We start from the raw sequence: 70,757 nt of genomic DNA, 5'->3' as shown, positions 1-70,757 counted from the left end.
GAGGTGTTCCTCAAATGTTTTACTGAAAACAATGACATCGTCAAGGTAAATCAAGCACGTATCCCATTGCAAGCCCGACAAAACCAACTCCATAAGGCGCTGAAACGTCGCTGGAGAGGAGTGAAGTCCCATGGGTAACCGGTTAAACTGGAACAGGCCCCCTGGAGTCCGAAATGCTGTCTTAGGTTTAGACTCTTCGTCGAGTGGCAACTGCCAGAATCCCGATAATAAATCAAGAGTCGAAAAATATCGCGCACCAGACAATGCATCGAGGGACTCGTCCATCCTGGGGAGCGGATACGCGTCAGCCACAGAGATTTTATTCAGGCGACGGAAATCTACGCAAAATCGCAAGGACCCGTCCTGCTTCTTAACCAGCACAATAGGTGCTCCCCAAGGACTGGAGGAAGGCGAAATAATGTCGGCTTCAAGCATATCGTTAACGGCCGACTGAACATGTTCCTTCTCAGCAGGACTCAGTCGGAAGGGATTTAGCCTGACCGGTGCCGCATCGCCCGTGTCAATGTGGTGGCGTAACAAATCCATACACCCAATGTCATATTTATGTTTACTGAACACATCAGAAAATTCCATTAGTAACTCACGCAGTGCACCCAACTGCACCGCTGACAAATCGTCCGAGCCCGCGCACAGCGAATGGACCCATTCAAGGTCCTCCCTCGGTTCAATGTTCTGCGTGGGGCTCGGATCAACGTGCGCAACCAGCCGCTCATCCGCAGGGACCCGCGCCACGTGAGCCAGCACGGTGCCCTGCTGAATGACGGCTGGCCGCGACCCAGCGTTTAAAACCATCACAAACGGATCCTTGTCAGCCCGAAACAAAGTGTGAGCCACCGACAAATCGACCCCCCCGACAGCCCTGTTAGAAGGACCCAAAAGCATGCCTTGTTCCGAAGTCCCCCCCACCCATGGTTTCCGCAACCGGAGGGGAATTAACATCTGTGAACCCGGGGGCACGTGCACGGTCTGTGTCGCCAACGCTTGTATCGTAGCGCACGCCGTCCGAATCTCAGTAGGGTTCGTCAAAAATGAAATACGGCGACCCGATGGTAGTTCAATGCAACGCTGATCGATGAGAATTTTAATGGGCATCTTAGCCAAAAAATCAGTGCCCAATAGACAAGGAACCGCCAAAGAAGACGAAACGAAAACGGGTCCCGACAATTTGATATCTCCAATGCAAATGGACGCCCTAATCTGACCGATAATGCCCAACGATCCCCCATTAGCGGCGTAAAATGGCATATCCACTGGGAGCAGCGGACGGCATTGGACGGGGAGAATGTTGTAAATGAGGTCCGATATAATAGTCGCTGACGCCCCCGTGTCCACCAATACCCTGACCTCGACCCCATCAATAGATCCCGTAACGACGGATGAACCCGCTGAAGCAGCCACAATTCTGTGCCCCAACTCCGACCATTCAATGTCTCCCCGGTCCCGGCCGAACCCCCCTCGCCGAACCGAATCCCCGAACCCTAACCGGCCCTCCTCCGTCGCCCCGCGACGGCCCATGCGTGTCGAGTGTGTGGGCCGAGCATGTGAGGTGCCGCGACTTGCCGGGGTTTGTAGGGATGACTTGGGGCCTTGGTCGTCGTCCAGCCGAGATCCAATGGCGCGCTGACGTGGAGCGCGGCAACCGGACGCCACGTGGCCCCGGAGGCCGCAGTTATAACACGTGATGAGGGTCGTCGGTGATCTCGGTTGCTCCAGCTTGCGGGCCGATCGTAGAGGCGACCGACCCCCCGACCTCCAGTCCCCTGGTCGTCCCGCGGTGAACGCCTCCTCTCGTGGACTGACGACTTGGGGTTCGGTGATCACCGGACCCGGAGCTGAGGCCACGGCAGCGTTGCAGACGACCCCCTGTTTGCGTTGAAGGACCTCGTGCGCTTGTATACTCGTAGCGACCCGCAAGGAAGAAATATCGATCTCGTCGGCCGTGTTGATGGGGACCCCCAGGTCCTGCGCCAACTTAAGCAGCTGCTCCAAAACCATCGCATCCTGGCCCTCCTCGTCCATACGAGGGAATGCAGCATCGGCGAGAGCCAGCAACGCCGTGCGATAGGCGAGCGCGGTCTCCGTGTCCGCCTTCCGCCTTGCATAAAAATGATGGCGACACGCCGAGGGAGGTCCGTAGACATTGGCCATGAGACCCAGCGCTGCCTTAAGCGTGGAGCGGTCCGACCTCCGTGCTGACATGAAGGCCGCGAGCGCGTTGTCGTCCAACATGGCAGGCAGTGCCCGCAGCGCCGTAGCATCGGACCAGGCAGACATCTCCTGATGCGCCAAAAACCTGCGCTGAAATTGGCCCCAGTCCCCGCCTTCCGCCTTGAAGGCTGACAATGCGGGAAGGCGCTGTTGAAAAATGAAGTCGTCCTCTGCCTCGTGGTTCCTTCCCGCCGCCCCGTCGGTGTGTAAGATGGCGGCCCCAGTGGCGGATGTCTGATGGCGGTCCGCAGCGCGCGTTGATGACGTAAGAGGGCGCGCTTGGAGAACCGCCGCCACGTGGCGGTCGCCGTTCCCGCCAAAAGTGGACGCAGATGAAATGGCGGGAATCGCCAAGTAATTTTGGCGGGAATCTGCGGGGCGACCCTGTAGAATGTCCGCCGCCGTCCCCGCTCCAGCCGACGAGCTGATTTCCGCCAGGATGGACGCGGCGGCGAGCAGCAGCTCCGCCAGACGGGAGTGCGCCTCGCGGAGCACGGCCTCGGTCCCCAGTCGCTCATCCGGCGCCGTCGGCGGATCTTGCAGCGTGGGCCATTCTTCATCCTCGCCCCCCGATGGCAGCTGGCCCGGGTCGTCAAGGTTGTCCTCGCGGTCAATCCCGTGGGTCCGACTGGTCTTCCTTGTATCCATGCTTGGAAGACAGTTTCACTTCTGACGCCAGTTGAAGTATTGGAAATGACGGCAGGAAACTCCTTAACGGGTAACACACTTTTTATTAAATCTTGACTTGTCACAATACAACGTGTGGTCTCTATTCTTCCGACTGCACACTTCACTTAGCTCGTGTAGACTCTCTGCCTCTGGCTACACTCTTCACTTAGCTCGTGTAGACTCTCTGCCTCTGGCTACACTCTTCACTTAGCTCGTGTAGACTCTCTGCCTCTGGCTACACTCTTCACTCGTCTCGTGTAGACCCTATGCCTCTGGCTACACACACATCACTCGTCTCGTGTAGACCCTAAGCCTCTGGCTACACACTCTGCATGCTGACACTGCATGCTCACCCTACACTCCGCCTCTGGGTTACACAGAGTCCCGGTCCCCACAGGACAGCGGGACTGGGTACCGCAGGGCCCTATCTCTTCCTCTCCGTCTTCAGTCTTCGCTGGTTACACTCTCTCTTTACGCCTGTGTGCATCACCTTATATAGTCCCTCCTCCCGGGAGACGGAGCGGATGCGGACCTCGACGTGAGCATCGCTCCTTAGTGAACCAATCACGACGCGCTATCTCTACGATCCGTTTTCCCCCAGCGCGTGTTTCCACTCCCCAACCAATCACGCCGCGCTGCCACCCGATCACTCCCTCTCCAGCGCGTCACCGGCACACAGCCAATCAGCACCACACAACCCACGATCCCGCGCTGACCCCTGATCCCTCACCGTCAGCGCGCGTCCCCGCACACACATCCAATCACGACGCGCTGGCACCCGATCGCTACCCCAGCGCGTATCACCACTACACCTGTATAAAAGACACCTGGGAGCCAGAAATCTTTCTGATTGAGAGGGGGTCAAATACTAATTTCCCTCATTAAAATGCAAATAATTTTATAACATATTTGACATGCGTTTTTCTGGATTTTTTTTTATTCTGTCTCTCACTCTTCAAATAAACCTACCATTAAAATTATAGACTGATCATTTCTTTGTCAGTGGGCAAACGTACAGAATCATCAGGGGATCAAATACTTTTTTCCCTCACTGTAAATAATAAAGAAAAGGGGTGAATTAACGTCATCTATGTCTGCTGTGCATCTGTATTCTAAATCTCATTACATATATAATGAGTGGCTCTGACACGATAAGCACTTGAATCGTTTATTAATAAATCTTCGGTACAGCTTGGTTGTCTCTCGTCTCTTCTCACTCGCACTACGGATGCACGCCGCCCAACCGGCTTCGCTGCCCCGCGCCACGTGGCGCTCACCCACTCTCCAGCACGCCGCTGGCTGACGGCGCGCTAGGTAGTGTTTGAATGGCTGAAGGTCAAGCCGCCATGTGGCCGATGGAAATGGCGGGGCAGCGGCGACGGGGAGCTCCTCTTGATTCTTCACACACCGACCCCGCACCTTGTTCCGGCCCCCGCTTATATTCGCTCCCCGGCGACTAAGCCCCGCCTCTGGTCACGCCCCTCATGGAACCTTCGGGAGCGTTCCAGAGGCTTACCCGGTGGCTCCGCCCCATTACCTTTGGCCGAGATGTAATCCTTCCCCTCGATAACCCGTAACTGCATATCACACAACACCCCTCATAATACATGAGATGGCGCTCTCATTACACGTGAATATGTTTGTCTACATTTGTATTACCTTGCAATGTCTCTATCTAACATCTCAATAGAATCATGTAAATGTATAGGGGAAAAAGGGGGCTAGGGCAGCAACACAATGTTGTGCTTAGGGCCCCCTATGGGATATCACCACGAATGCCAAATTGAATTCTGCTCCTGGCTGTTGATGCACTTTTTAATGGGATCAATCCAAACCACGATATCCCCCAATTGACTCGTATCATTTATCGACTAAAAAAAAAGCTCACCTGCTGTGTAAGGTCGCATGATCAAATGATTTTATTAATGAATGGACCAATTTTCTATTCGCCTACTCGACTGAGATAACACGAAAACAATTGGGGGAAAACATCTCACCTCTAAAACTATTTTTTATTTTACCAGGTAAGCCCCCACTGAGCTTTGTTGCTGTTTTTCAGAAGTGACCTGGCAGCCACAAATGATAGCTCAACGAAGTGGCTTATCACGTGGACATGTATCGCAGTCAAACGCTCTAAACGCACGTTTCTAAATGTGAAGGGAAACACCGGAGGACCCGGAGAAAAATCCACGCGACCACGGGGAGAGCGAGAGAGAGAGACACACGCAAACTCCAAATATACAGCAGACGTGAGGGTTGGGATCGAACCAACGGCCTCCTGTATACCAGGCGATGGTAGTTAACATCTGTTCCCACGTGTGACATTGGAAGGGAGGTGATGGGAGGGCCTTGGTGACATCAGCCATGTCATGCTGGGCGTAGCTAGTATGGGGTTTCCTGCCTTCGGTAAGTAGAATGCTAGCGCACCCACTAATTTTTTTTTAAGAGGCCCGAGTAACCAACCATAGAAAATAATGGATAATACCGTTGAGTCAATTAATGGACTGCGTCGGCTAATTGTTCCAGCTCTAGACCTGTGTCCAACCGTTCCGATTGGCATCACTGGGAAATCAGAACACTCTCCTGTATCGATCCATCGATCCATCGAAAGTCGCGTGACCCCATTCCGTGTTCAATTAATTTTCATGTCAACATCGCAAAGGGCTCTGAGATGAATCTCCACTCTCAGGACCATAGTGGGGCAGTTGTGGCACTGCCACCTTTGCCCAAGCGCAGATCATTGTTTAGGAAATTCCCTCAATTCCAATTTCGTTTCCTAACTCCCAAGTGACATGCCACTAGAGAAGCTATAGACACGAAATCAGAGACGTAGTATGAAGGGAGAAATGTAGGCGAATGACGGCTCTAGTGACACGACAGAAGAGACACAGATGAGATAGATTTACTTCAAGGATGTAGTTGACGAGATAAGAGTGATGCAGGCAGGATCGGGTTCTGAATTCGAGATATTTTAAGCACCCCGAGTTGTTGTGAATTCTGGGCCCCCTTGATTTGATTTGGCACTTGGCATTAGTTTGCTTATGCCAAGCGCCACCATTACAATTGGAGCCTTGATCACTTTTGTGATGCCACTGTGGCTATGGGATGTTAACTACCTCGCCTGGTGTACAGGAGGTCGTGGGTTCGATCCCGATCCTGACGCCTGCTGTTCTATATTTGGAGTTTGCGTGTTTCTCTCTCTCTCATCATCATGACGGTGGCGAGGAGATGTTGACTACCTCGCCTGGTATATGGGAAGTTGTGGGCTCGATCCAGACCCTGACGCCTGCTGCTGTATATTTGGAGTTTGCGTGTCTCTCTCTCATCGTCATCACGGTGGCGAGGAGATGATGACTACCTCGTGAGGTATACAGGAAGTCGTGGGCTCGATCCCGACCGTGACGTCTGCTGCTGTATAGTTGGAGTTTGGGGCGTCTCTCTCCGCGTGGTCGCGTGGGTTTATCTCCGCGCCCTCCGGTTTTCCCCTCCACATTTAGAATGAACATCACGGCGTTTAGAGTATTCATTTGGCTGCTGTACATTTCCACGTGGCGATAAGCCACTTCGTTGAGCTATCGTTCGTGACGGACAGGTCACGTCTGAAGAAAACAGCTGCACAGCTAAGCGGGGCTTTAACATGGCAAAATAAAACAGTTTGGTCGCTGTTGCTGTTGTTGCTGTGGGTGTTGCAGCAAGCGGGGAAATTCCGTGAGCACGACGACGCTGATTATATTGCTTGCTGGGCGCCCTCTGTTGGACAATTGAGTCGCGTCCAAACGCGAAACGCACGAAGCCGTCAAAAACGAAAGCACGAACGTCATGACTCCTTCGCCGTCACTTCTGCGAAAGCCGAAAGCACTCGGATGGGTTCCCCACCAGCACCTCCCTGAGGCCAGCTACCCCACCCCACACACACATTATATATACACGAAGCACCGAGGGTTGGCTAAGTCATTGGCAATCATTTCCTCGTATGTTAGACGTCTTTCGTTGCAAGCAACTTCAGCAGTACCTTTGGATGCAATATACTCAAACAAGGTAGGATGCTTCAATGAATGGAACTCGATGTGTGTTTGTGTATTTGTTCAGGATGTCAAATTGAATGGTGGTTTTGAGTAGCGTGTTATGATTCGCACACGGAGTGTCTTGTTTGAAAACGCGATTGATCGTTAGCGTGTTTAATAATGAATTCCCGAGTAAATATACCGTCGAGCTTCGCTGGCAAGTGCACATATTGTATCTGTCATTGTTCTTGCTAAAGTCAGGGTCCACTTTTTTTTGATGAGCAATGCGTCCATGTCCGCGATCGGTCTGAAGGTGTGCATTCCACGTTACCACGGCAAGGCCCAGTCGCTCCAAAGAGCATTCACCACCCCCCCCCTGTTGGCTTCTGACAAGGCGGTGCTTGTTTTATAAACACCGGCGGTGAAAAGACTTAAGATGGACTGTTCAAACTGCGTAGCACCAGTTGAGAAATGTCTTCGTAGAATAAAGAAAATAAAAACGAAATGTATTTTTTCATTTTTTTCATTTTTCATTTTTTTACCTACGTGACTTTACCGAATAAAACCAAAGAGTATGGATTCTTGCAGTCACGAAAACTTCAAATAGAGAAAGAATAATAATACTGATTAAACAGGGCAGGTCGATATACAGCACCAACCGAGTTGGCGAGCGGTGATGAGAGCCGTGTGGGCTCGTGGTTAAAATCCGTGGATTTATTCCAGCAATTCTTTTCGTCGAAGTCAACTAAAGATGTCAAGAAAAAAATGTAGTCGGCTCCTCGGTTATTAAATGTTGGCGTGAAGTGATCGTAACTTCCCAGCCCGACAATCCGTGATGTGGAAATGCACGCATATCCAATTTGCCACTATTGCTCTTCAGTAAATTGCTGTTTCATATAAGGAAATCTTACTCTGGGTCTTCATGCACACGAGTTCATTTGCTCTCGGCAGAGGCATGGCTTATGGGTGGGTGGTGTGGGGTGGAGGGTCCCAGTCGACTCAGCCTCACATGAGTATCTGGTGCGGTCTGTAAACATCGTCGCTAGGGAGACAAAGGCGGCCGGGCGTGGTGTTTGCCACCCACCCTCTCGCGTGCCGTGCTGGCCTGCATAGGTGCTACTCGCTAACAGCACTTGCCCCTACAGTCTGTTAAGGCTATGCGGGGAATCTTTGTCTTGGTCATTGTCACGTTCAACAATTTTCGTCCACTCAATCACCGTCGAGTAGAATGGGAAAACCCCAAAACTGCTTTGTTGACAAAAGTTAAAGAACACTAACAACATTGGTGGCACTGTCAGCTGTGAGCATGTAAAATAAACAACTGTCGTGATGCATTGCAATCATCGCAAAAGCTCAAGTGTGTCAAGACCACATTATTGGCTGGCTGCGTCTAAGAGTTGGTTGTTTTTTGGTGCCCGGTTCTTGAACTTACAACACGGAATGCATTTGAAATTAATCGATTACTGAACAATTACAAATGTTATGGGGTCCCCCTCCAATGTTCTAACTTGCGCGCTCGTTTTTGTTTTGCACACTCAGAGGGCTGCTGGCAAATGTGAAGACGGAGGAAAGGAGCCAAAGACTATTTTATATTATATACACAACAACAATGGCCAATCGGTAAGTGCATGCTACCCGCATCAAATGGTTCGCTCCCGTGCGTTAAGCTGCGTATACGTTCTTATCGTCGACATTGTTAGTGACGTTGTTAGCGTCGTTTTCTCTTCCGATGCATCATCTGCACGACGAGGAAGAATTCTCAACCCGGAGTTAGGAGCAATCATCTCGTACGAGATGTTATTTTTACGTCCGCAAAAGCAATCCGGCGTTACATTGTAATGCAATATTTCAACAATTGCCAAATACGAAAATAAATCAATAGTTTTTGAATGTCATTTTTGTTGTTGTTTAATGTGGTGTTTATATTTCATACATTCTGCAGGGAGACGAAGAAAACAAGAGCTTTCATTTATATAAAAGATTTTAAGGAGTATTTCCGCCGGACCTACACTGGCCTGTTTGTCGAGATGGCGCTCTATGGAAAAGAATCAATTCAACAGGGAAAACTCGAGGGCAGTGATGTTCACAAGTACCTTGACGAGGTAAGCATCAACATATTTCACTTTTTTCCTAATTGAGAAGCATTTAACACACTTTACTAAAGCAATGTTGGCGAACTTATGTCAAGTCCTCTGTGTGGTAAATCCACAGCAAGCGGCTCAGCGTGAATTTTATTTAGAGAGGCGTAGTAGCGCCGTCGTTTTTAAAGACGTCACCGCAGAGAACTGTAGCGACACGACCGCACTCTACGATAGCCGGGCACCAAACTGTGACACACGCCCTCCCGCACGACCAACAGATGAATGCAAAATGTAAAACCGCATGTATGTTTTGCAGGTTCGGCACTCAATTCTATTCCTTGGACAAATCAACAAACCCCGCATCAACCCTGAAGAGATGCCTATTCTTGAGAAATTCAGAAGCTCGTCAGCAAACCCAGATGCATTCAAAACCCACGTGCCAAGAACAACACCATACTCGATTATGCTGGAGATGGTGAGTGTGTTTTTGTATAGAATTCTCCTGTGAAGATAAAGGTTCTGTAGAGCTGTTGGCAGCACGAGGTTAATGGGATTCAGAAGATAACACGAAACAGTTTGGCTATCGCAGCATTCACACATATTCCACCTCTGAGCTAACACTAACTGGTTATTTGTTGTACATTGTTCTGAAACTAAACTTGTGGTAACATCAACTCTGAAAATGTTTTGGACACAGGTCGTGCGTGCTGAAGGTCCTGGAAACAGCGATGCCATCAAGACGACTCTGGAGGGCCTTGCTGAAAGAATTCTGAAGCCTTATTCCCCGACGATGCCAAAACTGCCTTTTTTTGCCACTGTAGTATCACAAAGTTGTTTCTGTGATGAAGAGCAAGCCTACGACATTCTAAATGCCACACCAATGCCTTTCTGGGGCGCCTCCTTGAGCTGTTCAGGAAAAGAAGCGTCAGAAATAATGTTGGCCCTCAACTGCCTGTTCAACTGGCATCCACTCGTAGCCCAAGCTGTCACATTCGCCCAAAACAACCCAGATGCAAGTGGTATTTTAAAATTCCCTCCGACGGTGATCTCCACGGCCTACAAGCACAACGACTTGAATCTGAAACTCGACGAGTGCCCACCGTGTTCTAGATGCGTGACAGTCTTCACGAGTTGCACATTCATACCTCGCCCGGAGAAAATGCCCAAAGCAAAATGGAAGTTTGGCAATTGTGCAGAGAATGAAGCAATCAGCAATCTTTTGAAAGGCCTTCGACGTATTACTTCCAGAGTGAAAGCACATTGCTCTCAGGCCACCAATTGCTGGGGCAAAATGCGGACGGACAGAATTTACGAAGTCAAGGAATATTTGAGTAAGAGAAACTGGTCAGGTGAACTGCTGGCATACATTCCGTCTGGCCCACACAGATCTAAAGTTTCATCAACGTTCAGCTAGTTCAAACAACTATGAATCAGACAGTTATCACTCGCATGCCTAACCCTGGGTCCAAGTGCACTTTATTAGACCATTCTGAATTCCCCCAAATTTGGATGGAAAAACTAAAAAGAAAAATTCACAAAGAAGTTTGAGAATGTGTATTGCCGCTACTGCCTGGTGATAGCACTGCAGTCTGTAATCCTCTCTTCCTGGAATAAACATCAAGGCCTCTTCTGGAGTGATGGCCAAGAGAGCGGGCCTGCTGGATGACATCACACCATCTGAAACTGAACTCTAAGACTGAAATCATCACACTCGGGAACCTACCATCAGCTCTCCAGGGTCAACCAAGAGTCCTTTCACCTGAACGACTGCGGCATCCCAGTGTCGTATAAAGTAACGCGTCCCGGCATCCTTGCCAACCTTCGCCACTCACGTCAGGCGCTCAAACCGACGGCGCTTCTCTCAGCATCGACAATTGTGCAGTCCGTGACGCACGGGCCGCTGAGACAGTCAGTGTGGTCGTCCACGAGTTCGCCGCCTGGAGTAATGCAACGGCATTTTCGACTGCGCCCACCTCTGTGCATCTGTGTCCGCTCCAGTGTCGAATGCCGTGGCCGGCCTGATAGTTCAGCTGCAAAATTTGTAATGCGATCGTGAGTGACCTTGATACGAGAAGAGTTACAAGCACTGTCAAACATGCGATTGTTGACAAACTATGCCGATGTATCTACAAGAGTTCTGCACCGTTCCACTCCATCCTATCCGGCTAAGCAACGTGTACTGTCCTCAAGCAACCCCAACTGATGCCGTGTCACCTGCGTGCAAACTTTGCTCGTTGCGGCCAGTGCAGCTTCTGGGTCTCCGACCTAAAGATCCAGAACCAGTTACCGGCTGATGTTCGCGATCTATCCTTGAGCCTGAGACAGTTTTGCAAGGAACTTAACAGTGTTTTTACGAAGAGATTACTAGGTGTGGTTCGTGCACTTTCGTGATGGGATGGACTCGTATGCGCGATAACAAACGTTCAGACTTACGAGCCGTGCCATGGCATGGGAACTCTTTGACTGTTGCGGGTGCATTGGAGGCAGCTACTTCTCATGCTCCTGCTGCCAAAACCAACCACGTGCAACTTTCTGGAACATCAATAGAGCCGTAACGAATATGCATTTTGAAAAGGCCTCGACAGCTGGATTCGAAGTTTGATGCTGTGCAACTCCACGGGCTCCAAATGCAAAGTGTCCAGAGGCGATGTACAGGAACTAACTGGGTGGTGGGTGCGGTGGTTGCCTGTGCGCAGTGCATTAGTGGCCAACGTCCCCAACGGGGCAGCCGCTCTCAATCCCGCCCGAGGGATCCGCGTCAATTGACTTTGTAAACCGAGACGATTTCAAAATAAGCCCACATCGCCTCAAGTCAAAATTGCTGCAGAGTATTGCCCAAGTTAAACGTGCCGTTACTGAACAGCCATGGCGCTGGCAACCCTGTGACCTCAAAGACACTGGCCACGGGGTGGAAGTTTGCATCAAAGTTCCACCGCCACAGGCCACGGGGTAGTCTCACACGCTGGTGGCCCCAGATGTTTGCTTTACGTCGCGCTTGGGGGCCGTCCATAAATGACGTCACGCACTTGGGGGGGGGGGTGGGGGTCAGACATTTGTGACGATAAGTGACGAGGGGGGGGGGGTTTGAGAAATGTGACGTCACATAAAAATGCGCAACTTTAAATATAGACAACACCTTCTATTTAATTAAATATACTTTTTAATGTTTTCTCCTACAACATCAGAGTGCAGCGCCACATTAAATACGCACTACAATGACAATAGTTTAAAGTGATTTGAAGCATGTTTTATTGGGGGGGGGGGGCAGAGCTTTGTGACGTCATATTTGAGGGGGGGGGTGTCTGACTTTTTGTGACGCCGTGTGACGAGGTGGGGGGGGGGGTAAAAAATCGTCCAAAATCGCGTGACGTCATTTATGGACAGACCCTTGGTATTCAGGATGACGACCGCTTGTATTGCGATCGAAACGTCGTCGTTTTTTTTTATTATTTCCCTTGAACCTATCTACGTGACTTTACCGAAAGACCCAAAGAACACGCAACATTCCCGCGGTCACGAAAGCTTAAAGTCAAGGCTTGCGCTTGGTGTTCGGCGATGTCGTTTGCGGTCGTTTGACTTTGAGTTCACTCGGTGGCGCGCCGGCCTTTTGTATAGCAGGCGGGAAGTTTTGGATCGAGCGGAAAGATCATAATCGTCGTCACTGGGACATTCAACAACCGTGGCGAACGGTGCGGGAATCTCTTGCTGTGGTCAAGGCGTCCAATTGATTTCAATGGAAGGCCTACATTGTCCCAACGCGTTCTATGCATTTGCATTTCTAGCCAACCTGTGTTTCAATCATGCCTCTTATGAATGGAATTTGCTAAAATATCCCAATGCAAGTCAGTATTCATTATTTATCCAAAAAGTGTATTTTATTGCAGTAGAATCATAACATAAAACTTACCATTGTTGTGTTCATAGCATTAACTCTGACACTGGTGCCTTAAACAATCTACATTCGTATTCTTGGTTCTTTCGGTAAAGTCACGTAGAAGGGAAATATTATTTTATTATTTCCCTTCTACGTGACTTTACCTAAATAACCAAGAATATGAATCCCTGCAGTCACGAAAGCTTTAAATCAAAAAATCTACATTCGTGTTAATTCTAGCAGGTATTTGGTTAACGGTTTATGGCAGGGCTCCCCAACCCCCGGGCCGCGGACCGGTACAGGTCCGCGGCCTGTTAGGAACCGGGCCGCACTCAGGAGGTGAGCGGTGGGCGAACGAGCGAAGCTTCATCTGTATTGACAGCAGAGGTCGCAACCGGGTACCCGATACCCGTACCCTACCCGGCTACCCGTACTCGGCCGGGTACGGGTACCCGTTTGCGACCCTGGTGCGGCCGGGTACAGGTACGGGTAGAGCGTGAGTCACTGGTGAGTCACCGTTTGTCACTCATTTCCCAACGTCTTGTCTCTTCTCACAATTCAAGTTCCTAGAATCAACCCACCCGCGCCTGCAACATGGCTTCATCCCAGAGGTCGCAATCAGGTACCCAATACCCATACCCTACCCGTACCCAGCCGGGTACGGGTAGGGTACGGGTACCCGTTTGCGACCCTGATGCGGCCGGGTACGGGTAAGGAATCAAAACCCGTTTGCAACTTCTGATTGACAGCCGCTCCCCATCGCTCGCATTGCCGTCTGAGCTCCAATCTCCTGTCAGATCAACGGCGGCATTAGATTATCACAGGAGCGCGAATCCTCCTGTAAACTGCGCATGCGAGGGATTTGGTTGCGCGCTCCTTATGAGAACTCAGAATCCGACACGTATTTTAGTCCGCGCGTGGCCTGCCCATGAGTTTATTTACCACTTCCGTCAGCGCCTCTTTCCCGCACTTGTCTCAGTCCAAGTGTTGGTAAGCCCACAAGCTCTAACCCCTAGCCACAATGAGTAAAAAACAAACGTCGCTGGAGAGCTTCTTTGAAAAGGGGGAAAGACTCAATGATGGACCCCCCCCCATACCCCGGTCCGTGAAAAAATTGTCTTCCATGAAACCAGTCCCTGGTGCCAAAAAGGTTGGGGGCCGCTGGTTTAGGATGCTCAACATTGCGATGGCATTGAGTAAAGAGATTGTTTTAATCGTGTTTAAAACATGTTTTAAAGACAAAACCATAAGGAAAAAAGTATGCTAGAAAATAATTGTAGCATTGACAATGTTTTACAAAGGCGGTTCACAATGTTTCAACCGTTGTATATTTTGTATATTTGATATTTATGAAAGTGGAGTGTGATGTGCTATTTTAATAAAATGTCATTGCTTTACACGTGTCTTTTTTTACTTTACACGTGACATTTTATCAGGGCAAGTACTCCTCCAAGTCAGGTGGCTTAATTCAAATTTAAATTTTAAGTCGACGTCGCTCATAACCATCTTGGATAGATACAAAAAAAATAGCTACCCCTCCTCTTTGTGGCAAGTCGACAGTGATTGCGCTTTGGGTGCAATACTGGCACCCACCAGCTGAACGTGGAGTCGCTACTACCGCCTCGGAGCCACCAATGGAGATGAGCAACACCCAACGCTTGTTTGAGCAACGACGCTTTCACTCGAATGCCAAGATTAACGATGACGTAGATTCCCCGCAAAGCTATGTCGGACCACCGACAACACTGAGCTCGGTGAAGATCATCAGGGTTAAGGGGGAACACCAAATCACTTTGGATAATCCCTCACATCGTTTACTTTCCCACACGCTCATATAACCTTGCCCAGTTCGAGGAACGTATTGACGCTTTACCATTGCACACTTTAATAGTGCTGTTTGTTGCTAGCCAATGGTGTTTTGCGCCATTAATCAGTAACGGAGATAATAGCAATACATCTCCGTATCAATCAGGCTTTCAGAAAATTAAGTTTTCCAACCCCACCAGTCTCACGGCCCAACGATCCGGAAACCACCTCCACATGAACCGATTTCACTGCTCCATCTCTGCGGTGGATGTGTTCTCAGGTCCGATTTTCTCCTTGGACTTCCAGTTTGTTAGGTTCGGCCTCCGTCCGAGATGTACTTCCCAAGGCCACTTGCATCGAATGCCGTAGTGTGGTGTTATATGACTAATATGTATAAATTGTTTACATTGCATGTTTGACAAGTAGTTATAACACCTTGCAGATTATGATGGCGCCACTAATTTTATGTTAAGAGTGACAGAGGCTTACTGAAGTGACTCTAGACCAGTAGGTCTAAATTATTTATTCAAGGACCATTCCCCAATACGTATGTATGCAGAACTTCTTTCGCACCGTACGTAGCCAACCACACTAATCAGAGGTGTGCAAATTTCCGACAAAATAACTTCCGGATAAATTATTTATTTGCCCTCATTACATGACTGCAACGATGCTGTGTCGCGGTGTAACGGTTAGCATGCGAGACTTGTAATCCACATTTGTTTTTCCAGTTCGTTCTCCCAGCGCAGCAGATCAAACAATGGGCAAGTTGATTAAATTCCACCACCTTTGTCCACCTAGCAGTATGGATGCGTACATAACAGTCGATCGTCAAGGTCGAACGTGGCCAGGCATAGTGTAGAGACTTCCACCTTTTCCAAGACGTCTGGCCTGCGTGGAAGAGTAGGCCTAACATACCCGAAAGAGGGCCTCTCTTGAGCTGCCTCCAGTCGAGGCCCTTCATCCAGGGTGGCGAGGTGTTAACTACCTTGCCCGGTATACAGGTCGTCAGTTCGATCCCGACCCTGACGCCTGTATATTTGGACTTTGCATGTTCTACCCGTGGTCGCGTGGATTTTTCTCCGGGTCCTCCAGTTTTTCCCACCACATTTAGAAACATGCATTTAGAGTATTTGGCTGCTATAAATGTGCACAGAACAGGCCACTTCATTGAGCGATCATTTGTGGCTTCTGAAAAAAATAAACTAGCTCAGTGGGCCTTATGTGCTAAAATAAAACTAGTTTAGTTTGTAAGTTTTAAATTCAGCAGTGGCGTAAGCAATCAATTGCAGCGGCTGCAACCTTTAACAGTTTTACCCTTTACACGACTCCCAAAATTGGAAATGCTGGGTTGTACATAACCGGGTGGAAAGGAATTGACGATGGGCAAGGCCTCATTGTTTCGTGCCCTCTTGTCCAGGCGTCCAACTTTCCGGCTGGAAGCCACCGCCGTCCCGTCCTGCCGTCGCCGCGTTACCCCCTCCGCCGGTATCCGCCCCCTCACCCGGGAGCCACGATCCCGGATGGAACTTGCCGGCGGTGCCGCCGGGCTCGGGCGACGGGCCTAGCGGCATGCCGTGGGTCAGCGCGGCGTGGCCCGGAGCTCGCGTGACCGCACGTGCCACCAGTCCCTCCTCGTAGGCGCGCTGCTGGGCCTCCTCGTCCTTGATCTCGCTCAGGCGGCCCCGCTCGGCCACCAGGTGGCTCGTTGCCTCCCGGCGAGACACCTCCTGCAGGTGCAGCGGCGACAACGCACGGGCCGTGTCAAGAGATGGCGAGCCGCTGAGTCTACGAGTGCCTCGGCTCTGGGTTTCAGCCGCTTTTAATCGATCCGGGTTTTTGAAACGTAGTGTGTTGATGGTGGTGTCAGCCTGCTCACTCACAATAATTTAAGTTATCTCGCCTCTAAAGGCAATCGATTGTGATTAACAAAAGCAAAACTACATGAGGGTAGAAGGGGGTGGCGGCGGCGGTGGTGGTCAGGGCAGAGGTGAGAACGAAACTGGAGAAAATAAAGAGAGTAACACTGCGGCACGGTCAAGAACGAAGCAACTAGGGGGCTCAGCACAACGAGCCCCAGGGAGAGCTGGGGAAACAACCAGGACAGCACCAATGTGTCCCAGCGCATCCTATGGAGGTGGGGGGGGGCAAAGCTCTTCATCGAGTCCCAGGTCATTCACAGGGGGCTGGGGCCCATTCATTCACAAGTCCCGGCTGCTATCAGTGGCTATAACCATACACCTCTAGTCCACAGTGCTGAGGGGTGAAATGCAGGTAAAGGTAATCCCCTATTATCATCGTTTTGACTATGTAATCAGATTACGACATGTAACCATTAACTACCTTCAGGTTCATTGCAGAGGGAATAACTACAGTGTTCTGTCGCAGATTTCATATCAAGTGAAACCTCAATGTAACGTTCTTCAGGGGACTGGGAAAATTGAACGTTGACATCCACGAAATCATTGAGGCACGAAAGCACATTTCCTGGAGGCTCATGATGCTCAACATCAGTGTACTGAGCAGGCAATGCATTGGAACAAACCGAGAGACAATGCAAAATGTACAGCAAGAAGTGGTAACCAAAATGTGGGATACAGTGGAGAAATGTTAGAGATACATGGTGACGGCAATCGTCATGCTGGATTGGAACATCTCACTCGTTAAACGGGAAGGCTCGTGTGCCCCAATGACATCATTGACCTGTGAATGTTCTCCAATCCATGTGTTCCCTTTTCTATTTCTCAGTAATATTCCAAGCATGCATCATTCCGAGTACTTTTTTTAAGATGTCAGAAATAATTGCACTTTGCAAGTTACTCATCTCCAACCATTCCAATGTGGAATGTCCACCCACAGGCCTAAGTACCATCAATGAAAACCATCACTGCCAATGCAATGCTCGATTTGAAGCTTTTGTGACTGCAAGGATTCATATTCTTAGGTTTTTTCGGTAAAGTCACGTAGGTAAAAAACTTAAAATTAATAAAAGTAAAATAAAAACAAAATAAAAATCCCGACGTTTCGGAGGCAACACAAGCTTCCGTCTTCAGGTGGAACCGTCACAGCACGATAGCTGTATCAATTGAGAGAAATTCCAAGAACACAGTATTTGTATATATACTACTTTTTAACCTACGTGACTTTACCGAAAAAACCTAAGAATATGAATGCAATGCTCGTTTGAGCAAGACAACAACGCTTTTGCAAATGCTGGACTGTGAAGAAATGTCAGCAATTTGGGATCTAGAAATCATCGGGGGCCAATGTTGTCTTTGCTTTTGCCGGGATCTTTCTACCGGATGAGAGTGTGAAAACGCCCATCACCCCGTGCGGTGCTGCTCCGTGACTGGGCTGTGCCTCGTCACTCACCTCCATGGTCGGGACACCGTCCCTCTTTCCCTGCATCCACGCTGCACGAACAAACACAACCATCGACGTCAACTGGGCAAGCGTCAACGGGACTGTTCTGTACACCGCAAGGAACGAAGCAGCTCCTCTGATAGTCTACGCGTTACTCAAGTTATCAGATCACGCTTCACCCATGCTGGTCAGTGCTGGATGGTGAAGGCAGCGAGCATAGAGAGTTGGAAGCACAGAGCACAGCGGCGCAATGGATTTTGCTGCAATGCTCCCTTGCTGCCAACCACGTAGCCTTTGACCAAGTCACCCAGAATGCACCCGATCTAGGAAGTTAACCATTTTCCGTTCCGAGACGTCTGCAAGTTGCAGGCTGGGTTGTCCCGTTCAACGCTGAAGCTCGGATTGACAAAAGGGCTGTAGAGGTACACGATTGGATTTTCTAGATGCAGGTTCAATGGATGCATTCAGAGCGACTGAACGAACAACCGATGAGAGTTATGTGGGGGGATTATGCCCGGCTATGTTGCGTACCCTCACGATAAATGTTCATAAGGGAATGCCCTCGATGCAGTGATAATAATATTAGTAATAATCTATTATAATTGGTATTCATGCCATTCATATAGCGCAGGGCTATCACGAAGGCCGTGTTTCACAGACGCATCTAGTCTGCCAGTAGAGGCTATGATTGATATCCATAATGCCAACTGCGGTTTCGAACCGTGAACCCCTGGAACAAGCGGCGAGCACGCTACCGCTGGGCCATGTCGCCGCCCGGATGACCACTGTTGCTTTTACGTTACGCACGTTGGTGTGCTTTGTGGATAGGTCCTACACCCACCCTGCCACTCCATGGGGATGTTGTCGCCGTCGTAGTCGGCCGTGCTGGACTGTGACGCCTCCACCAAACGGCGCGGACGCACAGTGCGACCTGCCCGGGGGCAACACGGGATCGGCAAGAGTGGCGGACAAGACGACAAAACAAATGGGTGGATTAAGAGGGCTCATACTTTGTGGCTGTGTAAGAGACAATGAGCTCATAATAAAGTTTTTGGGTTAGATAGCGTTATTTATAAATGTGTCGTAACCCTCCACCACCCGACATGGCCAATCAGCAAAAAAGTGTCACGTTGACAAAAGACAAATAGTTCACTACTTTAGCCCACCGGTGTGTTGAAGAGTGAATCCACAACATTGAAAAAATTTTAGTACGATGTTTCGCTGGTAATTACATCCAAAATCATCGGGCAATTCGCCATGCTGGCCATTCTGGCGAATTGCCCGATGATGCTGGATGCAATTACCAGCGAAACGTCGTACTCAAAATTTTTATTATGAATAAAATTCGTCGCGAAAGCCTACGTGTTAAACAAACAATGAGCTGCCACCACCGAGATCCCAGGTTGACAATCTGGGTTTTAGTCGCCCATGGTTAAGCTCGGTCTTCAAGAGTAGCGAGTTGTCATTTCAGCCAGATCAACAACGGCTGCACAATAAAAGACAAATTATCAGGTCAGAGGTCGTTTTTTTTCTATTAAAGTTTGATCTCATTCACAGAAATAAAAAATGACAAGATTTCAAATGACCAGTTTGTAAAATTTTGGTGAAATGGAGTTCTCTGGACACAGATGCAGTAAATCAGAATCTTTATGTATCCTGGAGGAATCCCGACGAACCATGAAGCCCTTTTTCACAGATGTCCAGTAGGGGTGGCTCAGCGAGTTACCACAACAGACAGTACAAAAACAAAACGATACGAGTGCAAAACAGAGAAAAGGTAAGCAAGTCCCAAAAAATGTACGAATGTAAATAAAGTAAATACGCACAAACTACACAAGTACAAACATTCCTGCCGATTTGTCAACACCAAATGCAAAGCTTGGGCAAGGATGCAAAGCTTGGGCAAGGAGGCAAAACAACCATACCAAGGCAACAACACCACCCCAGCAAGACATATGTCGCATTTATCTGGACCAATGCGAACCATTTCTTATGCTCTGTGGTCCTATATTGTGATATTTGTCCAGGCGTGTGTGTGCGGGATGAGGGTTCCGCCGTGTTAACTGCGGCGTCGCACCCACCAGTCCACGTGCGCTGCTCGGGCACGAGGTAATACTTGTTGCCCAGGTAGTCGGTGCCAATGTGCACTCGCAGCACGCCCAGCTTGCTGCGCAGGAACGTCACCACGCGACTCATCCCAGCTGCGGGAACACCGATACAAAGACACCACCCCGTGTGAATAAACAGACGTTTTAATCGCCACGCTAAAATTTGGTCCCGCGCAAACATTTCGGTAAAGTTTTAGCCGAGAATTCAAACATTGCTTTGACCGAATTTGAACAAAAAATGTCCTCTCGTTGATTTTTAGTTGACGACCGCTGCTTCAAATACTGTATACAGCAGCAGCAGGCGTCAGGGTCGGGATCGAACCCACGACCTCCTGCATACCAGTTGAGGGAGAGTTAGCATCTCCTAGCCACCGTGGTGATGATGACGAGAGACACGCAAACTCCAAATATACAGCAGCAGGCGTCAGGGTCGAGATCGAACCCACGACCTCCTGCATACCAGGCGAGGGAGTTAACATCTCCTAGCCACTCGTGGTGATGATGAGAGAGAGAGACACGCAAACTCCAAAATATACAGCAGCAGCAGGCGTCAGGGGTTGGGATCGAACCCACGACCTCCTGTATGCCAGGCGCGTAAAAAAACCGCACGAAAGCAAACCGAGAGCCACAGACATCAGTGACCTTGCAGACTATGACATTCAAACGTGTTTAGTTATCAGTCAATAGCCCTTGACACAAAAACAAACCGTGGGTAAATGCGGTGGGTTAAGAACGTGTGATATGAACTCTAGACAAATACGGTATAATTACACTGCATAATGCACATGGTATACAATACCCAAGGTATACAATTCATCATACACAAGGTATACAATACCCAAGTATACAATTCATCATACACAAGGTATACAATACCCAAGGGTATATAATTCACGCGTCTGCTGAGGGGCAAGCTACCATTAGGGGGCTCCCCCTAGGCTAAACACTGCGCCGAGTAATATCCATTCAATCATTGTTATAATTATTATCGTGTGATGATAATGATAATTGCTTTACTAACAATGTAACATTACAGCCACCATCATACCGTCAGGCCTGGGAGCGTTCGCGTCTCCTTTCAGCCAAAACTCAGACCACGTTCAAATGTCGTGGCGTCTTAAACAGAGAACACCAACGCAACATTCTTCAGCAACAACAAAAACACGAATCCGTAACGCCGATCAACGTCGCAGGCGACTGACTACGCGTCGCCTACGTTGCCCCACTAATTGACTCACAAAGACAATAAACAAACCCGGAGAGCCTCGTCAACCTCCACAACGCACTCAGCGCACGGGATCAACAAGCGGCGCGATTGCATTTCATAGACCGTATAGGCGCGCGGCCGCGGTAGCCAATCGCGACGCGCGTGACGGACAGGCGGGGGGAGGAGGGGGAGGGGAGGGAGGAGGGGGGGGAGGAGGAGGGGGGGGGAGGAGGGGGGGGGAGGGAGGGGGGGGGGGAATGGGAGGAGGGGGGGAATGGGGAGGAGTGGGGGGGGGAGTGGGGGGGGGGGAATGGGAGGATGGGGGGGGGAATGGGAGGAGTGGGGGGGGGAATGGGAGGAGGGGGGGGAATGGGAGGAGGGGGGTGGGGGAATGGGAGGAGGGGGGGTGGGGGAATGGGAGGAGGGGGGGGGAATGGGAGGAGGGGGGGAATGGGAGGAGGGGGGGGGAATGGGAGGAGGGGGGGGGGGGGATGGGGAGGAGTGGGGGGGGAAGTGGGGGGGGAATGGGAGGGGGGGAATGAGAGGATTGGGGGGGGGGGAATGGGAGGAGGGGGGGAATGGGAGGAGGGGGGGAATGGGAGGAGGGGGGGTGGGGGGAATGGGAGGAGGGGGTGGGGGAATGGGAGGAGGGGGGTGGGGGAATGGGAGGAGGGGGAAATGGGTGGGGGGGGATGGGAGGAGGAGGGGGGGGGTGGGAGGAAGGGGGGGGGATGGGAGGAGGGGGGGGGAATGGGAGGAGTGGGGGGGGGGAATGGGAGGAGGGGGGAGAATGGGAGGAGGGGGTGGGGGAATGAGAGGAGGGGGGGGTGGGGGAATGGGAGGAGGGGGGGGGGGGGAATGGGAGGAGGGGGGGAAATGGGAGGAGGGGGGGGAATGGGAGGAGGGGGGGGGGGATGGGAGGAGTGGGGGGGGAGTGGGGGGGGAATGGGAGGGGGGGAATGAGAGGATTGGGGGGGGGGAATGGGAGGAGGGGGGGAATGGGAGGAGGGGGGGAATGGGAGGAGGGGGGTGGGGGAATGGGGAGGAGGGGGGGTGGGGGGAATGGGAGGAGGGGGGTGGGGGAATGGGAGGAGGGGGGAAATGGGGGGGGGGGTGGGGGAGGAGGAGGGGGGGGGGGTGGAGGAAGGGGGGGGGATGGGAGGAGGGGGGGGGAATGGGAGGGGGGGGGGATGGGAGGAGGGGGGGGGAATGGGGAGGGGGGGGGGGGATGGGAGGAGGGGGGAATGGGAGGAGGGGGGAATGGGAGGAGGGGGGAATGGGAGGAGGGGGGGGGGGGGAATGGGAGGAGGGGGGGGGGGGAATGGGAGGAGGAGGGGGGGAATGGGAGGATGGGGGGGGAATGGGAGGAGGGGGGGGGGAATGGGAGGAGGGGGGGAATGGGAGAAGGGGGGGGGGAATGGGAGGGGAGGAGGGGGAGAATGGGAGTAGGGGGGGGATGGGAGGAGGGGGGAATGGGAGGAGGGGGGGGGGGATGGGAGGAGGGGGGGGGGATGGGGAGGAGGGGGGGGGGAATGGGAGGAGGGGGGGGGAATGGGAGGAGGGGGGAATGGGAGGAGGGGGGGGGAATGGGAGGAGGGGGGGGGGAATGGGAGGAGGGGGGAATGGGAGGAGTGGGGGGGGAGTGGGGGGGGGGGAATGGGAGGATGGGGGGGGGAATGGGAGGAGTGGGGGGGGGAATGGGAGGAGGGGGGGAATGGGAGGAGGGGGTGGGGGAATGGGAGGAGGGGGGTGGGGGAATGGGAGGAGGGGGGGGGAATGGGAGGAGGGGGGGAATGGGAGGAGGGGGGGGAATGGGAGGAGGGGGGGGGATGGGAGGAGTGGGGGGGGAGTGGGGGGGGAATGGGAGGGGGGAATGAGAGGATTGGGGGGGGGGGAATGGGAGGAGGGGGGGAATGGGAGGAGGGGGGGAATGGGAGGAGGGGGGTGGGGGAATGGGAGGAGGGGGTGGGGGAATGGGAGGAGGGGGGTGGGGAAATGGGAGGAGGGGGAAATGGGGGGGGGAGGGATGGGAGGGAGGAGGGGGCGGGGGTGGGAGGAGGGGGGGGGATGGGGAGGGGGGGGGGGGGAATGGGAGGGGGGGGGATGGGAGGAGGGGGGGGGATGGGAGGAGGGGGGATGGGAGGAGGGGGGAATGGGAGGAGGGGGGAATGGGAGGAGGGGGGGAATGGGAGGAGGGGGGGGGATGGGAGGAGGGGGGGGGAATGGGAGGAGGGGGGGAATGGGAGGAGGGGGGGGAATGGGAGGAGGGGGGATGGGAGGAGGGGGGGGGGGAATGGGAGGAGGGGGAGAATGGGAGTGGGGGGGGAATGGGAGGAGGGGGGAATGGGAGGAGGGGGGGGGATGGGAGGAGGGGGGGGGGATGGGAGGAGGGGGGGGGGAATGGGAGGAGGGGGGGGAATGGGAGGAGGGGGGAATGGGAGGAGGGGGGGGAGGAATGGGAGGAGGGGGGGGGAATAGGAGGAGGGGGGGGGAATGGGAGGAGGGGGGGAATGGGAGGAGGGGGGGACTGGGAGGGGGAATGGGATGGGGGAATGGGAGGGGGGGGGAATGGGAGGAGGGGGGGGAATGGGAGGAGGGGGGGAATGGGAGGAGGGGGTGGAATGGGAGGAGGGGGGAATGGGAGGAGGGGGGGGGATGGGAGGGGGGGGGGGAATGGGAGGGCGGGGAATGGGAGGAGGGGAGAATGGGAGGAGGGGGGGGGAATGGGAGGGGGGGGGGGAATGGGAGGGGGGAATGGGAGGGGGGGGAATGGGAGGAGGGGGGGAAAGGGAGGAGGGGGGGGGATGGGAGGAGGGGGGGGGAATGGGAGGAGGGGGGGGAATGGGAGGAGGGGGGGGAATGGGAGGAGGGGGGGGAATGGGAGGAGGGGGGGGAATGGGAGGAGGGGGGGGAATGGGAGGAGGGGGGGGAATGGGAGGAGGGGGGGGAATGGGAGGAGGGGGGGGAATGGGAGGAGGGGGGGGGAATGGGAGGAGGGGGGGGGAATGGGAGGAGGGGGGGGAATGGGAGGAGGGGGGGGGAATGGGAGGAGGGGGGGGAATGGGAGGAGGGGGGGGAATGGGAGGAGGGGGGGGAATGGGAGGAGGGGGGGGAATGGGAGGAGGGGGGGGAATGGGAGGAGGGGGGGGAATGGGAGGAGGGGGGGGAATGGGAGGAGGGGGGGGAATGGGAGGAGGGGGGGGAATGGGAGGAGGGGGGGGAATGGGAGGAGGGGGGGGAATGGGAGGAGGGGGGGGAATGGGAGGAGGGGGGGGAATGGGAGGAGGGGGGGGAATGGGAGGAGGGGGGGGAATGGGAGGAGGGGGGGGAATGGGAGGAGGGGGGGGAATGGGAGGAGGGGGGGGAATGGGAGGAGGGGGGGGAATGGGAGGAGGGGGGGGAATGGGAGGAGGGGGGGGAATGGGAGGAGGGGGGGGAATGGGAGGAGGGGGGGGAATGGGAGGAGGGGGGGGAATGGGAGGAGGGGGGGGAATGGGAGGAGGGGGGGGAATGGGAGGAGGGGGGGGAATGGGAGGAGGGGGGGGAATGGGAGGAGGGGGGGGAATGGGAGGAGGGGGGGGAATGGGAGGAGGGGGGGGAATGGGAGGAGGGGGGGGAATGGGAGGAGGGGGGGGAATGGGAGGAGGGGGGGGAATGGGAGGAGGGGGGGGAATGGGAGGAGGGGGGGGAATGGGAGGAGGGGGGGGAATGGGAGGAGGGGGGGGAATGGGAGGAGGGGGGGGAATGGGAGGAGGGGGGGGAATGGGAGGAGGGGGGGGAATGGGAGGAGGGGGGGGAAGGCCGCCCCTTCTCGACCAATCACAGCGGGCGGCCCTCACGTCACGCCGCCTATGCGCTGTAGGGAATGTGATCGCCGCAAACGCACGTGTTTCGGGTAAGTTGACCGAGTGGGGGGCCTGCGTCTTCAGGTCGCCACGCAACTTCAACATTTCGACTTGGGCAGACGTCGCCGGCTACAAACGCACAACTCCGCTCGCAAGAACCCCGTGTCAGCCCGCCGCTAGCATCGAGGTGCCGTGCGGGTTATTTGTCCGTACGTCACCGCGCCGGTCGGGCACTGACCTCTGTACAGCACGCTTGAACTTCTTGCGCACCGTACCGGTCGGTGAGGTTGCTGCCGCACACTCGCGATGTTTCTCACGAGGACTCAAGTGCTCGCCGCGCACAAATAGGCGCGTACCTCGCGACTCGGGCGACGGTCGGCTACGTACGGTGCGAAAGAAGTCTGACGTCGAGTGTAACACGCAATGCGCCAATGTCTCTGAAGCTAAAAGCAGGGCTGGAGTGAGCTTGGTTCGTGATTCCCACAACCTCCCTGTGCCGTGCATGGTCGGCGCTAGAGGCAATGGGCAGCAGACAATGTGCATTGTTGTGCTGTACTTCTATGCTCCCCCCGCCTTCACCAATCGCGGAGTGGTGAAGTATGGTCACGCATCTGACCATACTGAAGAGGGCCCTCATCCAGCAGTTGATTGGCAACGGGTGGGGTGGGTAAGGGGGTCAGGGAGGCGTTCGGGAACCAGTTCAGATGTTATGTGCCACTGATGTTAGCCGTGCAAATTGGGGGGCTGAAGAAAAACAAAGAGTCAAGTTGTATACAGTGCATCCTCATGGGTTATGTAACACTCATGCTATAAGGTGGTATGGAAGCCTGCGTTTGGATATTTGCAATGTTTTATTATTTTATTCCTCTGGTTTGGGTCTCCAAGCTTTGGGCAATGCTGTGATCAATTGTTTCCAGTTATCATCAGTACAAGTCCCTAATAGCAACGCCACATTATGCTCACGATTTGATCACATTGGAGGATCACAATCGTTAAAGTCCCTCCACGGTTACAGACAGAAGACAGATGCAGCTCATGCATAGACGCGCTCAGTCTTAGTTCAGAATCAGAATATTTATCCGAGAAGAATAGGATGGGCTATGCAGCTCTATTTCACAAATGTCCCGTATTTCGATTTAAAGCTTTCGTGACTGCAGGGATTCATCTTCTTGGTTCTTTCTGTAAAGTCACGTAGAATGGAAATAATAAAATAATGAAAATAAAACAGGTCTTCTCGACAGACCTGTTCTCCACCTGAGGACGGCTGCTTGCGTTGTGGCCGAAACGTCGTGAGAATTATTTAATGTTTTATTTTTATTATTTTATTATTTCCATTCTACGTGACTTTACCGAAAGAACCAAGAAGATGAGTTTCACAGATGTCCAGTAGATCGCACCAACAAATTGTGATGCACCGCGTTGTAACCGCCCGATCCGTCTTAGAGCTCACGGCGACCGGCGATGATGACCCCGGGCTTGGCGTGGCACCGCCGCGTCTGGCGATCGGCAGCAGCGGTGGCCGCCGTGCGCAGGTGGAGCGGCTCGCAGCTCCACGGGACCCCGGCGGACGATCGTAACGGACGAGACGGATGGTCGGCCTGGACGGACGACGGACGACGGAACGGGCGCGGGGACGCTTCCTCCGTGTTCGCGCTGTCGTCCGGCGGAGGCCGCGCCGGCGTTGCGGTGCTCAGGGTGTCTGGCCCGCACGCCGCTGCCGCCCTGCTGCGCATGACGGGCACGAGGGCCCTGCCGCGTCCGCGCCACGCCGCCCTGCGCCGCATCGTTCACCCGCTGTCCGGGGAGGCCCTCGACAGGGGCCTGGTGCTCTGGTTTCCAGGTGGACGTCCCCTCTGAGCTTTGCCAACGTTGCTGTTTGTATGAACGTATGTACCGTTTGTGTGGGGAGCGGTAGTGTGGCTGGCGGTGAGCGCGCTGCGCTACGAACCCGGCGACCCGAGTTCGATTCCTGCTCACGACCACCAACAGCAGTGACGATTATCTGATCCGGTCCTGGGCCTCCCCAAGGTCGACTCAGCCTCAAATTAGTACCTGGTGCAGTGTGTCAACATCACCACTGGGGAGACAAAGGCGGCCGGGGCGTGGTGCTGGCCACCCACCCCCTCCTGTGCCGTGCCGGCTATAATAGGTGCTGGTCGCTAACGGAACTTGCCCCAACAGTTTTTCAAGGCTATATGGTGATCTTTGTCCTTTGTACTGTATGTTGAACTTCTTTCGCGCCGTACATAGCCAACCGTGCCAATCGGAGGTGCAGGCACACACGTGAACCTAGAACCTCAGCTCAGCGCTGTGACCCCCTGAGCCAAACGGTGGTCACAACATCCTGTTTTTTTTTTCTTTCCTTTGTGGACTTTTTTTTGCAGGACCCAACAGTTTCACCGGCGAGGACTCGTGTGAGTTCCAGGTCCACGGAGGACCTGCGGTGGTGAGCGCTGTCCTTCGAGCTCTAGGTATTCACGCGCTCGGTCGCGCTCGCTCCATCGCTTTGCCTCTTCGCTCGCTGTAAAGGGACGAGCCACGTCGAGTTAATTTGCTTAACGAGGTGAGAACTCGAGAGACCGGGACGAGTCATGTTTGAGAAGGTAGACCCCTGGCTCACCAAAATGACAAAAATACAAGTACAGCAATGATCCAGATAAAAAGCAGAAATATTGCGCAAACATGAATCGTTGTTTAATAATAACTTTCCTGTAGCATAAGTTAGCTCAGGCAGAATATTTTTCGACGGATCGTAGTATGATTACAATTGAATTACAGAAAAGTTTAGCAGTTATAGGGTGCATGGGAAACATTTTAATGGATACAATATTCACCATCTTACATTGGCTCATGACGGTTATAACATTTAAAGGTAATGTGTGTGCGTTTGTGCATGTGCTTGCACGTGTGTGTACATATATGTGCACGTGTGTGCGTGTGTCTGAATGTCTGAAGCTGCCAGTCGTCTCAACATGCGCCTAGCCTGGCACAAGCATTGGGGCGATGTCACCGGCATTTCATAACGAATGGTGGCTCTTTCTGTCTTTGTTGTGTGCACGTTGAGTTCGATTCCTGCTCATCAGCGACTCGTATCTGAACCAGTCCTGGTCCTTCGTAAGGCCTGAAATGAGTACCTGGCGTCGTGCGTAAACATCGCCACTGGGCAGACAAATGCGGTCGGCCTTGGTCTAGGCCACACGACGCCCTCGCGCGCCTTTCTGGCTTTCATAAGTGCTCGCAAACGGCACTTTCCCCAAGAGCCTGCAAAGGCTATACGGCGAGATCTTTGTGTTCACGCGTACGCGCTTCAACCGCTGCGGTGAGCAGGAGAGATCGAGGGCCTACGCCCGGCCGAGGCTGGAGACTTCACGAAGCGCGCGTTCCAGAACGGGCGCCTGGAGCTCACGGAGGTGGAGGGCCTGGGAGACCTGATCCACGCCGAGACCGAGGCCCAGAGGCGGCAGGCCCTGCGGCAGATGGAGGGGGATCTGGGCCGCCTCTACTCGGCCTGGAGTGACCGCCTCAAGCAGGTTGACGCTAGCGCGCTCCTTTTTCAGACGTTTTATTTACCACGTTGAAGCCCCGTTCAACTGACCTCTGGTCAGCAAAGTACGGGGACAGCCTTGTCCCAACTGCCCTGCCACAGAGAGTAAATGTTCGTCGCACAACAACCAAAACTAATATTTGTATTTATCAGAGCTGGAATTTATCTAAATTAAGTGAGAGAACCACATTTAACGTGATGGCTTTTTGGCACACTCCTTGGTGATCGTTCTGAACTCATTGGCTCTCTGCGCTTGAGAAGCCGGTTTAATCACAGGTGACTGTGACCTGGATATGAACTCAGGATCTCAAATGGTGTCGGGTCGGCGCTTTGACCGCTGAGCCACGGGCCACGAAATGCACTCATCATCATCCGCAATCAATCCGGTTTGTTTTGATGATAATGACCAGGGCGCCAATTATTTAACCGTGGCTGTTCTTACATTATAATTGACTCAATCCCAGGAGGGTCCTGTGTTAACGTCCTTCGACGCATTCACCCGCGTAAACCTTCGTCACCGTGGTCGGTGCTAACGCGTCGCCCGTGTCGCCGGCAGTGTCTCGCCCACGTGGAGGCCTACATTGACTTCAGCGAAGACGACAACATTGAGGACGGTGTTCTGCAGCGCGGTGAGAGGACGTTCATGGGCCCTTCTCTCCCAAGTCACTCTCCACGGGTTCACTGCACCAGTCGTGTCGCCTGCGTGGGTTACTCTGTACGAGGCCGCCGCAACGGTCGCATCTCGCTTATGGAGGAGGGCAGGTGACTGAGACAGGCAACGGAGGGGACGTTTTGGCGACCAAGGGAAGGGCCTCGGATGTCGGGTTTTTGACTTTTCAACATCTGAGAGGTGGTTTTCTGCAGCAAGGTCAGAGGGCATTTGGGAACCTACCCCCCCAAAGTCACTCTCCATGCACTCACTGCACCGGTTATTTCACTTCGCCCGTGGAGAAGGGGAAGACACCTAGACAGGAAATGGAGTGGTACTTAGAGGTCAGTGACCTGAAGCTGACGTTTACTACTTGATTAAACAAATGATTATTTAAAAAACGGTACAAGATGGAAACGATCACGCAATCAGCATGGGTTACTATGATATTAGCTGCAGTCAATGCAGGCAGTTTACGATACATGCAGATCAGGGGCAGAGCATACAACCTCCACGCAGAAAGGCGCCCGAGTCGGGAATCGAACCCAGGCCCTTCTTGCTGTGAGGCTACGAGTTGTGCCACTGCGCCACCTCCCTGTTGTTGTTAACGCAATCGCCGCCGCCGCCGTCGTCTTTGCCGTCGTCGTGTCTGGCAGTGGAGGCTGAGGTGCGGCGGCTGAGTGCTGAGGTCTCCGCTCACCTGCGCGACGGGCGGCAGGGCGAGCGGCTGCGCAGCGGCCTGCAGGTGGTGATCGCGGGGCCCACCAACGCCGGCAAGAGCAGCCTCCTCAACGCGCTGTGTACGTCACCTCTCTCTGTGTGCGTGTGTGCGGTAGTGTAGACACCCCCGTGTGAAGTGCCGGACTTCATAGGTGCTCGCTAACAGCACTTGCCCCAGCAGTCTCTTACAGGCCATACGGGAGATCTTTTTGTAGTGGTTCGCGCACTGCGCTATGAACCCGGCCAACCACTCACGGGCCAACACCAGTGACGGTTTTATGAATCGGTCCTGGGCCTCCCCTAGGTCGACGAGTATCTGGTGCGATGTGTAAACATCGCCACTGGGGAGACAAAGGCGGCCGGGTGTGGTGCCAGCCACCCACCCCACCGTGTGCCATACCAACCTTCATAGGTGCTACTCGCGAACATATCTTGCCCCGACAGTCTGTTAAGGCTATAGGGGGGATCTTTCTCTGTGTTTTTATTTGTGGGTCGTGGCGCCGCAGGTCAGCGCCCGGCCGCCATCGTGTCTCCGATAGCGGGGACGACGCGCGACGTGGTGGAGACGGCGCTGGACCTGGCCGGCTACCCCATCGTGCTGAGCGACACGGCCGGCCTGCGGCCCTCGCTCGACCCCGTGGAGCAGGAGGGCGTCCGCCGAGCACGGCAGAGGTGACGACGATTCCGGGGACGAGCGGGGAGACACACGCGGGGAGACACCTGGGGAGACACGCGGGGACGGGTGGAGACACACGCGGGGAGACACGTGGGGAGACACCTGGGGAGACGTGCGGGGACGAGCGGGGAGGCATGCGGAGAGACACCTGGGGAGACACGTGGGGACGCGGGGAGACACCTGGGGAGACACGCCGACGGGCGGAGACACACGCGGGGAGACACGCGGGGAGACACCTGGGGAGACGAGCGGGGACGAGCGGGGAGGCACGCGGTGAGACACAAGAAGACTAGTGTAGCTGTGCGCTCATGGTACGAGCACATCGTTTGGTAGTGGCCCACGTAACCATAACTTTAAAGTCTTTTTTTTTTCCTCGCCACCTCCGACGAACGGCTGCAGCAGAAACGAATCAACTGGTGTCCCTCGTTTGCGCCGCTAATCCCGGTTGCTCACCCACGCCCCCCCCCCACCCAGGCTGCGTCAGGCGGACATCGCTGTGGTGGTGCTGGACGCGACGGAGGTGGCGCGCGGCTCGTGCGACCTCGAGGCGACGCTGCTCGCCCGCGCGCAGTCGATCCTCGACGACGGGGACTTTGCGACCCCCGCGACCCCCGTGACCCCCGCGCTCATCCCGCTCCCGCCGGAGGATGGGGGCCAAGCGTCAGAGCGCAGGGAGTGCATCGTGGTGCTGAACAAGGTGGATCTCCTGCAGCGGGACGCGGCGGAGGCGAGGATGGGGGAGCGCGCGATGCCGGGAGTGTGCGCCGTGTCCTGCCAGACGGAAGAGGGTCTCGACGAGTTCCTCCGGCTGCTCAAGGAGAAAGTGGAGAAAATGTACGGCACGCATCGGCGATTTACATTTCCCTCGCTCTCCCTCTTATCTCTCTGTCTCCCATGGTTACCGTTGCAATTTATTTCATGAAATATACAGGGTGCTTCAAAATATATTTTTTTACACTTATATGAGACTATCGTTTTTAATGGAAAAAGAACGGATAGTACACTGTAACATGATAACAAATGCATGTTAATAGCTTCAAAAAGTCAAAGAGTCTCCACTCGTTCGCCATCATTGTCAACAGATGAATGTATCCCCAGTGATCCTATCGGGGTTGTGTCATTAGACGAAGATGCCACATGCAACGGTTAGCGCACCGACTCCGGCAACCCGAGTTCAATTCCCGCTCACGGCCGTTACCAGAGACGATTATCCGAATGGCTCCTGGGCCTCCTCTAGGTCGACTCGGCCTCAAATGAATACCTGGTGCGACGTGTGTAAACATCACCACTGGAGAGACAAAGGTGGCCATGTGTGGTGCTGGCCACCCACCCCTTCTTGTGCCATGCCGACCTTCATAGGTGCTTACTAACAGCACTTGCCCCAACAGTCTGCAAGGCTATGCGGGGGATATTTGCCCTTTTTTTCTGTCTTTGGTGACAATGAAGGTGGTGGTCACGGTAGTGGTAATGGTGACGGTGGTGATGACGGTAGTGGTGGTGATGACGGTAGTGGTGGTGGTGACAATAGTAGTGGTGGTGGTGACAATAGTAGTGGTGGTGATGACGGTAGTGGTGGTGATGACGGTAGTGGTGGTGGTGATGACGGTAGTGGTGGTGATGACGGTAGTGGTGGTGATGACGGTAGTGGTGGTGGTGATGGTGGTGGTGATGACTGGTGACGGTGGTGCTGGTGGTGATCGTGGTGACCGGGCGGGTGGCTGGGGGCGCGACAGGTGCGGTGACCCCCTGACCGGCCACGCCAGCCTCACGCAGGCCCGACACCGCACGCTGCTGGGCGGCTGCGCCGCCGCACTGAGCGACTTCCTGGCGACGTCGGGGCCCGCGATGGATGTGGTGCTGGGAGCCGAGCACCTGCGCTCCGCCATGCGGCAGCTCGGACGCATCACCGGCCGCGTCGGTGCCGAGGACATCCTCGACGTCATCTTCCGGGACTTCTGCATCGGGAAGTGAGTGGCGGGGGGGGGGCAGAGGCGTAGCTAGGGGGGGGGGGCAGGGAGGTACATATGTCCCCGGGCGCCAAGGTAAAGGAGCGCCAAAATGAGGCTTACAACGTTACATTATAACTTATTGCGGCGGGCGCGGCAGCCTGAAACTACTGCACAAATCTACACCTCAACCTAAAAGTTTATATATCCCGCCACACATAGCCTACATGTCATGTAATTACATTTTGGTATGTGATTAAACGGGGCGGGGGGGGGCGCCAATTTAATAGTTCGTCCCTGGGCGCAAAATATCCTAGCTACGCCACTGGGTGGGGCGGGTGGCGGTCGTGGATCTGCCGCCATCTCGGTGATCGTTCTGGAGCCGATCGTTTGGGAAGTTGGCGACGGGGACTGTTCGTGAGGCTGCCGCCGTCGACTCTGGAGGGCCCCGGATGGTTATTGTCGAAGTTGGGGAAACGAGCGGCAAGGCTCGTTGCGCGATCGGTTTGGCGACAAACAAGAAACGACGCAGCCTGCGAAGATCGTGGAGATTCCGTGGCCCTTTCTCGCAGGTATCAGCGGGAAATGCCTGTCCGCGAAAAACTAAAAAAAATTAAGCTCGAGTCGTGAGTGTCACCTTCATTTTGTATTCCTCTGCATGCCCAAAGCAAGGAACATTCAACGGGCTAATGATGCACAGCGCGCTGTTGGAGAGTGCGGTGCGACAAGAAGCGAAGACGCAACGTGGGATCACGTGCACGTCACTCGTAGGTGACAGATTCTAGTAGAACGTCCAGGTGCGGCTGCGGAGTGTTTCGTGACTGTCATGTGTACCACGAGTTGAACTTCCCTGCTGGAGAAGCTCCCAGCGCTTGGGGCGAAACGTCGGACATGGTGTGCCTAACAGCCCTCCGTCCTGCTGGAAATATATTCGGGGAGCTAAACATCTCTGGGTGTCCAATTAGAATAAAAACCTGACCAGATAAGATGTTTGTAGCAGTCGCTGTTATTGCTCTCCACGGCTGAGCAGCAGAATACCAATGCCGAGGAAAATCGCTTTAAAAACTAAATTGTACATATTATCACTGTATTCAGGACGGTACTCATGGCCTCGGCAGAAGGGCTGTCGCGTGGCTCAGCGGCAACGTCGGACTGACGTCCACTCACAATATAGGGACTCCTTCACTTACGGACATTCGACTTACAAACTTTCAGAGATACGAAAAAAACCTGTCCGTCGTAAGTTCAACCGCCACGCAATAGATGGTGGTGGCATCTACACCTGCAGAACACGAAGAAGCAGTGGCATCTACATCTGCAGAACGTGAGGAACCAGTGGCATCTACAGATTATGCAACTTTTAAAGCCATTACCCGTGTCTCGTATACAACATGTTTGGAATCGACAGGAGTAAAGTTGGACTTACGAACAGACCTCTGGAACCTAACTCGTTCGTAAGTAGAGGAGTCCCTGTAGAACATCGACATACTACGTATGTATTTCTTTAATTACGTATTTCTCTTGTGTATACGGTGCTCTACATGTGTAATTGTCACGTGTAAAAGCATTGGCTATATCAAACAAGCCTGGTGGTGTGTCTTGTTTTTTTCCCCGAAGTGTCTCTTATAATCCCTAGAATACGGTATTATTTGATAATAAAACATTATATATTGTTGCGGTCGTCAATATTAAACTTTGCAAAGCTGTGAACAATGCGAGACAGATTACTCTGCAAAGAAAGTGAGATACCCCGTATTCATTTTAAACATGTCCACACATTAACATCCAAATACAATGTCCACGCACACTTGCCGTTTACGCGCATTCACAACCATAGCGATCTTTACATTCCCTTCCGATGCTTTAACGTTGACTATTTAATAAAGTTGCATTGAAATCGGTCACGTCCTGCTTATTTAACTCATTTGTAATCAATGCCATGTAAAAACTAAAACAATGTTTTATTTTACCAGGTAAGGCCCGCCTGAGCTATATCGCTCTTTTTCAGAAGTGACCTGGCCACAAATGATAGCTCAACGAATTGGCTTATCACGTGGACATTTATATCAGCCAAATACTCTAAACACATAATGTTGATTACAATTGTGGAGGGAAAAACCGGTGGACGCGGATAAAAATCCATGCGACCACGGGGAGAGAGAGACACGCAAACTCCAAATATACAATAGGCAGTCAGGGTCGAGATCAAACCCACGACCTCCTGTATATCAGGCGAGGTAGTTAACATCTTCTAGCCACTGTGACGATGATGAGAGAGAGAGAGACACGCAAACTCCAAATAAACAGCAGCAGGCGTCAGGGCCGGGATCGAACCCACGACCTGTAGACCAGGCGAAGCAGTTAACGAGGCCATTCAGATATACATGTTAGGTATGAGCGCTTTATTCATATAGAATATACTCTCGATGATTCCAATTTTAAATGGAGGTCACGGACTGCACCACGGAGCTTTTAGCGAGCCATAAACAAGGTAATAGGTAAACAAGGTATTTTCCGGGTAATACTTCGCGCTACCTTACCCTACCCTTTCTTTACCTTACCCCTTGGCATGTCGACACCTTTACCCTTTTACCCGGTAAAAAGGGTAAATGACCTTACCTTGCCGAGGCCTCCCTGCCAGATGGCCAGTCGCTCAATGCCGCCCTCTTGCGATTCGGAGTTGCGCGTGTAAATGGTTGGGTCGCTCATTGTGATTATGGGGAGCGGTGGTGTAGCGGTTAGCGCTGCGAAACCGGCCACCCGAGTTCGATTCCCGCTCACGGCCAACACCGGCGGCGATTATCTGAGCCGGTCCTGGGCCACCGCTAGGTCGACTCAGCCTCAAATGAGTACCTGGTGCGGTGTGTAAACATCGCCACCGGGGAGACAAAGGCGGTCGGGCGTGGTGCTGGCAACCCACCCCCTCGTGTACAGTTCCGGCCTTCATAGGCGCTCGCTAACAGCACTTGTCCCAACAGTCTGTTCAGGCTACACGGGGGATCTTTGTCTTTCTGATTATACAAATTGTTTGCTGCTGCCGATGCGTAGGCATTGGGTGCGCGGGCACGGTTCACAACAAAGGGGCCGTCCATAAATGACGTCACGCGATTTTTGACGATTTTTTGACCCCCCCCCTCGTCACACGGCGTCACAAAAAGTCAGACCCCCCCTCAAATATGACGTCACAAAGCTCTGCCCCCCCCAAAATAAAACATACTTCAAATCGCTTTAAACTATTGTTATTGTGGTGCGTATTAAATGTGGCGCTGCACTCTGATGTTGTAGGAGAAAACATTAAAAAGTCTATTTAATTAAGTAGAACATATTGTCTATATTTATTTAAAGTTGCGCATTTTGATGTGACGTCACATTTCTGAACCCCCCTCCCCCCATCGTCACACATCGTCACAAATGTCTGACCCCCCCTCCCCCCCTAGGTGCATGACGTCATTTATGGACGGCCACAAACTCTGATAGCTTTCGTCGTGAACACGCTGTGGCCGTAAAAAGACAATATAATAGGCGACGTTTCGGGCAATGGCCCTACTTTGTAGCAAAATATAATCATTGTATTTTTTGTATCAATACCACGCCCATCACAATAACTACATTACCATCAGGATTGTGATATCAGCATCATAAAAAAAACCAGACACACTACCAACACACACACGATTTCACGAAGACGACAAAAATAGCCTTTGGCAGGCTGTTGTAGCCAAGCGCTGTTAGCGAGTAGCAGCGCCTATGAAGACCGGAACGGTACACGAGGGGGGGGGGGGTAGCCAACACCACGCCCGACCGCCTTTGTCTCCCCAGTGGGCCATGTTTACACACCGCACCAGGCACTCATTTTTGTTGGAATGAATCGACCTACGGGGAGGACCAGGACCAGTTTCAAAAATAATCGTCGCTGGAAGTGAGAATCAGAAATCGAACTCGAGGTGGGGGGAGGGGGGTCGTAGCGGCAGCTCGGCACTTCGCAGGTGAATTCGATGCGAACATCCATTTCGCTTGTTAATTATTATATATATTGGGGTGGGGGGGGGGCACATCCCCCCCTCCACCCCAATATTCAAATATGCTCAAAATGTTCCCCCCCCCCAATATATTGCTATGAAATAGATTTCTGTTGATACGATTGTGGTTATGGTTGTACTTTATGAATCCATAATCTCTGCCATTACATACAATGAAACAAGAAAAGGTAAAAAAAAGAAAAAACAGAGCAATGTATTGCAATACACTATTAGACATTATTGTAAAAAAAAATAAGATTTGGTCCCCCCAAATGTTGACTCCATGGCTACGGCCTTGTTGTTAACACGGCAACAGACACCATCGACAACAAGGACGACAACAACGACGGTCACCAAACAATCGGCAACTCCAACGACCGAAGAGGCAACAACGATCACCACGTACAGCCCCGAGCAGACTTGGGGCAAGTGCGGTTTGCGTGCGGCACGGGAGGGGGTGGGTGGTCAGCACCACCACCACCCCCGGCTGCCTTTGTCTTCCTAGTGACAATGTTTACACGCCGCGCCAGGTATTCATTCGAGGCTGAGTCGACCTAGGGGGGGGGTCCCTGGACCAGTTTCCATAAATCTTCACTGCTGTTGGTTGTGAGCGGATATCGACCCCGAGTAGCCAGGTTCGGAGCGCAGCGCGCTAACCGCTGCGCCACCGCTCCTACACCTCCCCCCCTTCTCTCCAAAATGCAAAGCGTGCAGACCCCCCTCCTCTCCTCACCACTCACCCCTCCCCTCACCACTCACTCCTCCTACCAAGGCCCCCCCCTCCATCACCACCACCGCCGCCACCTCGAGCCAGCTCGCGGCTCAGCCCACAGCTTTCTCCCTTTGCTCAGCCAACCCTGAATTTCTCAACACTCGTTAATATCTTAAACCTCAACGTTTTACGCGCATTTCTAGTTGATTTTGGATGGTGGACGCGCGGGTTTCTTTTTTGTTCATTAATCTCCAAAAGCGAATTAAACAGCATTACGATTTCTTCCGATGATAATAACGACAATAATTATTTAATTTCATATTTTTAAAAAAAATTAAAGAGAGAGAGAGAGAACAACCAAGCTTCAAAGGGGGGTGGTGGTTTCTCGCTCGTATTCATTGGGGGGTCATTCTAGCGGCGGTGCCGCGCCGTGCGCAATGCGTCCCAAAGCATTAAATTCTCCGCCACGCTCGCACCGTGTGAGTGGAGGAGGCGAGAGGACGCGGGTGGACCTCACCATGGCACGCATGGCCGGCCCCCTCCTGGGAGGGACACTGCTGGGCCTCTCCGCCTCGCTCTCCGCAGCCCTCAACCTTGCCCTGCTCTTCCAACTGCAAGGGGCATTTCGGCAGCAGAGGTGCGACGATCAGCATCAGCACGCGACTGAGAAACAGCAGCAGCAGCAACAGCATCAGCAGCAGCCGTCGCATCATCATCAACAGCAGCAGCAGCACCCACCTCAAACGCCCCAACAACAGCAGTTCCAAGACCTGCTGCACCATCACGAGCAGCTGCAGCAGCAGCATCAATACACGGAGCAGCAGTTGCAGTACCCGGCGTTTCAACCGCAGCAGCAGCTGCAGCAGCAGCAGCAGCCGCAGCAGCAAACGGATGAGAGTGGTAATGCTGCAGGTGCTGCTGCTGCTATCATGAGAACGTCGGCCATGTGTCTTGCCGCCGTGGCGCTGAGTCTGAACCTGTGCTGTGCGTCCATCTGTGTCATACACGCCCTGCTGGCTTCGAGAATGGTGCACGCTCACAGGTGAGTCAGTCTCAGCGGCTCCTCCAATATCGTTCTCGTTCTGCTCGTCGTTGTCGTGATTATTTGACCGAGGAAGGTGACGCAAACACAACCCCCCACCCCCCACCACGCACACGTACGAAATGCTGTAACGCCGCGTTCCATTTGCTTGGGGAGTATTTAATTTAGACATCCGTGCATGCGTGATGACAATACGAATAGCGGCAGCGCCGCTGCTAGGCGCACAGGAAAGCATGGTGCCCAGAGGGCAAGACGGTTTAATGTGGTATCGGTAGCGGCTCGGTAGGAGATAGGTGTAGGGCAGGGGTCTGCAACCTTTAAGACATAAAGAGCCACTTGGACCCGTTTCCGAAGGAAAAAATAAACTGGGAGCCGCAAAACCATTGCAACATTTAAAACAAATATAACACTGCATATATTGTTTCTTACCTTATTGCTATATACAGGATCGTGCAGTCAGCTGTCAATCTGAATAAAAAAATGACTTTTTCACTTAACAATGTAAAATATATTTTTGCAAATTAATAGCTAAATTACCTGGTTAATGGGATTTTTGCTCCTGAACCTCAGTGCACAGTGTCTGCACATCAGGGCTGTAAGACGTCACCTTCATTTTCACACAGGCTTGCAAGCTGTCATCTGTGAGGCGTGATCGATGTTTGTTTTTAATATAGTTAATGTTGGAGAAGACCTGCTCACATACATATGTGGAGCCGAAGATCGACAGGACTCCAAATGCATACTTTTTCATGTTTATATAAGTGTTGGGGATGGCATTCCATGTTTCGAATACAAGTTTGTCCTGTTTGGGAAGGTTTTCAATATCGCTCCATTTATGATTCTGAGCCAGAATGGCCTTCTGACGGGCAACATCCTCAAGAGTAGCGGTCAAGCATTTGAACTTGGACACCCATATATCTTTGTCGGCTATATCGGCCAGTTCCATCTCAAGATCAGGTTGACTTACACCTGCAAATGCAGTCATATTCAATAGGGATGGATCGATCGCCAGGGGAGTGACAGGGAAGGATAATGTCGTTTTTTCCTCTCTGAACTCACAGAATCGTTTCCCAAACGAACTTTGCATTGTGGTGATTGCAGACTTGAAATATTCCAAATTTATCGTATCATGGCTTTGTTTGAACTCTCTCAAAGAGGGAAAGTGAGACAGTGTACCTCTCTGTAAATCTTTGACAAACACTGTCAACTTGCGCTCGAATGCCAAAACCTCCTCCAGCATGTGCAGGGCTGTGCCTCCTTTCCCCTGAAGGGTTGTATTTAGCGTGTTTAGATGTGCTGTCATGTCTACCATAAAATGTAATTTTTCCAGCCACTCTGGCTGTTCCAGCTCAGCAAAGGTGAGCTCTTTGCTGCCCAGGAAGGTTTTTACTTCTTCCAAACATGTGACAAAGCAACGGCAACGTTATTGCCTGTCACCGGGCGGGCAGTGTGGAGCGGAGCGGCGACCTGTCAGCAGCGGCAACGCCAGAGCAGGTGTCACAGTGCGCCTCCTCCCCTCGCTAGCATCCGCCCCGGAGCCGCGGTCAAGGTTCAAAAGAGCCGCATGCGGCTCCGGAGCCGCAGGTTGCCGACCCCTGGTGTAGGGGGTGGGAGGTTACGGGGACGTCTTTGTGTCAATTTGGCCGATTTTCTATCGGGCGAGTCCCCAGTAGCAATGCAACTTTATTGGAAAGTTTCGTTCACAATGCGCCGTGTTTATGAGAGCTTTAGTGACCACCTCCCCCCCATCCCCCAGTTACAGACTGCTGGTGCAGTCACGCTTTACATGTAGAGGTGGCCCTTGTACTGCACTTCTATGCCCCCGTCTCCCGTGACTTAACCAACAACGGCCGTTTGCCACCAAGCGGTGGTGATGTCACCACGGCGCTTGTGCCAGGCTAGGTGCATCTCGAGGTCACGTGACGTGTCGAAGGCTCGCCGGCAAGTAGGTCACGGCGAGCATTCGACACTTCACGTGGCCGCCACTGCATGACCAATCGTGGTGAGGTATGGTCAAATATAACCACCAAGGGTAGCGAGGTGATGGTCCAGTAAACCAGTGGCTGCATGAAAAAAAAACACCCATCACATGAAATCAGATTCGTTTTTACTTCATTTCGCCAAATCCAGATCTGGGGAGGGAAAAAAATCAGGTTGACTGTCATGCGACGTGTGGGAAAGTGCAGCAGCGCCCCTAGTGTGGACTAGAGTTCACGTGAGTGGATTTCAGAAGTAGCTTTGAATGGAACCCGCGATCCACTGGACAGCAGGCGCGTCCTGCTGACCTTGCCGCCACGGCAACATCCTTGGCAGCTTCAAGTCAGATGCGCCGCAGTCACATTGGCCGAGCGGGCAATTCAGGAGACCTTTAATACATCACCAGCAGTGTTCTATCCACTGCTGGATGAAGCCCCCTCTCCCCCCCCCCTCCCTAAGCTGCCGCTGTCGCTGCCCGTCTTGTCTTGGGGCTGGCATTCCGTTGTTGGTCTCGACCACAGGCCGTCACGCCTTCTGGTGGCGTGTTCTGCCAAAGCCTACTCTTCTTAAAAGCCAATACGATGATAATTGTTTTTTACCCTTCTATCCGGCAACAAAACTGACACCTTTTTACAAGGAGTCATGTTTGCATAGACGACAATACCTGCAGTCATAATGCAAACAAAAAACAACTCTGATAATGTCTGCATTGTCCTTGAAGTTGATTGGTCCAACCCGAGACAGCTTTCCTTAGAGCCTAGTCTCACATGGGTTGGACCAGATGACGCCAAAAGGCGCACAACTCAAAGACAATGCACCATCAGAATATAAGAGCTCGGGGTAAACATTTAACACCATTGGAACCTCATTTACCAGTAAATAATATGATAATTGGGGTTTTGACCAATTATAGTTTTTTTACCAATTATCATATTTTGTACTGGCAAATGAGGTTCCAATGGAGCCAATACGATGTTTCAGCGTTTGTTCTCTGACCAATGCGCTCCGATTTCCGTCTTTCAGTGTCATTCCAACCGTGTGGGCGCCACACAGGCGAGATGTTAACAACCTCGCCTGGTATACCGGAGATCGTGGGTTCGATTCCGAGCCTGATATCTGCTGCTGTTTGTTATATTTGGAGTTTGCGACGTTTCTTTCCCCGTGGTCGAGTGGATTCTTCTTCGAGTCCTCCCGCTTTTGTCCCCTCCACATTTAGAATCGACATCACGCGTTGACAGAGTAGTTGGCTGCTATAAATGCCCACGTCACTAAGTCACTTCGTTGACCTATAATTTGTGGCCAGATCGCTTCTGAAAAAAAAGCTGAACATAGTTTAGTGTGCCTCTCCACGCTTCTTGCGCAATTTTTAAAATCTATTGTCCAATGCATTTTGCTCTGCGTCCATGTTGCCGATCCATTTGTCGTCGCAGGTAATACGCGCTGACTGAAAACTTGCCTTGGTTTTTCTCTCTTTGGGCACAGTTTCATAAAATGGAGCGGATGAAATATCGTTCCATGTGTGGGGCGCATCACATGCAAAAGCTCCGATGAGCGGGTGTTGGCTCCGTACACATTAGGAAGCCACCGGAGCTGTGTCTTTTTAAATCGTCTAGATTGAAAACTAATTTCTTTCGAACTGCTCTTTGTATTTAGTTTGTTGTCCTTCCCCACGCACCTCCGGTTAGCAAGGTTGGCTACTAGGTACGGTGCGAAAGAAGTTTAACATACACGCATACAAAGCTAAATTAACCTGCATGGCTGTGCCGAAGACGTCACGGCACCGACTTAGCGGCCTGGACGAGGAAGCTCTTTCAGGCGAGAGTTGAGCTATTGTTAACCTATGCTGAACTTCTTTCGCACCGTACGTAGCCAACCGTGCCAATCGGAGGCGCGGGATAACAGCTCGCTGTGCTGAGTGTAATCTCCAGCTAATCGTTGCACTAAATTGTAAAAAAGAAAAAAAAAATTGCTCGCCTTTTCAGCATTCTTCCGGCTTTGCTGACAAACCAAATCAATAATGCATGGTTGCCCACGCGGCAAACTTCATTTGATTTTGCTGCGTCGTGTGGTGGAGGGGCTATCGTTAAACAATCGACACTGCAGCTGCACGATCTAATCCAACCGAAACTCATTATGAATCATGTTGCATTAAACACAAATACTCTTCAACATAAGAGCGGCGTTTTTTGTGTGGGTGGGGTGGGGGCAGGATTGCATTGGCATGAATGTAAATGTTGTGGATTTGCTCTCCGACACATCCGGTGGTGCTACTAGTAACTAATTGGCATGTTCTGTTTACGTGACAAACATTACTAAGTGGCTGTGTCGGGTGGTGGCGGGTTTAGTGACACATTCATATTTACGCGATCTGACCCAAAACACCTCTATTATGGAATGAGTTTGCTTGCTTGTGAGGTTAGCAAACAAGAAATGCCCACTCGGTATCAATGTGCGTCATTCTCCAGTTTGTCCGACACACATTTCTCCACGTATTTTGCAGCAAAGTTATTGTTTTGCAGCAAAGTTGTTGGTGCACCTTTTCATCCACAGTGCATTGCCTTCCAGAAGATTTTTATTTTTTTAATCGGCTATCCAGAATCGTCACCCGGAAGATGGTCAAACCAAAGTGATATGGCACCACCACCACCACCAGCCGTTCAAAAGAATCTTCCACGAGACATCTCTTGCCCATTTTCAAGCAGCGCCTTCTTCATCATCTTCTGGATGATGGCTCTCCATCGTTAACGTATTCTCCAGATTTATCACGCACATTCTTTTTGCTTTGTTCAAAATGACCCCAAGATTCGGCATACGTCTTCCTTTCCACTTCACTTTATAATCCAGGGAATGCGGTCAAGTAATTCGAATCTCGGTTTTACACGTAGGCTTTCGCGACCAAATCATCCACAATATAGGTGTGTGTTTGGGTTAGATCACGTAAATATAAATGTGTCGTTAAACCCGCCACCACCCAACACAGCCAATTAGTAAGGATTGTCACGTAAACCCTTACTATATTAATTTGAATCTCCTTTAACACTCGGACCCTGATCCAACAGACAGGGCCCTTGCCTTGACAGTACCGTACTATTAATGTGTGTGTGTATATATGTTGGACTTCTTTCGCACCGTCCCTAGCCAAAGGCTTGACTCGGTTTGATGTCCATTTCCTGCGGTGGCAGTGAAAGGGCTCGTAATGGGAAGATGGAGCCTGCCGCAGTTTGTGCTCCACGCGTGGCAACTGGCACCCCCGCATGGCGCATCCGCGATATTTTTCGGAGCCTGCCCTTGCGTTCTACGATCGTGGTGACGATGGTGATTTTTTGCTTCTTGAGCCGCCCCCCCTCACGCCGGGACGTCTCCGGACGCTCGAAACGCGACGAGCGAACTTGCACCGCGTCCCACCTCGACGGAATTCGAAACGGGCCCCCCCAGCGGCAGCTGTCCCTGTGCGGTACAAGGCGGCTCGGGCACCTGGTCTAGAAGGGAGCATTGGTCTGCCAGCACATCATCACCCCCATGGTCGTCTCTATAACTTACAAGAACCGCCATCGCCACCGTCATCTTCATCATCATCGTTACCAATGTTGACGCGTCCAAAATGAAGCTACGCCACTACCACCACGACCTCCATGTTCGTCATCATTGTTCCACAGCCACAATAATAATATTCACACCACTCCCTCACGGTTTCTTGCAACATCCATCATCTTTATCTCCAGATTCATTATCTACAGCACGTTTCTAAGTTATTAAAGTTTCTTTCCAACCATTGTGCGTCCCCACTAAAATAAACATGAGGCAATGCATTAGTGGTCCTGAGCCGGTGTTGGACATTCCACATTCCCATGGCTAAGGCCAGTTTCGTTATAGGACCACCACTTTCGACTCACTGCAAAGTTGACCTCGCATTAGATGACCCCGGGTGGACGATGAGTGGCGCACCTGCCGCGAGGATTGGCATGACGAGTGTTCGCCACACGTAAGTCAATCCCAACATTTTCCTTTTTCATTCTCAAAAGCTGGAAATTTGCCATATTTAAGTAAAAAAAACACAAATTTTACGTCATGTTTCTCTTTTTTATTGTGCGCAGTCATTGATGACCATCGCCTCGCTACCCTTGAGAACACCGTTTACTCACAGGCGACTCTGCTCTTGTCCCTTCGTCCACCCTGCCACCTCCTCTGTAATGAACTTTCACGCTTTGCCGGAGCATCGGAGTTTCTAAGCCAGGCAATGGCCTTAATTATATTAACTGATTATATTTTATATTTAGATTTGCTGAACCTCAAGACTTCTTTACCAGGAGGGCCCTGCATTTCAGATGTCTGGCTAATTATCTTCGTGCAATTCGTTTTTGGGTCCGTCTTCTGAATGTTTCTTTTAACCCGATTGTGCCGTCGGAATGAGGTACCTGCGTGGCGAATCCGTTCGGATCTCTCACAGAGCCGTGCAAACCATTTGTGTTGGCGGACGCCCCACGGAAGTGGGTATCCCAGAGTTACCACTGAGACCCCTTCAATTGATATCTGGTCCACACAGCAGAAGGATATAACATTCCCAACTGCTCTGCCACGAATAGTGGAGAGCTTGCCACATGACAGAGAGCTGGCATATGCTTTGTAATTCTCCGAGCTGGCATTTGTTGCTAAATTAAAGTGCAGAACCAAATTTAATGTATTGTAGTTTTGCTTGTGCAGTCATTGGTGACCAGGCTGAGACCATCGACTCGCGATACCGATCTCGAACCCAGCTCTGCGCATTTCCATGTGAGGTGAAAAGTCTCGTAGCCAGAGAAACCCCATGGCGCAAAATATGGATGTGTCGTTGAAGAACTTATAATTTGAACACTCCCAGTGTCTCTTTATTCTTTACTCCAGTGAGAATGCGTCAGTGCTCATTGGCTTTGGAAGACAAATGCAGTGCACTAACCGCGACCTCACCAACAGCACATAGACACACAAAGATCCCCCGTATAGCCTTAACAGACTGTAGAGGCAAGAGCTGTTAGCGAGCACCTATGAAGGCCGGCACGGCACACGAGGGGGTGGGTGGCCAGCACCACACCGGGCCGCACCAGGTACTCATTTAAGGCTGAGTCGAATTAGGGGAGGCCCAGGACCGGTTCTGATAATCGTCACTGGTGTTGGCCGTGAGCGGGAATCGAACTCGGGTGGCCAGGTTCGTAGCGCTAGACTACCACTCCCACACAGACTCACACACAGACACACACACACACGCGCGGGGGAGACAAATGCGGTCGGACGTGGTGCTGGCCACCCACCCACTCGTGTACCGTTCGGGCCTTTATAGGTGCTCGCTAACAGCACTTGCACCTACAGTCTGTTCAGGCTATACGGGGGATATTTGTGTGTGTCTATTTAGGCTGGCCTGCCTACGATCTCTCCTGGGTTTAACCAGGCTGGATTGTGTGAGGAGCTCACAAACCCTTGAAAGATCTGGACAAAATCCCACCGGTGAGCTTCTCCAGCAGGCAAGGCTGCGTTGGCTGGGCCATGTAGCCCGCATGCCCAACCACCGCATGCCTAAACAGTTTTTGTTCGGATGGATCGAGGGGGCTAAACGGGCGCGGTACGGGCTAGATAAGAGATGGAGTGATGTGGTACAGGAGGATGTGGAGCTGAGTGGACTTGCCGATGACTGGTCCCAGCGGTGTCAAGATCGGCCTCTGTGTAGGAGGCTCGTGAAGGACGCTACTGGGCAGTTGGAGGCAGTCGCCCTCCAACAACAACGGAGGGCAGAGGAGCGACGCTAACAACAATGAGCGGAGCGCCGGGTGGCTAAAGCACAGCAAGTTGGCACAGTAGGGGGGCACAGGTGGTGCATCAGCCAGTCGTCTCAGTCAGTCGACCTGTGACATCTGGGTCTGCCCCGTGACCTCCTGCCAGCGGGCGTTCGACACTTCACGTTGCCTCAACGTGCACATAGCCTGGCACAAGCGTCGTGGTGACGCCACCGCCACTTAGTTGTGTGCTGTTGGTGGGGAGTGATGAGGTGTGCGGGTGGCTGAGACCGCGTGGACCTTCTGACGGACGAGCGTCCCTGTACGGGGGGGGGCTCTGGGGGAGGAGGAGAGAGGGAGGGAGGAGGTTGGGGGGCGCGCGCGTGGCTCCGGGGTGCTTCCCGCTAAGTCTCGACGTGAGCAGCATCGCGAGTGGCCGCGGCCGCCTCTTCCCCATGCGGCAGCGCCGCATTAGGAACGCAGGCACGCAAGCAGGACAAAGATGAAGGCACAGGTCGCCCGGGTAGCCTTTCAGCAGGCTTTCGAGGCAAGTTGCACCTGTGAAGACCGGCACGACCGGCCCCGCCTTTGTATCACCCAGTGGCGACGTTTACGCGCGCCGCGCGCCAGGTATTCGTTTCAGGCTGAGTCGACCTAGGGGGCGTCCAGGACCGATTCAGATAATCGTCAGCGGTGTTGGCCGTGAGCAGGGAATCGAACTCGGGTCGCCGGGTTTGTAGCGCAGAACACGAAGACAAAGACGCGCATGCGCTCACGAGCGCATTCATTCGCTCGCACACACGTGCATATAGTCATTCATTCATTTGTACGCACACACACACACAAAACAAGACAAAGATCCACCGTATAGCCTGTAACAGACTGTTGGGGCAAGTGCTGTTAGCGAGCACCGATGAAGGCCGGCACGGCACACGAGGGGGTGGGTGGCCAGCACCACGCCCGGCCGCCTTTGTCTCCCTAGTGGCGATGTTAACACATCGCACCAGGCACTTATTTGAGGCCGAGTCGACCTAGGGGAGGCCCAGGACCGATTCAGAGAATCGTCACTGGGTATAAGCCGTGAGCGGGAATCGAATTCGGGTTGCCAGCTTCGTAGCGCAGCGCGCTAACCGCTACATCACCGCTCCCCACACACGCGCACAAAGACACGCGCACGCGCGCGCTCATTCAATCACTGGCACACGAGCGCATTCATTCACTCGCACGCTCACACATTTGTAGAATCATACACGCGCACGCCTTTCGTTCACACGCGTACACACACACGTACAGAATCAGACCCACGCGCGCAAGCATTCTTACACTCCCGTGCAAATATATGCACGCATTCTTAGAATCACACGCGCATTCACGAATTGATTCATTCACCCACATGCACGCATATACATTTATACAATGGCACACACACACACATATTCATGCACGCGCACACACACACGCACGGACACATCCATTGATTTGCATTCACGCGCTCACGTTCATTATTCACTCATGCATGCATATAAACAAATATGCAAACATAAAATAACTCATTCATACACTCGTGTTAATGTTTTCACACATATATACACGCATATATACACGCTCACGTAAAAATACGAAGATACCCCGTATAGTCTTTAAACGTATTTTGGGGGCAAGTGTTGAAGCGTTGTCTGTGAGCATTTATGAAGGCCGACACAGCCACCTTTGTCTCCCGAGTGCTGATGTTTACACACTGCACCAGGCACTCATTTGAGGCTGAGTCGACCTAGGGGAGGCATCGAACCGGTTCACATATTGGTCGTGAGCGGGATTCGAACGCGTGTCACCTGGGTGGATTGCTCAGTGCGCCAACCACAGCACTCCCCTACGTGTCTGCAATCACAAGTGCACTTTCATTCAACAAAAGACAAAGATCCCCCGTATAGCCTCACCAGATTGTTGGGGCAAGTCCTGACAGCGAGCACCTATGAAAGCCGGCACGGCACACGAGGGGGTGGGGTGGCCAGCACCACGCCCGGCCGCCTTTGTCTCCCGAGTGACGATGTTCACACACCGCACCAGGTACTCATTTGAGGCTGAGTCGACCTAAGGAAGGCCCAGGACCGGTTTAGATAATTGTCGCCAGGGTTCGTAGCGCAGTGCACTAACCGCTACACTACCGCTCCCCACTAACACAGACACACACAGACACACATACTCGCTGGTGTGACATGAACAGCGACAATTTCATCATCATCATAACCCTTCCTGGGAAGATAAACGAGTTACCACTGTGTGCATCTACTGCTGTCCTACGAGCAGACTTGCCCCTGCCATAGGAACGGAGATAAGCACTGCTGTTGTATTGTTGTACTTCTATGCTCCCAACGTCTACGAGCAGAGGAGCACTCAAGGGTGCCCACCGAACCCTGCCCTGTGACCCGTGACACCACCTCCCGACCTCACGACGGGGGCAAAGCCGTTCGTGGCCAATGTTCTTCTGGCCGCTGCTGTATAGTGGTGGAGCAGTGGTTAGCAGCCCACACTGCGCTGTTAAACCGCCACAGTGCTGTGCGTTGAACTTCATTCGCACCGTACGTAGCCAACGGCGCTAATCGGTGGTGCGTGGGAAAGAACCAAAAACTGAACGCGAAAATTAAGTTCGAAATAAATGACTTTTCAGTCGAGGTGATTAAAAATTGCACAGCTCTAGCGAGAAATTTGACTTAAAACTTTCGTGACTGCAGGGATTCATATTCTATGGTTCTTTCGGTAAAGTCACGTAGATAGAAAAATAAAAATAAAGTAATAAAAATAAAGTGAACAAAAAATATCACGACGTTTCGATGGCAACACAAGCGGTCGTCATTATTTTATTATTTTATTGTAATTTTTTTCTATCTACGTGACTTTACCGAAAGAACCATAGAATATGAGCTCCAGTGTGCTTCCTAATATCGGACGGAAGAACGTTCCAGACAGCCGCATAATCGCATCTGAAAGCGCGCGATACGGTGACCGTCTTTGTTCGATGGCTAGCAGACAAAAGCCGCTGCTGCGAGGATGACCGCAGTTTGCGTGATGATGGTTTATGCTCCTTGACGCGATCAGCAGCAAGGTAATTGTGGTAAATGTGTAGCGAGCGCTCTGTGTGTGTCTAACGAGTGCGACCTTTTCATGCATTCGTTCGGCAACCGGAAGCCAATGCAGCTCGGCGAGCAATGGACTCATCTTGCAGTAAGGGGCCGTCCATAAATGACGTCACGCACCTGGTGGGGGGGGGGGTTGAGAAATGTGACGTCACATCAAAATGCGCAGCTTTAAATCAATATAGACAACACGTTCGACTTAATTAAATATACTTTTTGATAAATGTTTCTTCTAGAACATCAGAGTGCAGCGCCACATTAAATACATACTACAATGACAATAGTTTAAAGAGATTTGAAGCATGTTAAAATTTTTTTGGGGGGCAGAGCTTTGTGACATCATATTTGAGGGCGGGGGGTCTGACTTTTTGTGACGCCGTGTGACGAAGGGGGGGGGGGCAAAAATCGTCCAAAATCGCGTGACGTCATTTATGGACGGCCCCTAACCCCGTGCACACTGCAGCTTGGTTATGTTTTTTTACTTTTGCCAGACGTTCCGTAGAGTAGTGAGTTGCAATAATCGCGGCTTGTCGATACACTCCGCTACACGCAAAGTGGCGACTGATATCTGAAGCGGTGGGGTTCTGCTCCCCGTCCCTTCACCAAGCAGCACAGAGAAGCGTGGAAAAAAAATCTTGCTGTGGTTTTCCCACCTGATGATGATTGCTTGTGTTGCAATCGAAACGCCGTGACTTATTTTATTTTTCTACCTACGTGACTTTACCGAAAGAACCAAAGAGTATGGATTCCTGCAGTCACGAAAGCTTCGAATCTAGATTGAAGCGTGGAGCAGTATGGTCAAACGAGTCCGCCACGGGTGAGAACTTTCATATTCTTAGGTTTTTTCGGTAAAGTCACGTAGATAAAAAAATTAAATTAATAAAAGTAAAATAAAAATAATATTATTTTATTTAATTTTTTATTTTACTTTTAATAATTTAAATTGTTTTATCTACGTGACTTTGCCGACAAAACCTAAGAATATGAATCATTGCAGTCACGAAAGCTTCAAATCGAGAACTTTCATCTCAGCAGCCGATTGACACAGCAGCTGGAAATGTATCTAACTAAATATGAATCGTAATTTTATACGGTGATGTATAACGGCAATCGCCTCTGATCCAACACTGTGGAGGCGAGGGCGTCGAGGAGGCGCTGTACCGTAGCTCGCAGGGAGACGGCAGTACAGCGACAGTGTGGACTCCACCTGTTCCGTTTGTGTGGGATAGAGTGTTTCCCCCTCGCACGCGTGGGCTTTCTTCAGGTGCTCCGGTTTCCTCCCTCATTGATTGGCCAATAGCACCATAATATATAGAGAGGACCGCAGAGCTCGGGAAATTGCTGGCACCGGATCATCGGCTGGCTGGTGCCTTCCCGTTTGCGCCATCTGAGTCGTTCTGTCTCGACGAGAGTGAGCGAATACCGTGGTGGCGACGGCGCGGTACAATTACGAGGTGATTATGAATAATGCCTCAACAGGTTTAAGGAGCTAAACGCCGGATTGAGCCTGGCTGGTGCTTGGATGCCCGGCCACGGGGCATGCACAACAACTGCTCAATTTCTCTGAGGTGCCACGGTGGCTAGGAGATGTTATCTCCCTCGCCCAGTATACAGGAGGTCGTGGGTTCGATCCCGAACCCGACGCCCGCTGTACGAGTTTCCATGTTCTCCCCGTGGTCGCGTGGATTTTTATTCCCAGTCCTCCGGATTTCCCCTCCACATTTCGAATCAATATTTCCACGTGATGATGATGAGCCACTTCGTTGAGCCATCATTTGTGATTAACAGGTCGCCTCTGAACAAGAGCTAGACAGCTCAGTGGGCCTCATCTGGTAAAATAAATATCTAAAAATCACCATATACTTCGATTTAAAGCTTTCGTGACTGCAGGGATTCATCTTCTTGGTTCTTTCGGTTAAGTCACGTAGAAGAAAAATAAGAAAATAATAAAAATAAAACATGATAAAATAATTCTCACGACGTTTCGGCCACAACGCAAGCAGCCGTCTTCAGGTGGAGAACAGGTCTGTCGAGACCTGTTCTCCACCTGAAGAGACCTGTTTTCCACCTGAAGACGGCTGCTTGCGTTGTGGCCGAAACGTCGTGAGAATTATTTCATTATGTTTTATTTTTTTTATTTTATTATTTCCATTCTACGTGACTTTACCGAAAGAACCAAGAAGATGAATCCCTGCAGTCACGAAAGCTTTAAATCGAAATTTATCGGTTAAACGTCACGGTACTAGAATTGTAAATGTTGCAGTGGGTTTACTCTCCAACACACCGGTGTGCCGTACTAGTAACACATTGGCACGTTTTGTTGACGTGACAAACCCCTTACTAATTGGCTGTGTCGGGTGGTGGCGGGTTTAACGACACATTCATATTTACTCGATCTAACCTCCCTAAAAAAGCCTCTGTAATAAAAGTGAGATGTGCGAGGTCATATCGCGCAAACCTAGCTGGCAGTGCCCACTCACAGCACCTGCCCCCCCAAGAGTCTATTCGTCTATGGCTGGGGGGGGGGAGGGGATGGGGGGTCTTAGCGTCTGAATGGGAAACGTCAGAGCAGCTGCCCGGCTCTCCACACACTGAGCGCTTTGTTCCGATCTGTCTGCTCCGTGGTCGTCGCACTGCCAGACGACACAGACGCGGCAGACAATGTCCCCCATTCCTAGCTGTGGGGGGGTGGGAGTCGTGGGAGGAGGTTTGTTGGGGTGTGAGCACTGGAGGCTGGCTCGCGTTGTAAGGCATTAAAGAGGCGGACCCATTGTTGGTTTGAGGTTTGGGTTGGGGCGGCGGGGGGGTGTGTGACTGCTGCTGTGGGTTTGGTGGAGGATTCAATAGAATCATCTCGTGATGATCATGCAGGAATGCGAGCGATGTGGTTGGCGCTCTGCTTCACGAAGCCGGCGACCCGAGTTCGAGTCCTGCTCACGGCCAACACCAGTGATGATTATTTGAACCGGCCTTGGGGCTCCCCTAGGTCGACTCAGCCTCAATTGAGTATATCGCCACTCGGGAGACAAAGGCGACCGGGCGTTGTGCTGGCCCACCCACCCTCTCGTATGCTTGTGCCGGCCTTCATAGCTGCTCGCTAACAGCACTTGCCCCAACAGTCTGTTAAGGCTATACGGTGAATCTTTGTCTTTTGTCTGTCTGCGTATCTGTGTGTGCACGTGTCAGCATATTTGAAATGGCAAATAAAGGAACAACTTGGAGAGGTTGTGGCTTTCCAGGACTCATAATGGCCGTGTCAAAGTAATCGCAGAAACCCTCACCAGAATCTGGGACCAGGCATCTGCCACTTGATGGTTTTCATCCTTGTGAATGAGGGTCTCACTCTTCAAATCCTAAATTAAATCATTGGCAACGAACTTTTATTTTTCTGAAATGTTCCACAACTCTTACTTCAATGATATTGTCATACATTTAAGTGTCATATCAGAACAGTGGCAGATTAGTGATTCGCCACTTGTTATAGAATGGCCTGTGGAAGGAGACATTACAGAACTTTACAGAATAAACTATTTTTATTTGATCAGGTAATGCCCACTGAGCCATATAGCTTTTTTTCAGAATCGACCTGGCCACAAATGATGGCTCAACGAAGTGGCTCATCATGCGGACATTCATAGCAGCCAAATACTCTAAACGTGTGTTGATTCTAAATGTGGAGGGATAAAACCGAAGGACCTGGAGAGAAATCCACGCGATCACGGTGAGAAGATGCAAACTCCAAATAAGCAGGCGTCAGGGTGGAGATTGAACGCACGACCTCCTGTATAGGGGGCAAGGGTGTTAACATCTCCTAACCACCGTGGCGCCCATAATAATCTCGCAGTGAGCTGGGCTACCTGATAAGTGGGCTGGGCTACACCAAAAGTAGGCGGGGCTACTCGATAAGTGGGCGGGGCTACATCAAAAGTAAGCGGGGCTACTCGATAAGTGAGCGGGGCGACACCAAAAGTAGGCGGGGCTACCCGATAAGTGGGCTGGGTTACATCAAAATGGGCGGGGCTACTCGATAAGTGGGCGGGGCTACATCAAAAGTGGGCGGGGCTACTCGGCAAGTGGGTGGGGCTATGCAAATGTGGTCTGGACGATGTAGACGTAGGCGGGGCTGCCTGAGTAGTGGGCGGGGCTATGTAGAAATAGGTGTAGTTGACTGAGTAGTGGGCGGGGCTATGTAGAAGTGAGTGGGGCTTCCTGAGTAGTGGGCGGGGCTATGTAGAAATAGGCGGGGCTGACTGAGGAGTGGGCGGGGCTATGTAGAAGTAAGTGGGGCTGACTGGGTGGGCGGGGCTATGTAGAAATGGGTGGGGCTACCTGAGAAGTGGGTGGGGCTACCTGAGAAGTGGGCGGGGCTACCCGATAAGTGGGTGGAGCTATGTAAATGTGGCCTGAACTTTGTAAAGTAGGCGGGGCTGCCTGAGTAGTGGGCGGGGCTATGTAGAAGTGGGTGGGGCTAACGGAGGGAAAGGGCACAGCATGTCCCATTTGAGCCTCCCAGGTAATGGCGGCTTGAATGGCGGTCGGCCACAGTTACTGCTCGCCACTGTCGTTCCCTGTGTGTGTGTTGAACTTCTTTCGCACCGTACATAGCCAAAAGCGCTAATCGGAGGTGCGGGGGAAGGACAACAGACTAAATACACAAAAATAACTTTATAGAGAAATGAGTTTTCAATCTAGACGATTTAAAAGTGCCATAGCTCCCGGTGGCTTCCTTGCACAGGAAGGAAGAGCGTTCCGGACGGCCGCGGAAATCGCATCTGAAAGCGCCGTGCGATGCGGGTCTTTGTTCGATCGCCAGGATGACGACCCGAGTTTTGCGTGATGATGGTTCATGCTCCTTGACGCCATGGCTGAGGTGATGCAGCGCTGTTCTGCGATACGTCTCTTTCAGGGCTCAGCGGTTTGTGGAGAGCACTCAGAAAGCTCGCTTGGTAACCATGGCTCTCTTCTGCCTCGCTCTGCTCTCCTTCACCGCAGGTAATAAAATTCACCATAATTCGTCACGATTAGCCCAAAAATTCCCGAATTTTTTTGAAGCCGTGCTTGTCGGCGTCACGTCGCCGGACGCGCACATTCACCCGCGTCGAATCGCGGCACGACATCGCCGTGCCCCGGCAGCTACCGCCGCGTGGGGGGCCCCGGTGACACGAGGCCAAGCGTTTGGCGCGTTCGCCATGTCTCGTTTGTTGTCCTTCCCCTCCCTCCATCCCTCGTGCCTCCGATTAGCACGGTTGGCTTATGCCAACCGTGCACACGTACACACATACGCACGTACGCTTCGGGGGTTCGTGGATCGAGCACCCCGGTCCACACCGCCGGTGTTTTAGTCGTAAAGCACGTGGCCCTTCAAGGTCCCCGTGGGTATGTTCCAAGACAGCGTAGGCCACATCACGGTCCACGTTTGAAGAGCTACGTGCCAAATAATCTCGATTGGAAGTACAACAAAAACCAAGCACGGCGGCGTTGTCCTCCTCCTGCTGCTGCCGGACTCAGCGAAACCCTCTTTAAAAAAAAACACACACAAGATGAGCCTTGAGACTCTCGATGAGGCTTCCCTTGAGTGAATGAACATCATCAGTCAATCAATTAACCACCCTGGAAGATGATGTCACAGAATAATTTATGGCATAGGCAGTGACACATGGGGGGCTGGGGGGAACAGAAGGGCTATTACTGCCCCAATTAGCAGACAGCAGGTGGCAAACAATAGACATCGGCCCCCCAGCCACTACCCCAACCACACTCCCCACAAGAAAAGTCCCAGAGGACAGTGGAGTAGAAGCCGTCTGACCTAATTTTAATGGCAGTATTAAGACGTGTCTGCATTGAACTTCTTTCGCACCGTATGTAGCCAACCGTGCTAATTGGAGATGCAGGTATGGGATGATGCTGCTGCGGCATAATGGTTATCATTTCTGGACTTCCAGAGTGTCACCGGTTTGTAATCCTCTTGTAATAGTTGAAACGGTGCTGCAAGTTCCTTACATCCCACTCCTACTCCCTCCCACCCCTCCCCACAATTGTATCTGTCCGCCTAGCACCGTAAATAGGTACAGCGCCATTGGTTAGTCGATCGCCTGGATTGGGTACTCCCACCGCTTCCGAGACGTTTGGCTAGCGTGGAATAGTAGGCCAAAATACCCTCTGGAGAGCTCTCTCTACTTGTGAGGGCCTTCCGCCAGCAGCGGCGTGAGCGAGCAGTTGCCGGGTCGCACTTTTACCTCGACTGAACTCACTGCCTCAAGTAAAAAGACTTTGCGATGTTGTCCCCCTGTGCCACAACAGCTCTGTCCCTGCACGCCTTCTTGGTTCTGGACGTCCCGGCCTTCCTGGCGTGCGCCGGCGCGCTGGGCTGCGGCGTTTTACTCTCCGCCTCGGGCCTAATACACGGCCTCGCTGCGGCCCGCCGCTCGGCCCAGCTTCCCGCCCGGGTCCCCCGCGCCCCGGCCACCCTCATGCCCCCTCCGCCGCTCCCGCCGCCCCAGCAGCAGCACCACCAGCACCAGCAGCATCACCACCCTCAGCAGCACCAGCAACCGCAGCAGCAACAGCCACCGGGCTCGGGCCTGCAGGCCGAAGCCTCGGCTTGCAGGCCCGAGCCTCGGGCCCGGGCGCTCAGCTTCTGGAACCAGGTGGCGCTGAGCGAGCACGGGCGGTCAGACGACAACGGCGACGATTTCACGCTGGCGGCGAATGACTGCGCCGCGGCAGGGCCCGGGGGGGCGGCCGGCGAGGAGCTGTGCACCCTGAGCGCATCGCTGCCACACCCGCGCCACCACCAGCGGGTGCCGCCGCACAATGGGCGCGAGAGGTTCGTCGACGTCCCCGCGGAGTCATGCGGCAGCCGTCGCAAAACCGCCTCCATGTCCGACATCGTAGCCGAATCGCGAAGGCAGCAGCCACACCAGCAGCAGCCTCACCAGCAGCAGCAGCACCAACAGCAGAAGCAGCAGCAGCACCAGCAGCAGCACCACCACCACCATCAGCAGCAACAGCCGCCGCCGCAGCAGCAGCATCAGCAGCAGCAACAGCGTCATCACATGGATCCGCTCTCATTGCTCAGCAGCAAGATGGCGGCTGCTGGCGGCGGTTGCTCGGGTACCGCGACGATGGGATCACGTGACCGGCAAGGAGCCAATCAGCATGGGCCGGTGTCTGGAGACGCCCGGCCGTGGAATGGCGTGACTCGTGAACTCAAGGCGGCGCAGGCTCGATGGAGGCTCACCGATATCAGCAACACGACGCTGGTGTGAGCCGTGGGTGAAGGCTTTGCGATCGCGGGCATACACACACTTAGCGATTTTTTTTTTATGAGCGACCTGGCTTTGCGATGGTGCAAAGTCGTCAGGATGCGGTAAAGTATTCGTAAGCGACATCACAGAGGTATTTGCAAACACTGTTTGCAAATTCTCCTCACTCGTTTCGTTGTCGACCGGCCGGGCAGGTTACTCGAAAGGTCAAGAAGGAGTTGACGTGGAGTTGTCGACAAAACTGAACATTTCTGCCGACCTTCTGATCAATGAAGGTGGCATTGGCCACAAACAAACGTGTGGACCGGCCCGACTCTCTCGGTCTGCTTCGATCGTTTCCCACCACCCAGGGCAGCCACCTCCACAACTAATGCTGAGCGACACAAGTACGGTTGCCATCTCTTGAGGAACACAAAAAAAACCAGGACATACCATGGGAATAATATCATACAATACCAAGAGGGGAGAAGGACATGTAAATTCATCGTCTTGAGTGGTGTATCGTTACATATTATAATTATTACACAACTGGCAAAAACTCGGACTTTTAATGTCCTGGGAAGACTCGCAGATTTCCCCGGACAGCGGCTTGGGCCTCCTCAACCAAGAGGAGGCGATCCCGGGCAAAACCAGGAGAGGTGGCAACCGTAGACGTGAGTGACCACAGGGCATCAACACCAGTGTCCAGGTTGTACGCAGTGAACAACCATGGAAGGACGCTGATGTCGCGTCGTATATTCGCTTACGGTGTCGCATGTGTGCACTGTGTATCTTTAACCGGGTCAGAGGGGTGGCAGTCAACCCAGTAGGCAAGCGGGGCGAGGCCACAGGGTTGGTTGGTAAGCCCTCACCTTGCCGACCGCCGTTTCTGCGACGTCGGCTGAGGTGTGCGGTCGAGGTCAGCTTCGTTTTGACCGCCGGACGGTCGCGGCAGGGTCAGATGTCGACAGTCGCCGATAACGGCCTCGGCCAACGTTGCCCAGTTCTATCCCCTGCTGCTGCCGCCATCGCCGTTCTTAGGACAAGGACCAAGTGATGCATGTCCCGTTCGTGTCACCCGACCGAGATCCCCCAGGACGGGACGTGAGTGCTCCCTGGTGTCGGCTGAGTAGGCGGTCCAAGTCGCGGTGTTTTTTGGCGCGACGGGACAAAAAGTCGCTTGGGGGAAAGAAAGAAATACAACAAATCGCTAAGTGTGTTATGCGTCGGTAAAGGCAGGCGCAACCCCAAAACGAGCGCTCCCAGCTTAGCGTGGACGATTGTCGCGACGTCCGTACCCCATCGATCGGTGCAGGGGCGAAGTTAAAACTTCCGTCAAGGAGACTTCACGTTCTCGGGGTCATACCACTCGGCATGACGTCTGACGTTCCGCTCCACATGCAAGGGGGCTTCTTCAGAAGCCGAATTGTTTCCTGAACACACAACCATTTTTCCTGCCAAATTATATACTCCAGTCTATTGTGCCAACATACGATGCATTTGTAGCTCCTTTTTACATGCTTAAATATGAATGCAAACGGAATTATTATCAGGCCTTTGCGAATTTTCTTCTGGATCGAAGGCCTACCCCATGCCAGGTCTGTCAAGGGAGTTGTTGGGCCATACATCACCACGATGGTCAGTTCATTTTGGTAAAGGTAGCAACCAGAACTACTGGTTCATTGACATTAGCCACGGCTGGGGAATCGATCTTGGGACCACCGAGTTCATAGCATAGTGCATTAGCCACTGCCAAGAGCTCAATCTCTGAGGACTCAAAAATATTTGGTGTGAATGCCAAGTGACAAACAGGGCACAGCATGGATAGGAGTCAACGGAGCAGACGTCAGAAGTAGTTCTGTGAAGTCCCCTTCCGCGGGACGTTCTTCATCATGGGGGGTGATGTTTTAAACACCGCTCTCCGTCAAAAGTGCTCCAAATCGATACTCGTCACGTAACGCGATTTCGTCATTGGAATAACATTTTTTGACAAAAGGAAAAGTAAAAAAATTAAAAGTGCACTTTCACGATCGGCTACGATTCAAATCCCCTTGCCGAACGGACACAAAACGGGCCGTTGGGTAGCGTCCCTTGGCGTCACGTGCGCTTGCTGGTTCGCTTCTTTGGGTTGCGCCTTCGTTAAAGCGACGGCGTGAGTACGACGGAGACTATAGCAATTGTCAAAAAAACAAATACTATACAAATTACGTATATATCAAGTTCTGGTAGGTATACTCGTAGCATCGTTCACTTCGACGGAGACGGACGTGAATTAGGCAGCCTTCAAACTGCCGGAGGCAGCTCATCGTGACGTGTCCTCGTATTTTCCAGACTACCCATCCCCCCCGTTCCCTTCTAACCGGTCGTGCATTCGTGTGTTGTAAGATTCTCATATTTCTCGAAGGAGGGGGGGGGGGCATCATTCGCCTGGAGCTGAAGGCGACGGGAATGAAATCAGTTTCAGGGGGATGCTGCACGGTGTCGGAGTGGATGTGGGGTGGAGAATGAGAAGAGCCCAGATAGACAAGGAGTCAGATATGAAGGCATGAGGCGAGACAGAAGATAAAGCCTGTGAGACACACGGGAAGACATGCAGACAAATACAGAGAGGCGCGGACAGAGACAGAAGACTCGGGAAGGCAAAGTACGGAGAGGCATTGGAGAGAGACAGACACATATCGAGACAAACACAGAGGGCAACACACACGAAGACTTGCAGAAAAGTGGACACGGAGAGACAAGGTGGCTACGCAGAGACAAGAAGAGCAAGAGGCAAGCGGAGGTAGAGACACAGAGATGCGGTCAAGCCGTAGAAATGGAGATGCAGCGAGAGACATGGAGAGAGACGGTAACAGTACCTAGCTTCACCGTTAGTTCAACGAAACTCCTATTATAATCTGCCATCAGATTGTCCGCTACAACTGTTTTCCATGGCGCAGAATTGATCGGAAAACACTCATTTTGTTTGGGCCTCAATAACTCCGATTATCCATAATTTGGAGACAAACCAGGAAGCAACCGCGCCCTCTACTGCCGCCCATTTGCAGGCCGGTGCTGCTGGTGCGGCACGGGGACAGCTGCCACTGGGGGTACCCTTGGTATAGACTACAGCAGGGCGTTGGAAAGCTTGAGTTGGGAAGTGATGTGAAGGTGATTTCCCGCACCTCCGATGAGCACGGTAGGTGAAGTAGGGAGCGAAAGAAGTTCAACATAAGTACGTACCGAAACAGGAGGACTTTCTAAACAACTCCGGCTATCTCCTGATGAGGCTGGTTGTAATCACCAGCGAAAACGTACACAAATCGTAAATGTTGTGGGGTTACTCTCCAACACAGCGGTGTGCTGTACCAGTAACTAATTGGCACGTTTTGTTTACGTGACAAACCTTACTAATTGTCTGTGTCGGGTGGTGGCGGGTTTAACGACACATTTATATGTACACGATCTAACACGATCTAACCCAAAAAAACCCTTTATTATGCATAATATCGGTCGTGACAGCCTACGTGTTAAACATACGTCCTCTTATCCACGTATTAAAGGCGTCGGTGTGGCAACTTCATCGTCACCATCATCATCACCATCATCATCACCCTAATGTCCGTGATTATCCATGGATAACCACGCAGACAAGAGGAGGAGTTACTTTCATGGTTTTTTGCGGAAATATATGACTTTGACAATGGCGACCCCTACCCACATCGACGCGGATAATAGGATTTTTGCTCGTTTATTGTAGGGGCGGCCGTATCCAAGCTCAAAGATGTTTGTTGGGGGGTCGGGGGGGGGTAAGGGAGATGGGGTGGGAGAGCAGGAGGGGAAGGCATTTGACTGGGTCTAAGTACAGCATTTGTCGCCACTTTTGTTTGCGTGAATCCTCCTGTGTGGCGGTGATGGCAGTGGTGGTGGAGATATGTGGTTTATAGGTAGCGCAGTATTAACCCTTTCCCGTGCCAATGATGTCCGTGTACGTCATTAGAACGGAATCGGAATAAAAACGAAAGTAAAATAATTTCATCGGTACCGAGGCTCCCACAAGGCCATGCGGGAGACTGTGTGGCACAGTTTGGCGCTAGCTATCGTAAAGTGCGGTCGTGTCGCTACAGTTCTCTGCGGTGAGTACAATGTCTTTAAAAGCAGCGGTGCTATTACGCCTCTCTAAATAAAATGTACGCTGAACCGCTTGTGTGTTCCGAGATTCAGTGGTGAATGGGACAACCACCTTGCAACTTGCAGTTGTCTGGCAACGGGAAAGGGTTAAGTAGCCAGCAGATTGCTGACTGCATATCACCTGTGCTGACTTGTTGAGTAAGCAATCGCTCCCCTGTACACTATGACGAGGTATACCTGTAAGAATTACTCCCCTACCCTGAGAATTGTCACGATTCTGTTTTTTTTTAACTCGGAGGTGCTTTGTAGCATCCCCTTTAAGTGGCTGCACAGGCCACGTGAACTACGCAAGATGGTCGAGAGTGGCAAAGATAATAGATGCACACGGGGACGGCACGGTGTGTCATCATAAACATGCGCACGGTGCACCGTGAGTGTAAGATTCCGTAGTTATGGATGAACCGATGGCATCGATGCACCCGCTCCGCTGGGTTGAAGTGTGGGACCATGCACGTCCGTGGCCCAGAAATGCTTTCGGGCCGGGCACACAACACCTGAGCAATCGGTTGCATGCAGCTGAATCACTTACGCGTTGAAAGGGATCTGCTCAGAGATTTGTAGCAGCATCTTTCACCACGTGACACATTTTGTAACTGTGATTGGTTACGGTCCTGATGTAGGTGGGTGGGTGTGTGGTGGGAGGGTGGAGCTAAGGAGAAAAATGGCGGGGCGAGGCTACAAAGGGCGTGGCCAGACGCGTCCTGACCGCACAACTACCTGCTCGGATGCGGACAAAGCAGTCACAGGCAATGTTTGAGGTTAATCACCAGAGTGATCTGGTTGCGCAACTTTATTGCTCAGGTGTGGGAGCCGGCTTTTTCGAAGCGGGGTTGGTGGATCGCGGTTGAGAGTTATCGCGTGGAACAACGTCCACCCGCAGGACACCCCGCCCCGGGGCGAATGCAGAACGACCAACAGGAGGCTGCTGGCCTGTGTCTAAATTGAGTGGCCCCCTCTTGTACGCATGGCCGTTGGCCCGGCGACTTCGTCACCTCCGGTGTTCCTCCCCATCACGTGCAAACATGCAGAGGCGCATCCGTAGAACGTCGCAATGTAGCGGGAACCGTCGCGTGATGAAGATGAGTCTTGAGACTAGGTTGAGATTCTCTTGCGTAACCAGTCTAGAGATATATCGATGCGGGTGAACCCTTTTGGAAGGGATGCCCCGGGCGAGAGCATAACACACATGCTCCTTAATTTTTGTTGTTGTAACGTAGTCACAGGTAACTTGCGAAATTCGGGACGAGGGCTATTTCACTGTTCATGCAATGGCCTAACCCTTGCAAATTATACCACAGGGTCTCTCACCACGGACCGCGGCCGGGCTTGGGCAAGGCAGTCTGTTTTGCAGAAGTTTAGCGCGTGGGCTGTAGTGGGAATCAAACTGCAAACCTCAAAGGGCACTGGCTCGGTGGCAAGCCAAGCGGATATCCAGATCGTCGATGCGCTCGACACGTGTTATGGTCCGAGAGCGCGATCGTCGTGGGACGATATCAAAGTTTGACGGTTACTCCGAAAACTCAAGTAGTGCTTATTGTTGCTCGAGTGGGAAAAAAAATTCGTCGTGTGGCACACGCAAACACACACACGTGCAACACACACACACGCACATGCAACACACACACACACGTGGCCGATCGGAGAGGACGCGTGCGGTGGGGTAAAGTGTGTGCACTCTCACAGTTTTCAAAGACGTCTGGCGAAAGTCTCGCCAAGACGATGTAGTCCCTTCCGCCAGCAGCAGCAGCAGCGTGATATAGAACATTTGCAGGGCTGCACTTTTACCGTCTGCAAGATGTGAATCCGAGATCTACAGGGATATTTCAACTTTTCTAAATATTTTATTCTTGTTTCACTCAGGACACCGCCTGCATGTGAAATTGTAAGTTGTTGCTCTGCGTCTACATGAAGCCGTACAAAAATAAGAGCGGCAGTATGGAAGCAATTCAAATGTGGCGTGCAGTGGTGATATCTAATAATCATAATAACTTGGATTTATTTATTTTTGAATTGCCATAGCATCTAAAAGCACCTTGCACCACATCTCATCTCAAACAGTTATTTTTAAACATTTTCCCAGACAAGGCCCACAATGAGATATACAGTTTATTTTTTCCCAGAAGCGATCTGGCCATAAATGAAAGCTCAACGAAGTGGCTTGCCACGTGGGAATTTATAGCAGCCAAATACTCTCAACACATGTTGATTCTAAATGTGGAGGGAAAAACACGGAGGACCTGGAGAACCAATCCACGCGACCACGGTGAGAGAGAGAGACACGCAAACTCCAAATTTCCAGCAGGCGTCTGGGTCGGGATCGAATCCACGACCTCCTGTATACCAGGCGAGGTAATTAACATTTCGCTTCGACAGGGGGGGAACCTCCCTCAGTGGCAGCTGTCCCTGTGCAGTACAAGGCGGCGACTCAGCACCGCACCGGCCTCTAAGTTTGCCTTTCATCTGCCACTTTTCGGGGGGGCGGGAGGGGGGTGATGATTTCCACCGCTGCTGCTGCTGCTGTTTAACTCGCCGGTTATTTTTCAACACCCGTGGGTGCAAATGCTCTCCTTCACCCCTACCCCCTTACAGGCGGGCAATTTGATGAATTGTCGCGATGTGAGGTGGGGAGGGGGGGCCGCGACTCAACGGCGTGCCCACCGCGGTGGCACCGCTACGGTCGATTGATGCGACGGCTGTGAAACAGCGTGGCCATTGTGAGCGCGCACGTGACTGATCGCGTCGCATGAAACGGACGAATGTGGGGGAGTGCCGAGGAGTCTCTTATCTGAAGGCGGTAGTCTTCACTCATGTTCAGAGGTGGGGTGTGGGCAGGTGGTTGGGGGGGGGGCGGGCCCACTTTGGCCGATAAGACATCGTCAGCGTGAGGGCCGCCACGCGTTTGAAACCATTGCTGGGTTTGACATCAGCACGATGATCGGGGGGGGGGGGTCTTCACATGTTGTGGATTGTCGGAGGCCCCACGATCACGAGGCCGCACTAAAGGCCACCAGGGGCCACCCAGTGACCCCGCGGAGCCTTGCAATGAAGAACCCCGCGCTGTGGAAATTTACCTACGCCACAGGGTCATTACTATGAGCTACCACATTTGAAACTTGGGAGCTTATCTCAGAGAACTCGAAACGCTAAGCCCATGCGATTAGTGGCCCTGATGGTCACTCATCTCTACTTGTCAATTTTTGCCACCACAGCTACATTATTGCCCTTCTTGAATATTATAAATCCAAACAGGATTTTATTTTGCACTTGTACAGTACAGCCTGGTTTTTCTTGTCAATCCACTCCTGGATGAGGACCCCCCCCCCCCCACCATGCCTTGAGGGCCATGAGGTATTTTTAGACCATACTTCACCTCGCTGGTCGGTCAGTGCGGGTTGGTGAGGGTTGGGGTATTGGACGGAGTGTGGGGACACCATGGGATTTAAGCTGTACTGCCCTCTACTCCCCCACAGCGCCCACAATACTTGTCTCGAATGCACGGTGGTCACCCGTGGATTACCCAGCCTCAAACCTTGCTTGGCTTTTTACATGATTCGGGGCTCGTTCCGATGCCATTTCGACCACAGGCAACACGTGCCACTCGAGGTCTCGCGTCTGCGATCCAATGCATCTACCACGAGCTTAGCGGTGCATCGTAACCAAATTGATGACATTTACTGCACGCCCTATTGGCAGGCCAGAGCCATTCCAACGGTGGGGGGAGGGGGGGGAAATAAATCCACATTCTCTGTACCACACGACGTTGAATAGGGAGTAGATATTTTTGGTTTGTTTGGAGGAGGAGCTCTTGTACTAACGGGACTAGCTAGGTAACAAGATCGAGCGGTGTTAGCGACGACTAACATCGGGTACTACGTTCATAGATTGCCGTGGGTCTTTTAATCGATTAGTGCCACAAGGTTCGTCAACGGGATAAATCGCGCGCGAGTCGTCAATGTCCGCGTCACGTTTTGCGCGTTTTCTTTGTGCGTCGCGGTGTGCGGGCTCGCGCTGACGAGCTCCGCGTTTCATGATTTTGTGCTAAAAAAAAGAGAGGCCCTCTGAGGTGACTGAGAGTAGAGATTTTGTTTCGTTTATTTGTCTTTTGGTTTATCATTAAACGTTAACTGTTCCATTTCTATGGCCCGTCCGAAATGTGTGATTGTTATTGCCTGGTTTACATTTATAGATGTGTGTGTGTGTAACATATGTACATGTGTAACACAAGGCCGTAGCCATGGAGTCAAGATTGGGGGGGACCAAATCTTCCAGGGGGTCTGGGGGTCCGCCCTCAGAAAAATATCGAAATTTGAAAACGAATTTCCTGCCTAAAATATGAAAAAAATTCACTAACACATACGATGGACTTTTTATTTTTTTTTTACAATAATGTCTAACAGTGTTTTGTATTACTTTGCACTGTTTTTTTCTTTTTTACCTTTTCTTGTTTCATTGTATGTAATGGCAGAGATTAGGGATTAATAAAGTACAAACATAACCACAATCATATAAACAGAAATCTATTGTATAGCAATATATTGGGGGGGACATTTTGAGCATATTTAGGGGGGATGTGTCCTCCTCAATATACATTATAATTACGGCCTTGGTGTAACATATATACACAAACAGGTGTTTGTGAGCACCAATTAATGACATCGAATCGGATGACGTGGCTCACAAAATGGCGACAGAGTGGAATGGTCACGTTGACAGGGGCAGTGCTGCAAGGTGTTGAGGAATGAGTGACAGCAGCGAGAGAGGGGTGCTTAGGGATTACGGAAGGGCTGGAGGGGAGGGACGGGAAGGAGTGGAGGGGCGAGGGGAAGGAAGAGGAATTGAATGGGCGATGGCGAAGAGGAGGCGAGGCTTTAACAGAGGAATGGTAGGAGGTGGAGGGGGGCTGCTTCATGTACATGGGCAGTGCTGAGTCTATGGGTAGTGTTGAGTCTATGGGCAGTGCTGAGTCTATGGGTAGTGTTGAGTCTATGGGCAGTGCTGAGTCTATGGGTAGTGTTGAGTCTATGGGCAGTGCTGAGTCTATGGGCAGTGCTGAGTCTATGGGTAGTGTTGAGTCTATGAGCAGTGTTGAGTTAATGGACAGTGTTAAGTCTATGGGCAGTGTTGAGTCTATGAGCAGTGTTGAGTCTATGGGCAGTGCTGAGTCTTTGGGCAGTGCTGAGTCTATGGGTAGTGCTGAGTCTATGGGCAGTGTTGAGTCTATGGGTAGTGTTGAGTCAATGGACAGTGTTGAGTCTATGGTGCAGTGCTGAGTTCTATGGGCAGTGCTGAGTCTATGGGCAGTGCTGAGTCTATGGGTAGTGTTGAGTCTATGGACAGTGCTGAGTCTATGGGTAGTGTTGAGTCTATGGGTAGTGTTGAGTATATGAGCAGTGTTGAGTAAATGGACAGTGTTGAGTCTATGGGCAGTGTTGAGTCTATGGACAGTGCTGAGTCTATGGGTAGTGTTGAGTCTATGAGCAGTGTTGAGTTAATGGACAGTGTTAAGTCTATGGGCAGTGTTGAGTCTATGGGCAGTGTTGAGTCTATGGGCAGTGCTGAGTCTTTGGCTAGTGCTGAGTCTATGGGTAGTGCTGAGTCTATGGGCAGTGTTGAGTCTATGGGTAGTGTTGAGTCAATGGACAGTGTTGAGTCTATGGTGCAGTGCTGAGTTCTATGGGCAGTGCTGAGTCTATGGGCAGTGCTGAGTCTATGGGTAGTGTTGAGTCTATGGACAGTGCTGAGTCTATGGGTAGTGTTGAGTCTATGGGTAGTGTTGAGTATATGAGCAGTGTTGAGTAAATGGACAGTGTTGAGTCTATGGGCAGTGTTGAGTCTATGGACAGTGCTGAGTCTATGGGTAGTGTTGAGTCTATGAGCAGTGTTGAGTTAATGGACAGTGTTAAGTCTATGGGCAGTGTTGAGTCTATGGGCAGTGTTGAGTCTATGGGCAGTGCTGAGTCTTTGGGCAGTGCTGAGTCTATGGGTAGTGCTGAATCTATGGGCAGTGTTGAGTCTATGGACAGTGCTGAGTCTATGGGTAGTGTTGAGTCTATGGGTAGTGTTGAGTATATGAGCAGTGTTGAGTAAATGGACAGTGTTGAGTCTATGGGCAGTGTTGAGTCTATGGACAGTGCTGAGTCTATGGGTAGTGTTGAGTCTATGAGCAGTGTTGAGTTAATGGACAGTGTTAAGTCTATGGGCAGTGTTGAGTCTATGGGCAGTGTTGAGTCTATGGGCAGTGCTGAGTCTTTGGGCAGTGCTGAGTCTATGGGTAGTGCTGAGTCTATGGGCAGTGTTGAGTCTATGGGTAGAGTTGAGTCAATGGACAGTGTTGAGTCTATGGTGCAGTGCTGAGTTCTATGGGCAGTGCTGAGTCTATGGGCAGTTTTGAGTCTATGGGTAGTGCTGAGTATATGGGCAGTCCTGAGTCTATGGGCAGTGTTGAGTCTATGGGCAGTGTTGAGTTTATGGGTAGCAATGCCGCTCAATGTACAAGGGAAGTTGATTCCAGTGGAGGGGTGCAAGCAGGGTGAAGGACCAAAACAGGGGGATTAGGCACAGGGATGAGGAGGGAACACACAGAGAGAGAAGATTGGGAACAAAGAGGACAGGAGGGGACATGGGAGGAGATAAAATGTGGTTCACAGACAGGACTTGCAATCAATTCCATTGCTTGGTGTATGGACATTGAAGCGGTGGTTGCTAGTTTTCTCAAATCTCACTAACTCTGTCCACCCAGCAGTATGAGTCCACCACACGTCAATTGGGTGGTGGCGCAAGGTGTGGGTATTCTCACCTCTTCCAAGACGTCTGGCCAGCGTGGAAGAGTAGGCCAAAATAAACGATAAGAGGGGCTCTCGAAAGCGGATGGGCAACCTGTGGCTCCGGAGCCACGTGCGGCTCTTTCAGGACTGCTTCGTGAAGTAATTTATTAAGGACCCACCGCATCGTATTCACGTGGCATTGGGGCTCTTGAAATATTGCGTTTTTTAAAACCAAATTCTAAAAAAGGATCCTCTTGTTGTGTTGGTTGCAGGCCCCTGCTCTAGCGGAAGACCTTCTGCCAACAGTGGCCTGAGCAGGCAATTGCAGGGCTCCGCCTTTACATTATTAGTATTATTATTATTATTATTATTGTCATTTAGGACACAAGTTGGCCCGGGTGGCTCTGGTCGGACTGCTGAGCTTGGCAACTGCCGAAAATCTGAGTTCGAATCCAGGTTTTTCAGCCGCACGTGGTGGAACCAGGTTCTCAAGTGCCGTGGAGCTGATCGTCTCATCGTGGTCATCATTTACTGCACAGCACACCCGCCAAAATCGAATCAAATTTGGTTCTGCGGTTGACTTGGCTAAATTCCAGCTCTGACAATTAAAAATATCGTTTGGACCGTCGTGTGACGAACATTACTCTCATATGCAGGGCGGGTGGGATAAATCCATGCCTGGTCGCCTTTGTCTTCCAAGTGTTGATGTCTATGCACCACACCAGGTACTCATTTGGGGCTGAGTTGCCCTGTGGGAGGCCCAGGACAAATCCAGATCCTGTACACGCCACTGATGTCAGTCATGGCTGGGAATTGAACCCAGATGAGTGAGTTCGTAGTGAAGTTTGCTTATCACTATTCACTATCCCACCGCTCTACATATCGATGGGATCATAGCACGTACATATCCATTCGCACAGATAATTTACTCAGTTTATTGTAAGATTGTAATTTAAAAAGGTCATAGGTTTACAATAGACCCAGCAATTACAAAGTATTAAATACAAACAGTATAAAACATTTATACACCAAATGTTTAATATGTACACACAATAGGTGCCCCACGGGTTCAGCAGGATCGTAATGGCCGTGTCCTTGAGATCTGGGTTCTAATCCCGGTTTCAACCGGCCGTGAATAAACTGGCTGCTGAAGCGCACTGCGTTGAAGATCTGAAGTTGCGGTCACCTATGACTGCACAAAAAAAAAACCCGTCCAAAATGAATTCCCCTGCACCCAGGCCTGAGAGTCAAAAATAAAAACAGACAGCCGATCGCTGGCACTCTGCGAAACACGATTTGCACAGCACGAAGGAGCGGCGCTGAACGTTTGGTTGAGAGACGCCTATCGAAGCGACTGCTACTGAAGTGGCTCCCATCGGCGTGGGCCTGTGGCATCATCGTCATCACCATCTTCTTCTTATTCCGGAGTCCGCTCCCTGATGTGAATTGAAGCTCTGTCGACTGTAAGCGTTCCAGGAGGACGTTACTTCTGCTTCAACCCCACCACGCCGTCACTGGGCCTTGCTGCTGCACATGTCTCTAGCTCCACAGGTGCCTTTCTGCACGGGGTCCTTGCTGCATGGGTTTCGGACACAGGGCCAAGGTCTCTGTGCAGCCAACCTCCACACCGTCGGGGTCTTCACGACCACAAACTGCAGTTGTGGCACCGTGGAAACAATGCAAATTAAACTATAAACATTTGTTTTGTTTTTTTGCCAGGTAAGGCCCACTGCGCTACAGAGCTCTTTTTCAGAAGCGACCTGGCCACAAATGATAGACCAACAAAGTGGCTTATCAGGTGGAAATTCGGAGCAGACAAATACTCTAAAACCCGTGTTCATTTTAAACATGTATTGTTGATGCCTGTCCACCGACTCAGTTCGGCGGATGGCTACGGAAACTCCACATGGCCACCAAGGACGCTACCACATGGCTCAGTTATTGTGCACTTGCTGAATGAATTTGTGAGCTGTTGAGTGGATGAATCGGTGAGTGGGTGGGTGAGTTAGTGGGTGAGTGAGTGGGTGTGGGGAGCGAGCTGCGCTGCGAGCCCGGCGACCACGAGTTCGATTCCCGCTCATGGCCAACACCGGTGACGAATATCTGAACTGGTCCCTTGGCCCTCCCTAGGTCGACCCAGCCTCAAATGAGTACCTGATGTGGTGTGTAAACATCGCCACTGGAGTGACAAAGGCAGTCGGGCGTTATGCTGGCCACCCACCCCATGTGTACCGTTCCCGCCTTCATAGGTGCTCGCTAACAGCACTTGCCCCAACAGTCTGTTTTAGGCTGTACGGGAGATCTTTGTCTTTGAGTGAGTTGGTTGGTGAGTGGGGGAGTGAGTTGGGGTGCAAATCGTGGCTCGATACAATCGATGCGGCATATTGTTTAAGATTGTCCGCTGTCTCAGAATCAGAATATTTATTTAGACTGGAGGAATCCGAGAGGCTATGAGGCTCTTTTTTTCACAGATGTCCAATTTGAACGGAGGTCTATGGGTACGACACGTGGCCACCGTGGATGATATGGCTTGCTGAATGAATGAGCAGCACCAAGCGGAGCGGACCGGTCTCTCTCCGTCATCATTGGACAGAGATCCCCTCGGTTGGTGGCCCCGAAGCAGCGGTGCAGATTCCACATTCTGTTAACAGGCGGCCAGAACCCGCGGTCGTGAATTGAGTGGTCTCACCTCGGTGCCAGCTGAACGTTGAACTTCTCTTGCACCGTGTGCGTAGCCGACCGTGCTAATCGGCGAGATGTATAAAATTATACGAACCCCTGAAAAAGGTCACGCCTGGAATTGCACCGAGAGACAGATCGAAGAAAGGCATGGATGCGAAAACACAAGCGAGTGCTCGACATAGAAACCTGCGCTTAGAGTATTTGGCTGCTACTATAAATGCCCACATGATAATCCACGTCGGTGGGCTGTCGTTTGTGATGGTCAGTTCGCTTCTGGAAAAGAGCTACGTCGCGAATAAAAAAATAGTTTCATAGTGAGTTTAAAAAAATGGTTATATTCAATGTGGACTAACGCGAGTGGTCGTCGTTGCTGAAAGGGACGATTGCTGGTGGTGGTCAAGATCAACTTCAGAATTACAGCCAACAAAGGTAAACTGCGCGAGAGCAGGACCGCCGCGTAGATGGAGCGATAATAAAAAAAGAAAATGTGTGTACAGCTGCTGGACTAGATAGTTACATTGCAGAACTGTGTGAGATCGTGACGAATT

General features: G+C 52.0%; 3 protein-coding genes and 1 long non-coding RNA gene across 7 annotated transcripts; 2 read left to right on the top strand and 2 right to left on the bottom strand.

Moving 5' to 3' along the window:
• Window positions 1-12,215: 12,215 nt before the first annotated feature.
• Window positions 12,216-25,426, bottom strand: NDUFAF2 (NADH:ubiquinone oxidoreductase complex assembly factor 2). Of its 4 annotated transcripts, none has more exons than XM_078874556.1 (5): window positions 25,228-25,426; window positions 20,108-20,227; window positions 18,868-18,957; window positions 18,036-18,076; window positions 12,216-16,393 (listed from the first exon to the last, which is right to left on the bottom strand). In XM_078874556.1, exons 1-5 carry the CDS (start codon window positions 25,289-25,291, stop codon window positions 16,058-16,060), a joined length of 651 nt encoding a protein of 216 aa, XP_078730682.1. In that variant the 5' UTR covers window positions 25,292-25,426; the 3' UTR covers window positions 12,216-16,057. The 4 variants fall into 4 exon arrangements, with proteins under 4 accessions (XP_078730682.1, XP_078730685.1, XP_078730683.1 ...); XM_078874559.1 differs by lacking the exon at window positions 25,228-25,426 and adding an exon at window positions 21,390-21,473; XM_078874557.1 differs by lacking the exon at window positions 25,228-25,426 and adding an exon at window positions 21,373-21,460.
• Window positions 25,427-26,446: 1,020 nt separating this feature from the next.
• On the top strand, window positions 26,447-32,746 carry GTPBP3 (GTP binding protein 3, mitochondrial). Its single transcript, XM_078874561.1, has 8 exons — window positions 26,447-27,026; window positions 27,571-27,657; window positions 28,514-28,716; window positions 29,287-29,359; window positions 30,036-30,179; window positions 30,606-30,771; window positions 31,250-31,609; window positions 32,509-32,746. The coding sequence occupies exons 1-8, from the start codon at window positions 26,648-26,650 to the stop codon at window positions 32,744-32,746; spliced, it is 1,650 nt and encodes a 549-aa protein (XP_078730687.1). The 5' UTR covers window positions 26,447-26,647.
• Window positions 27,566-30,536, bottom strand: LOC144945919 (uncharacterized). The gene is made up of 3 exons (XR_013639727.1): window positions 30,504-30,536; window positions 30,080-30,194; window positions 27,566-27,797 (listed from the first exon to the last, which is right to left on the bottom strand). It is a non-coding gene; the product is annotated as an uncharacterized LOC144945919 (long non-coding RNA).
• Window positions 32,747-37,889: 5,143 nt separating the features above from the next.
• On the top strand, window positions 37,890-61,384 carry LOC144945916 (uncharacterized). The gene is made up of 3 exons (XM_078874555.1): window positions 37,890-38,494; window positions 54,256-54,341; window positions 55,650-61,384. Exons 1-3 carry the CDS (start codon window positions 37,890-37,892, stop codon window positions 56,615-56,617), a joined length of 1,659 nt encoding a protein of 552 aa, XP_078730681.1. The 3' UTR covers window positions 56,618-61,384.
• Window positions 61,385-70,757: the final 9,373 nt, after the last annotated feature.

Source organism: Lampetra fluviatilis, chromosome 39, assembly GCF_964198595.1.
Source record: "Lampetra fluviatilis chromosome 39, kcLamFluv1.1, whole genome shotgun sequence".
In the NCBI taxonomy this organism is placed as follows: Eukaryota; Metazoa; Chordata; class Hyperoartia; order Petromyzontiformes; family Petromyzontidae; genus Lampetra; species Lampetra fluviatilis.
Note: the sequence above shows the minus strand (reverse complement) of the source record. Positions and strands in the feature narration are given on the sequence as shown.

Bases quoted from the DNA above. Each gene is read 5' to 3' on its own strand.
- NDUFAF2 (XM_078874556.1), bottom strand. From the start codon at position 25,291: ATGTTGAAGTTGCGTGGCGACCTGAAGACGCAGGCCCCCCACTCGGTC. The intron at 20,228-25,227 runs GTGCGTTTGCGG...GTGTTCCCGCAG, and splicing joins GGTCAACTTACCCGAAACAC to CTGGGATGAGTCGCGTGGTG. The intron at 18,958-20,107 runs GTGGGTGCGACG...GCCCCCGGGCAG, and splicing joins CGAGCAGCGCACGTGGACTG to GTCGCACTGTGCGTCCGCGC.
- LOC144945916 (XM_078874555.1), top strand. From the start codon at position 37,890: ATGCGTCCCAAAGCATTAAATTCTCCGCCACGCTCGCACCGTGTGAGT. The intron at 38,495-54,255 runs GTGAGTCAGTCT...CGTCTCTTTCAG, and splicing joins AGAATGGTGCACGCTCACAG to GGCTCAGCGGTTTGTGGAGA. The intron at 54,342-55,649 runs GTAATAAAATTC...GTGCCACAACAG, and splicing joins TCTGCTCTCCTTCACCGCAG to CTCTGTCCCTGCACGCCTTC.
- GTPBP3 (XM_078874561.1), top strand. From the start codon at position 26,648: ATGATGACCCCGGGCTTGGCGTGGCACCGCCGCGTCTGGCGATCGGCA. The intron at 27,027-27,570 runs GTGGACGTCCCC...TTTTTTTTGCAG, and splicing joins CCTGGTGCTCTGGTTTCCAG to GACCCAACAGTTTCACCGGC. The intron at 31,610-32,508 runs GTACGGCACGCA...GGGGCGCGACAG, and splicing joins AAGGAGAAAGTGGAGAAAAT to GTGCGGTGACCCCCTGACCG.